Consider the following 72,089-nt stretch of genomic DNA (forward strand, 5'->3'; position numbering starts at 1 on the left):
TGCGTTAACTTCAGATAGAAACTTAGATATGGAGATCTTAGCGAACCCGAAGTTGAAGCTACAGAGGAAGATGATGTACAGGTTACTCCTGAGATGAGGTTCTTTTAGTCAGTGTTGAGATCCACAGCTAGGCCAAAGACCGAGGTACCGGTATACCAAGGAGGACTGAATCCAGAGGAATTGATAGACTGGATTAATGGCATGGAGAAATTCTTCGATTATGAAGAAACAGAAGATGAGAAGAAAGTGAAGTTTGTTGTCACCAAGTTAAAAGGCCATGCAGCACTTTGGTGGGATGGTGTGCAGGAAGAAAGGAAGAGACTTGGTAAGCAACCAATCAAGAATTGGAGTAGGGTGGTAACAAAGTTAAGAGGTAAATTTTTGCCAAGTAATTATCAGCAAACATTGTTTAGACAAATGCAAAATCTCAGACAAAGGTCTTTGACAGTAAAATAATACACAAAAGAGTTCTGTAAGGTGAGCATAAGAGTTGTAGAAGCCCAAGATACAAATGAGAAGGTGGCTAGATATATGAATGGCCTTAGGATGGACATTCAAGATGAAATAAGTCTACTGTCTCCAAAAACAGTAGAGGAAGCTTATTAGATAGCACTGGAAGCTGAAGAAAAACTCATGAGGAGGTAGTCTGCCAGAGGGAGAGGGACTTTCAGAGGAAAGGGAAGTCAAGGTGGTAGAGGAAGATCTACAACACCTAAAGATGGAGCTAGTAGTAGCTCAACCCAGCATGCACCCACAGGAGGTGATGAAAGAGGCAAAGGGAGTTTGTCTAGAGGAAGAGGAGGCATAGGAAGAGGCAGAGAAATAAGATGTTATAGATGTAACAAGCTAGGACACAGAGCTTTTGAGTGCCCAGAGAATGTAGAAACAAAGCAGGGGAATGCAATTGTTGCTCCAATTGAGGGAGAAGCACCAATGGCAGCAGTAGAAGAAGAAGAAAATACACCAGAAAGAGGAGAATCTCTGGTAATTAATAAAGTCCTACTTAAGCCATCAAAGGAGATGGCTGAACTGCCACAAAGGAAGACTTTATTCAGGACAGTGTGTAAAGTTCAAGGGAAATGCTGCCAGATGATCATTGATAGTGGCAGCACTGATAATTTGGTCTCTAGAGAGGTAGTGGAGAAATTGAAGCTGAAGACAATGAAGCATCCAACACCTTATAAAGTGTCATGGTTGCAAAAGGGACATCAACTGTTAGTAAGTGAACAATGTGAAGTGGAATTTAAAGTGGGCAAGTATAAAGATAAAATTGTTTGTGATGTGATGACCATGGATGTGTGTCACATATTGCTTGGAAGACCTTCGCAATATGACAGAGGAGCCATACATGATGGGAAAAGAAACACCTATAAGTTTGGAAAGGATAGTGTCAATCATACGTTGCTCCCTCTGCAAGAAGAAGATGTACCGGGATAGAAGACTGATCCAAAAACTTTGTTACTTGGAGGAAAGGAATACCTGAAGTAGATTGAAGAAAATGAGGTAAATTTTGCTGTAATTTGCAAGCCCAAGGTAATAATGAGCTCTACTAAAGTTTCTGATTTACCCATTGAAATTCAAGAAATGCTGGAGAAATATTGTGATATTATTGTTGATGATTTGCCTAATCAATTACCACCCATTCGAAGAATCAGTCATCATATAGATTTGATTCCTGGAGCAAGCCTACCTAACAAGACAGCATATAGAATGACTCCTGCAGAAAATGAAGAAGTTAAAAAACAGGTACAAGAATTTCTTGACAAGGGGTTGATCAGAGAAAGCTTGAGTCCTTGCGCAGTGCCAACCGTACTGAGCCCAAAGAAAGATGGAGGCTGGAGAATGTGTAGAAGAGCCACAGATAGGCTGACGCTGGGGTAGCGCAGCAACCTCCAAAGGTGATGCAGGGGCATGTGACTCAGAGGGAAAAAGTCTTCCAACTTATTCCAAAAATCCAAAAAAATCTACAGGCAAGGGAGTGGGGTCCTTTAGCCTGCAATTTCCATGATTTTTTTAGTTCAAGATAGGATAAAATCAATAATAAAACATGCTAATTATGTTACAGATGGATAAGCAATGATAAAGCTTTACGCTTTAAATCATTCAATGTAAAGCATGCTTTTGTAACGGATAAGGTATGAGAAGACCTATCCATTATTATAAATAAAGAGGCAGTGAGACTATGATCAGAGAAGAGAGGAGCGGGTGTCGGAAGCATTATTACTTAAGAAACTTTTCTCTCTGTGTGTCTAATTTAATAGCTTTCTCTTAATTGAGGCCTTATATGCATGTATCAAATAACTTGTTTTACTGTGCGTTGAAGGTTGATGCATTCGTTTTTAATTTCCCGCATGATGCTTGATTGAGGCTTTCATGGTCATTTCCTTTCGTTGCAGCATACGCAGTCATCCGAAGTGATTTTACAAAACCCGTGGTTATTTCTGTTTACAAAGAGAATACATGCCCTTTTCCATAAGTAGAACAATGTTTCAGACATGAAATATTAATAATATTGGCTCATACCCTATCGGGTCCGAACCCAATATCGCATCGGAGAAGGCCTTTAAAATTGTGGAGTGTGTGAGCTCCGATATCCTGGAGCCGAAGTATTATAAATCGCATTATAAAAGGGCGTCAGGTCCGAGAGGGGCCTTTAGCATTGAGAGCTCCGACTTTTGGAGCCGAAACATTATAAAGCAGAATATAAGGGGCGTCGGGTCCGCATACCCATTATATTACAGCCCGCCGATAACGAACTGTCGATATATATCGAATCCGAAATCTATATAGAAGGGGAGCATAAAGTGCATCGGGTCTGCGGGGTATTTGTACCGCATATTGGAGGCATTGATCATAGAGCCCGCCGATAGCAATTGTCGATATCACATCAGGGAAAAGGGGAAGAGGAAACGTAAAGCGCCAATAGTGTTCCAAAGTAATTCTTTAGAATTACTGCCCGATAACTAAAGCCACCGATAGTGTATTACATAGACTCCTCTATAAAGCCGCTGATGGTAGTTTTGGGTGTATAATCCCTCCATAAAGCCTCCGATAATATTTTGGAGTAATTCTTTTAGAATTACCGCCCGATAGGAATAAAGACACTGTTTTTCAATTAGCAAGGCTTATGGAGTTCAGAGGAAAATCCATGAAGCTATCAGTTTAATGACTGATACGCATAGAGAAGGAGAAAAAGAAGTTGAGGCTGATATAGAAGAAATTGTTGCCAGATTCGGAAGGTTATCCCTAACACCTGCACCCACGCCATCACTAATAAAGATACTGACCATGAAACCACTAATCATGCACTTCAGTGGATACATTATAAGCCACTATCACATCTAGACCATTGATATTGTTCTTTTATCCATTCACAACAATCAATTTATTGGGGGGATCTGGTAAGGTTCAAGTAGAGTATATGTATTATGAGGAATTAAACCACAAAATCAATCGATGTAATTTAGGAGAGCTCAATTCTATTGATGCTATTGTATGCAGTGTATTCTTTAGCACGACACTCTGAATTTACTCATCTAAGATCATGCAATTTGCTTATGATAATCGCAGGTTATGCCAACTGTAATGTTGATTAAGATTCTGGGGGAGAACAACGACGAAGTTAGTGAAACTTGGGAGATGAAGCTTTTTGTAGATAATGGTGGAGTGTTTACCCCGCAAATGACTGCTACTCATCTTAATAAGATCATAATATTAGCCAGAACCAACTTCAGTGCCCATCTTCCTATCGTTGGAGACCCGTGACAAATCGCAAGATTAAGCTATCACGCAGGATTGTTGGGCTAATTTCATTGAATACAACTTGGCCACCAATATGAGGAGACATCTCATAGATATTTGGTGTTAATCTAGTGTCTTCGCGCGAATGGGACGTTCATTCACATGGGAGGTGGGAGGTTAGAGGGATGGGACAGGTAATCTGCTACTTTTTCCCCTACTCAAATGGCGACTGGAATGAATCATTGGCCCTTAATATTAGAGATAATTTATGGTATTCCTCAAACTAGATCTTCCTAGAATATAGCATCGTGGTCATGGGGTACTAGCGATTTCACATATGAATTCATTCTCAAAACGTTAGGAAGGGACCACCAACCCATCTTTCCTGTGTCAAACATGGCTAGCGCGCAGGTGGAGAACAATATATACCCATACCTGTACCTATGCTTGAACCAAAGCTTATTCATCTTTTCCAATAGAGACATAATTCTTCTGGACTACAAGAACAACATGGCAATGAAGATGTATCCAAGGATGCCAACGGAGCTCCCCGAGAACTAACCCTCCACAAGGTCTTCAATCATGCTTCATGTCCCTGACTGGTGGATTTCAAAAGGCCAAAGCCCTCATCTAAAAATGGTGATGACAAACACGAACCCTTTCTAGAGCATGGAGGACATTCCAGGATCCATCGCTATGGGCCACATGCGCGCTCCTCCTTTGCGATGTAGAAGCGCTCTCATAACTGGAGCCAAGAGAGGCACGGCTGGGTGGGATATGGTCACAACTACAATATTCTCTACATTCCTTCACAGACTCAGCACCCCTCTTGGAGCTCGTTACTTCGTGCTCGAAAACACCAACAATTGCTGAAAGTCCCATTCTTTTCGTCCTTGATTGGGAGGTAAGGGCTATCTTTTAAAAGAAAAAATAAAATACTCTACCAGAAAACTAGCCTCCAAGGTATTCAGGGAGCACAGTGCGCGGGTATTCAAAATTTAAATGGGAGGGACTATGTATTTGAAAGGAGTAGTCTTAATGGACAAGAGCTAATCCAGGGGGAAAATGAAAAAAAAATCCATTGCATCCCTATTCAAAAACTTGTTGCAGAAACTCTGTGCACAAATTTGAAATTTGAAATTTTAGGCACCATGGTGCGAAGGTAGCACTCACTCCATTTCAATGCACGTCAAATCCACCACGATGTATGTATGCTTCTAAATGTATGGGCATTTATATTAAATGGCGAACCATGTTTACGAGACGGTCAGCATGTCACATCAACGGATGTCACATAGCATGCATATGTATGGTAACTGGTTGCTATCTGGTGCATTAAAGGCCCAATAGCAGGCTGGTTAGCTCTTTCCGTACTCTTTGAGGTCCGTGAGATAAAATCGAGGGTCATTTGCCCATACGATCTGCCACCCTTTCGGGAGCAAATAAATTATGTGGATTATGATTTGATGGTTGGTTGTACTAAAGCAAGATTATATTGTCCGGTTCGCCATGAAACAAATAGTTTCACCTTGAATTTTTGGATTATGATTTGATGGTCGGTTGTACTAAAGAAAGATTATATTGTCTCTGTTGTCCATGAAAAAGAACGTTTGACCTTGAATTATTGGTGGGTAGATTAAAAATTACAATGCATTTTATAAAATTTACGTTATCAAAAAATTATTTATTTTTTTAGATTAATTTTAATTTTTTTTATTTTATTAGTTGAAATCATTGAAGCCTTATTTTTTAATCATGATATTCAAATATGCCTATAAGTATAGGAATAGTCTAACAAGGTGGAGGAATTGTTTGGTTTCCATCACCGCCTGGAAAAATGTGTGGCTCCGGCCACCAGCAATTCCCCCCTCAACCACCTTTCGCAAACTTCGCCACCCTCTTCCACCGTTCACAGAATTCTAAGCGCGAGTATGGAAATTCTGAGCGCGCGTATTTCAATTTGAATTTTCCCCAAACCAATTCCCATTTCGCTCATTCCAATTCGAATTTTCCCCGCGGGCTCTGCAGCACCCCTAACCAATTCGACTCACCAGCACACCAGCTCACTCCGAGGGAAAACTCTACCCCGAGCTCTGTAGCTCACCACCCAGGCGACAGACAAGTAGCAAACTAAGGCGGGCATCACCAGGCGACATATAGGCAGGTTCATTTCTCCACTCTTATCACCTTCCCACTGCTCAAACTAGATTTTGTTCGTTCCTGGTGAAACTGTCCTTTCTCAATCACAACATGCTCCAACTTCAACCCGTCAAATGTTACTTTGAGCATCCGAAATTATTTTTACAAGTAGCAGTGATTAGGAGATTTTTATGACATTAATCAAATGCCCTTTGATTTCTTGTATGAAAATTTCAAAAGTAGATAAAGTAGACTGAGATACCTTACCTCAGCTGAGTGAGTTCTGCAAAGCCTATAGACATGCACACGTTTGGTTTGCCCAATCCTATGGCATCGATCCATAGCTTGCAAATCCATTTACGGATTCTGTAAACATGCCAACAACTAATATATCAAACATTTGCAAAAGCATGGAGGCTTTACAATGGGACTGCCAAATTAAAAAACATGGCTCATAAAAAATAGGTTCCATGTTATGCACAAAATTAATGCTCATGCAAACCAAATAATGTCCAAGTATACAAAAGTTTTTAAACAAAGTATTTGTTTATGCAATGGCATAAAAATAATTTTCTTACCCACTCACTATCATAAATGATGCAAGTATCTGCAGCAATAAGATTAATCCCAAGACTACCAACACATGTGCTTAGCAAAAGGACATGAAGTTTATTGTTTGGATCATTAAAAACTTTGATCTAAATCAAGTGCCATGCAGAATGTGTAAATCAGCCAACACATAAATTAATTAAAAAGTAAAACTAGGCAGGTAAAAATAAATTATTAAATCTCTCTACTCTCTTAGGAATTAAGCCTAGTTCTGCCAACAACCAGAAGTCTAGTTCCAGAAACTACTTCTTTGGGTAATTTTGTTATTTGACACAATTTTAATTGACCAAGACAAAATCAAACTCATTTGAGTTTATGAAATCAAAATCAAACAAATGATTGTGCAACAAAGAATAGAGAAGGCTTGGGAGCAGCCTTTCTTTGCCTATCAACCAGTTTAACAAACCCATCAATGCAGCACATATTGTGTTGACTCTCACTCAAACAGTATTCTAGTAGGTCCAACACTCTTGTCCATTGCGAAAATATCAAAACCTATAATCATCCTCCAATCTTGCAAATCAGGATTGCATGTAGTTAAGGTTTCAGAATGAATACCAAAGCAAACAGAACCCAATCATATCAAGTATTGTGCTTGCTCATATCTGCTGAGATCCTTGGCTCAAACCTTATGATTTCGAGCTCTTAAATGTTTTAGAAGCCTATCCAGAAGCTGAAATTTACCACATTGTTCCATCAATTTCTCTATTGGAGGATAGAGATTTGAAATAAATATAAATTCCAATCAGATGATATAAACCACAAGTCTTTTTATGTTGCACAATGAATGTAATCAATCAACTAAGAAATGACAGGAAATGCCCTCAAAACAAAGTAGACATGATAGAGGAATACAAGATATCTCAAATTGTGAGTCCTGCAAAACATTTGCAATATTTACCTCAATGCATGTCCCACAAATAGAAAGGATTTAAATACTCTTGTTATGGAGAAGTTTCGTAAGTGTATATGGGGAAAAGAGTTGGGTAGAAAGAAGAAGTACTATGCTCAATAATTCAACCCCACTTGTGATCTCCAACAAAAAGAGTACATTGGAGCTAGCATTCAATGGAGAGTAAAGATTCTTATTACTCAATTAAAAACTAACTCGCATCAACTACGGTGTGAAACAGTTTGGTGGAAAAGACCTAATGAAGCTTGGGAAGAGCAGGGGTGTACTTTTTGCACTTCTGGGGCAGTGGAATCGGAAAAACATTTCATTTTGGAATGTGATACTTTTAGAGACATTAGAGACAATTACAGCAGCATGTTAACATAAGTTCCTTGGCATTGTCTTTTCAGTGAGAGGACTCTTAGAAGGTTGGGTCAGCTAATCATTAATTTGAATAATAAGAGGATTGAAGCGCAAAAGGCAAAAAGCATGCAAGCTAGTGGTCCCATCGACTATATCTAGTCTCTTGGACATTAAAATTTCATTTCATTTCTAACAAGCTCTATCACACCGTAACGAAAGGACATAATGGCAAAACATGCAATGGGATTGAGAAGCCATATGTTGCAACACATGTGCAAATGTAAAAAAAATTATTAATCATGTATTTTCATTAGTGCCAATTGTTTATACAATGAGGAATTGAACTAAAAATCAATTTCAGATTAACATTACATGGAACTTGAATTTTCATTAGATCTAGCTTTGATTATTGGGTGACTTAATTAACCATTATAGATTTATCTTAAGTACGAATTGAGAAGCCATATGTTGCAACATGTGTGCAGATGTAAAAAAAGATATTAATCATGTCTTTTCATTAGTGCCAATTGTTTATACGATGAGGAATTGAACTAAAATTCAGTTTCAGATTAAAATTACATGGAACTTGGATTTTCATTAGATTTAGCTTTGATTATTGGGTAACTTAATTAATCATTGTAGATTTATCTTAAGTATGGATCTAAAATGAGTTGAGAGGGATCAAATTGATTCACGTGCAAACATTTTTAGAGTGCAAAATACAATGTGTTATTTTTCATTGTTGAAATTGTATTTTTGAATGCTAAATAGAGTATATATAAGACCAAATAAAAAATTTAACCATAAAAACTTAATTTTTTTCTATATATAGATATATATGAAGTTGATATTGACATAAATTAGTTAACATAGATCTTCAAATAGTTTATTTGAATCTCTAGCTAAAATATTTTTGAAAAGTATAAGATGTAAACATTTGATTCACACATTTGTTTACTTCTAATTACTTTACAACATATTCATTTTTTTTAATTATAGATATATATGAAGTTGATATGGACATAAATTAGTTAACATAGATCTTCAAATAGTTTATTTGAATCTCTAGCTAAAATATTTTCTGAAAAGTATAAGATTTAAACATTTGATTCACACATTTGTTTACTTCTAATTACTTTACAACATATTCATTTTTTTAAATTATACTCGATATTATTTTTATATTTAGAACATAATAATTAATGGTAGAAATGTGACTTTTTTTAATAATTTATATTTAAATACAACTAAAATTAGTTATATCTTATACATCACCAATTAGAAAATAGAAATTTAGATTTTAAAAAATTAAAAATTAATTTACTTTTCAAAATATTCAATTTTTATAAAAAAAAATTAATAAAGTTAATACATTATTTTGAAAAAATTGCAAATTACTTGAAGTGAAATAAGTGAAATAAGTTTGAGTAGCAATTAATTGTAATATAACCTACTTTTGGCAGGTATATTGATAAGTAGGAAGACAATGCTACTAACATTAAAACAAAAGAAGGCCGCAATTTCATGAGGGATTTTTATAATAATAAGTAGGGAGAAAACAAGGAAGGCAATGCTACTAACTCTAAAACAAAAGAAGGCCGCAATTTCACTAGGAAAACAATGGAAATTCTAGTAAGATTTTGAAAATATCAGATATTTTTTTTGGAAATTCAGAATACATATCAAACTTGATTTTGAGTGCCCCCAAAATATAGTATTGAATCCATTTCTACCATAAAAAGCTATTCAAACATTACCATCAAAATTTTCACCAAATTCTAATAAGAATTTTACCATCCAATTGAAATTATGACTCTGTTAAACACTACCCATAAAATTATTTAGTAAATAAAAAATCTATGGTGAACTCCCATAGGTTAAAGTTAATCAACCCAAATACAAATAGTTACAATAAAAGGGTGGAGTTTGGATAGGTTTCTTAGAAGGGCGGGAGTTACAAATACAATATAACCGTTATTACTGGTAATAAATCGGTCAACATCTTCTCTTTTATATATATATATAATTATTATTTTTGTAAAAGATGATTTTGTCCTTATGTTTTAAAGGATATTTTAAATGATAAGGTATTATTGTTTTTATTATTATTAGATCAGTGTTCACCTATTTTAATCCATTCAAATAACATAGTGTTTAACACATACAACCCAATAATTTTAATATTATTAATGTTAGTGTCTGGAATGTGACAACATTCCCGTACAAGCAACCAACGGATATTATTAAGCCTTTCCAAATCCATATATCAACTCCATATTAAATACTAAAAAAATTATAGATCTCCCTTATTGTAAACTATAAAAAATACATTTCACATGATAAACTTATTATATTTATAATTTTTATATAATTATATATATATATATATATATATATATATATATATAATTCTGTAACAGTCATAAAACTAAAACCTAAGAAATAAATATAATATAAAAAAAAATGTTTTTACATGGAACCATATTCAACCTTGGATACTGATCCTGGTAATAATATGTGGAAATCATTAATATTTATTAATTACCGTCGTAGCATCGGACAACACTTATGCAAATTTCGTGTGTGATTTCAAATTACACAATCCACAGGGTTTATACTGTGGTCAGTGTTTATTGCTCACATGGCCTTCAGTGGGTTAGTCATTACTGCCCAAACTCTGGTTAGCTAGTCCTCGTACACTAGGACACGTGGCATGATGAAGACCAAGGATGCTACATGAATTTTCAAAACTTGTTCTAATCTCCTACGACATCTATCATGCTTTGTCTCTGTTTATTTCTACCTGGCGATCCGACGGTGGTGAGGGTTTAGGGTTTAACCCTTTAACCACTTTATCACACCTGACACTTAGTTGATTCATTGTTTTCCTTGACCTGAGGTTTCTTGTTGTTCTGCAATGACCTAGTTTGGTGAAGATCTCAGGCTGACAACTAATCCTTTTATGGCTTGCCTTGGTTATGATATTCAATGCGGTGAAGGCAGGTAACTATCGCAACGTGGCTTCATGCAGTTTCGTTAGTTTGCATTTTCTAAGTTTGATGGGAAATCCATCTGGTGTCGAGACTAAAAGGTTGCCACCTCTATCCAAGGTATTTTGATGGTCTACCAAGCTACGGAAGAGGCTCTGTTCCGACAATCATTTCTGGTAGGTAAGTTCATAAACCACCAGATTTTTCTCCTGAGTATTTATAGTTTTTCAAGCTTGAATCCGTTAACTAATGAGGTGTGATGTATTTACAGGTGGTTGCTCGAAGTAGAAACCCTCCAGTTTCAGGTATGAATTATTCCTCTCTCCGGCATTATGCATTCTATAAATTTTGCTATTGGTTAACCTCATACTAACTTCCTGCTTGTTTGTGGTTGTTTGTAGGTACCTTCCCCTATCTTCTCAGTTCACGAAAGCTAGGAGAATACTCCTTAGAAGTTTAGGGCTTGCGGTTTCAATGTTCATTTCCAGGTGGGCACAACTTATCTCTGGTGCATAACTATTTAGCTACGAAAATATTATCCAGTCAATAACATAGGACCTATGCGTCAAGCCAAGATCTTCGCTCAGAATTACTTAGATTTTTGGCTCTTAATTAATTAACTATTTAATAGAACAATCAAACTCTGTGCACGGCACGAGCAATTTGGAGAGTTATCAATTTTGGATTGATCATGAGTTTTTATGGATATTTCTCTATTGTGCCTTATTTTTGTGTTAAGTTAACTGCTTAAATGGACTTTGAGGGTTTTGGTCATATAGACCCATTCGAGGCATTTTGGAATTGTAAGCTATTTCTATAATAAAATGTGTTTCAATATTTAAATGATATTCTTGTTGTATCGTTTCTAATTTAATGATGGGTCGAAATTTCCTTTGTTCTCTTACTCAGAGTATTGAAAAATTTAGCGAATTTGTTTAGTATGCTCAACCCTTCCAAAATAATTTGTTTAGAGTTGGTTTATACCAGGAGTCACCTGGCACTACTACACCAAGGGCACTTTTGAGACATTTTTTGAGACAAAACAAATCTTTTGTCTCAAAAAAAGTCTTTTGTCTCAAAAACTCATTTTTTATTTTACATTAAAAATTAATATCAATTGATTTGTCTCAAATATAAGGTTTAAGACAAAAATAGGTTGAGACAAAAATGTTTTAAGACAAAACATTATGTTTAAGACAAAAATAGTTTAAGACAAAAATATTTTAAGACAAAAGTAGTTTGAGACAAAAATATTTTAAGACAAAAATAATTTAAGAGGAAAATATTTTGAGAAAAAACTTTATATTTAAGACAAAAGTAGTTTGAGACAAAAATTTAAAGACAAAAATAGTTTAAGACAAAAGCAATTTCAGACAAAATTATTTTAAGACAAAAACAATTTAAGACAAAATTAGTTTAAGACAAAACTTTATATTTAAGACAAAAGCATTTTGAGACAAAAATATTTTAAGGCAAAACTTTATATTTAATACAATGACCACTTTAGATCAAACCTGTGTTTATGCTTTTATCTTTACATAGAATGTGTCATCTTTGGGCATGGGGGTAATCGCTTGTCATGCAAAGTGAGGTTTGTTTTGCTTCAAGGGGAAATATTTATGAGAATAATACATGTTTAACACTCATTTCACACACTCTTACACAAGTGTCACCTTTATCCTCCTGAAGTCTATTATTGAAGCCACAATTGCCGTAAGCTGCCAAAAAGGTTGTTGCATTAAGTGAAGTATGTGTTATATGTTCTAGATGGTCTATGTTGTTGATGCAGGAGCATGTGACTCAGAGGGAAAAAGTCTTCCAACTTATTCTAAAAATCGAAAAAAATCTTTAGGCAAGGGAGTGGGGTCCTTTAGCTTGCAATTTCCATGTTTTTTTAGTTAAAGATAGAATAAATTATAGAAATAAAACATGCTAATATTATCACAGATGGATAAGTTGTAGTAAAGCTTTCACGCTTTAAATCATTCTAGTAAAGCATGCTTTTGTAACGGATAAGGACCGAGAAGGCCTATCCTTTAATTATAAATAAAGAGGCAAGCGAGACTCTCATCAAATAAGAGAGGGGCGAGTGCCAAAGCATTATTATTCAAACTTTTCTCTCAGTCTATCTGATTTAATAAGCCTTCTGTTAATTGAATGGTGGATGCATCTGTTTACTGTGTATCGGAGTTAGTGGTTCTGTTAAATATGCGTGCATATATTAGATAGTTTAATTCATTGTGTAATAAAAATGTTGAGTTTCCTTATTGTTCCCCGCATGATGCTTGATTGAGGACTTTATGGCCGATTCTTTTTTATTTCAGCATACGCAGACCTCATAAGCTATCTTATAAATATCGTGCCTACTCTTTTTACACAGAGGATCCACGACTTTTTCTTTAAGCGGGCCTTTATAGCGGATGTGAAATATTATCAAGACTGTTTCTTACCCTTATCGGGTCCGAACCCAATATCGCGTCGGAGAGGGCCTTTTAAACTCTTAATTGCGCACTCTGAAATCCTGGAGCCGAAGTATTATAAAGTGCAGCGGATAAGGATTTCGGGTCTGAAAGGAACCTTTGATACGGCTACATGGGAGAGCTCCGATATCCCGGAGCCGAAATACTATAATGGGTATCGGGTCCGCAAAGGCATAGACTGTACGCTCTGATAATCGGAGCCAAAATATTATAAAACAGAGCCTAAAGGAGCGTCGGGTCCGCAAACCCATTACATTTCAAATCTGTCGATAGGGAACCGCTGATAGGCGGACCCGAAATCCATATAGAAGGGAGCCTAAAATATCGTCGGGTCTACAGGGTGTATTGGAAGCAGTGGTGCTTTGGAAATCTGCTGATAGCGATTGCGATATCGAATTGGGGAAAAGGGGGATATAAAGCGCCGATTATATTATAAAGCAATTCTTTTACAATTACTGCCCTGACAGTGTATTGGGTGTATAAGCCTCCATATTTCCGCGATAGTGTTGTGGGTATATTAGTCCCTATAAAAGCCTCCGATAGTGTTTTAAAGTAATTCTTTTAGAATTACTGCTCTGATAGGAGTAAAGCCACTGTTTTTGCCAAATTGCAAGGTTTAAAGGGTTCAGAGGAAATAATGAAGCTATCAGTTTAATGACTGATACGCCACAACAAGCAAAAAAGGAAGTTGAAGCTGATATAGAAGATCTTGCTGTCACATTGGGAAGAATATCCCTAACACCTGCACCCACGGCATCAATAGTGGTATCAGAGCCATCAACTAACATTGAATTGAATCTCAGGAGCAAGAGAAGGATGGCTTTCAGATTTGGAAGAGGACGAGGACGTGGTGGAAGAGGACGACCTGTTGCAAATGTTGAATTAATGAAAACAGTAGAAGAGCTGCGAACTAGATTGGATGCGTTAACTTCAGGTAGAAACATAGATGATGGAGATGTTAGTGAACCCGAGGTTGAAGCTACAGAAGAGGAGGAAGTTGTACAGGTTACTACTGAGATGAGGTTCTTTCAGTTGTATTGAAATACATAGCCAAGCCAAAGACCGAGGTACCAGTATACCTAGGAGGACTGAATCCAGAAGAGTTGATAGACAGGATTAATTGCATGGAGAAATTATTCGATTATGAAGAAACAGAAGATGAGAAGAAACTGAAGTTTGTTGTCACCAAGCTAAAAGGCCATGCAATGCTTTGGTGGGATGGTGTGCAGGCGGAAAGGAAGAGACTTGGCAAGCAGCCAATCAAGAATTGGAGCAGAATGGTAACAAAGTTAAGAGGTACGTTTTTTCCAAGTAATTATCAGCAAACATTGTTCAGAAAAATGCAAAATCTTAGACAGAGAGCTTAAGAGTTCTATAAGCTGAACATAAGAGCTGGAGAAGCCCAAGATACAGATGAGAAGGTGGCTAGATATATGAATGGCCTTAGGATGGACATTCAGGATGAGATAAGTTTGCTGTCTCCTAAAACAGTAGAGGAAGCTTATCAGATAGCATTGAAAGCTGAAGAAAAACTCATGAGGAAGCAGTCTACCAGAGGGAGAGGGACTTTCAGAGGAAAAATAAGTCAAGGTGGTAGAGGAAGGTCTACATCACCTAAAGATGGAGCTAGCAGTAGCTCAACCCAGCATGCACCCACAGGAGGTGATGCAAGAGGCAGAGGGAGTTTTTCTAGAGGAAGAGGAGGCAGAGGAAGAGGCAGAGAAGTAAGATGTTATAGATGTAACAAGCTGGGACACAGAGCTTTTGAGTGCCCAGAGAATGCAGAAACAAAGCAGAGGAATGTAATTGTTGCTCCAGCTGAGGGAGAAGTACCAGTGGCAGCAGTAGCAGAAGAAGAAAATACACCAGAAAGAGGAGAATCTCTGGTAGTTAACAAAGTTCTACTTAAGCCAGCAAAGGAGGTGGCTGAACTGCCACAAAGGAAGACTTTATTCAGGACAGTGTGTAAAGTCCAAGGGAAATTCTGCTAGTTGATCATTGATAGTGGCAGCACTAATAATTTGGTCTCTACAGAAGTAGTGGAGAAATTGAAGCTGAAGACAATGAAGCATCCAACACCTTATAAAGTGTCATGGTTGCAAAAGGGATATCAATTGTTGGTAAGTGAATAGTGTGAAGTGGAATTTCAAGTGGGCAAGTATAAAGATAAAATTGTTTGTGATGTGATGCCAATGGACATGTGTCACATATTGCTTGAAAGACCTTGGCAATATGAAAGAGGAGACATACATGATGGGAAAAGAAAAACCTACAAGTTTGGAAAGGATGGTGTCAATCATACGTTGTTGCCTCTGTAAGAAGAAGATGTGCTGGGATAGAAGACTGATCCAAAAACTCTGTTACTTGGACGAAAGGAATACCTGAAGCAGATTGAAGAAAATGAGGTAAATTTTGTTGTAATTTGTAAGCCCAAGGTAATAATGACTTCCACTAAAGTTTCTGATTTACCCATTGAAATTCAAGAAATGTTGGAGAAATATTGTGATATTATTGTTGATGATTTGCCTAATCAATTACCACCCATTCGAAGAATTAGTCATCATATATATTTGATTCCTGGAGCAAGCCTACCTAACAAAGCAGCATATAGAGTGACTCCTGCAGAAAATGAAGAAATTAAGAAACGGGTGCAAGAATTTCTTGACAAGGGACTAATCAGAGAGAGCTTGAGTCCTTGTGCAGTGCCAACAGTACTGAGCCGAAAGAAAGACAGAGGCTGGAGAATGTGTACATATTGGGGAGCTATTAATAAAATCACAATCAGGTACAGATTTCTGTTACCTAGAATTGAAGATTTAATGGATTGCTTGTCTGGAGCAAAATATTTTTCAAAACTAGATCTTAAAAGTGGGTATCATCAGATAAGGATAAGAGAGGGGGATGAGTGGAAAACTGCTTTTAAGACCAATGAAGGACTATATGAATGGAGAGTGATGCCTTTTGGGTTGTCAAATGCACCAAGTACATTCATGAGACTTATGAATGAAGTTCTTAAAGAATTCATTGGTAAATTTGTAATAGTATATCTAGACGATATATTAGTCTATAGCAGGTCCAAGGAGGAGCACTTGAGGCATTTAAATTATTTCTTACAGAAGCTACAACAAGAAAAACTATTGCTGAATTTGAAGAAGTGTTTATTCATGAAAGAGGAGCTGGTGTACTTGGGATTTCTTATTTCTACTGAAGGGTTGAAGATGGATCCAGAAAAGATCAAGGCAATTATGGAGTGACCTCCACCCAAAAGTATTTTTGAGGTAAGGAGTTTCCATGGTCTTGCTAGTTTTTACAGAAAATTCATTAAGAATTTTAGTAAGATTAATGCACCCATTATGTAGACCATAAAGAAGGATAAGCAGCCATTTAAATGGACTGCTGAAGAAGAGAGAAATTTTCAGCTGTTAAAGAAGAAAATAACTGAAAAGCCTGTTTTGGTTCTTCCTGATTTTAACAAAACTTTTCAAGTTAAGTGTGATGCCAGCGTAGAAGAAATTGGACGAGTTTTAAGCCAAGAAGATAGACGGATAGCTTATCTTAGTGAAAAGCTAAATGATGCAAAAAATAAGTATTCTTCTTATGATAAGGAGTTTTACACAGTTGTGCAAGCATTAAAGAAATGGAGGCATTATTTAATGTCAAAAGAATTCATTCTTTATACAGATAACCATGCATTGCAGTTTATAATGCAGCAGCCAAAACTCAGCCAGAGACATGCTAAATGGGTAGAATATCTTCAAGGTTTCCATTTGTGTTGAAGCATATAACGGGGTAGTCAAACAAAGTTGCAGATGCCTTAAGTAGAAGAAATGTATTGCTTCAAGAAAGTCAAATCCAAGTGTTGGGTTTTGATTTTCTTAAGGAATTATATGAGACCGATTCATATTTTAAGGAGGAATTTGAGGCTTGTAAAAATCCTGTTTTGGCGGATAGGAGCAAGTGGTTGGATTATTTCCTACAAGATGGACTATTATTTAAGAAAAATCAGTTGTGCATACCAAACTGTTCAATGAGAGAAAATTTAATCAAAGAGAAACATAGTGGAGGACTTGCAGGACATTTTGGTACAGAGAAGACTTTTGAGCAACTCAACAGATTTTATTTCTAGCCAAAAATGAAAGCTGAAGTAGAGAAGTATGTAAGAAATTGTAAAGTCTGCTAATATGCAAAAGTAAGGAGTCATAACACAGGGTTGTATATTCCATTGGCAATTCCAGATAGGCCTTGGGATATGGTAAGTATGGATTTTGTGTTGGGATTACCAAAGACTCAAAGAGGTTATGATTCAAACTTTTTTGTAGTGGATAGATTTTCAAAAATGGCACACTTTATTCCATGTTATAAAACTAGTGATGCTTCCCACATTGCTAACTTGTTTTTTAAAGAAATTGTAAGATTGCATGGGTTGCCCAAAAGCATTGTTTCAGACAGGGATTCAAAGTTTGTTGGACATTTCTGGAGAACACTATGGAAGAAGCTGGGAACTAAATTAAATTTCTGTTCTGCCTATCATCCACAAACTGATGGACATACTGAAGTTGTGAACAGAAGTTTAGGCAATCTTCTGAGGAGCCTTACTGCAGAACATCCAAAGCAATGGGATCAAGTGTTACCACAATTTGAGTGTGCATATAATGACTCACCGAATAGGAGCACAGGACAGAGCCCATTCCATATTGTTTATGGAATGAATCCAAGGGGAATATCTGAATTAAGGAATTTGGGAAATGAAGAAATGGGAAGTGCAGAAGGTGAAAACCTTGCTTCAAGAATGCAGGCGATACATGAACAAGTGAAACAACAGCTGCAGGATAGCAACATCAAGTACACAACCATAGTAGACATGGAGAGAAGAGAGGTAAACTTTGAAGTTGGGGATTTGGTTTTAGCACATCTCAGAAAGGAGAGATTTCCAAAGGGGGAGTATAATAAATTAAAATCCAAGAAAATTGGACCGTGCAGAATACTGAGGAAATTCTCTACAAATGCTTATGAGATTGAATTACCACCTGATGTGGGAATATTACCAATTTTTAATGTTGCAGAATTATATAAGTATGAGAATGAAACTGCAGATGATACAGCACAGGATCAAGAGACTCTAGAGATTAACTGGGTAAAACAGTTACCCACAACAAAGAATTTACAGCCAGAAAGAATTCTAGACAAGAAAGTGCATAAGAAGACAAGGGGACGAGAGTAATTCTAGTATTTGGTAAAATGGAAAGGACAGCCAATCGCTAAAGCTACTTGGGTTACAGAAGACGTTCTACAAAAACTGGGCAAATCTGTAGACGAGCTCATGGACAAGAGCCCATGAAGAATTTTGTCCTCAGGAGTCTTATGCAGGAGCATGTGACTCAGAGGGAAAAAGTCTTCCAACTTATTCCAAAAATCCAAAAAAATCTACAGGCAAGATAGTGGGGTCCTTTAGCTTGCAATTTCCATGTTTTTTAGTTAAAGACAAAATAAATTCTAGAAATAAAACATGCTAATATTATCATAGATGGATAAGTTGTAGTAAAGCTTTCACGCTTTAAATCATTCCTGTAAAGCATGCTTTTGTAACGGATAAGGACCGAGAAGGCCTATCCTTTAATTATAAATAAAGAGCCAAGTGAGACTCTCATTAGAGAAGAGAGGGGCGAGTGCCAAAGCATTATTATTGAAACTTTTCTCTCGGTCTATCTGATTTAATAAGCCTTTTGTTAATTGAATGGTGTATGCATCTGTTTACTGTGTATCGGAATTAGTGGTTCTTTTAAATATGCGTGCATATATCAGATAGCTTAATTCACTGTGTAATAAAAGTGTTGAGTTTCCTTATTGTTCCCCACATGATGCTTGATTGAGGTCTTTATGGCCGATTCTTTTTTATTTCAACGTATGCAGGCCTCATAAGCTATCTTATAAATTATCGTGCCTACTCTGTTTACACAGAGGATCCACGACTTTTTCTTTAAGCGGGCCTTTATAGTGGATGTGAAATATTATCAAGACTGGTTCTTACCCTTATTGGGTCCGAACCCAATATCGCGTCGGAGAGGGCCTTTTAAACTCTTAACTGTACACTCCGAAATCCCGGAGCCAAAGTATTATAAAGTGCAGCGGATAAGGATTTCAGGTCCGAAAGGAACCTTTGATACGGCTACATGGGAGAGCTCCAACATCCCGGAGCCAAAATACTATAGAGTTGGGTTTAATGGGTATCAGGTACGCAAAGGCTTAGACTGTACGCTCCAATAATCGGAGCCGAATATTATAAAACAGAGCCTAAAGGAGCGTCGGGTCGGCAAACCCATTACATTGCAAATCTGCTGATAGGGAACCACCGATAGGTGGACCGAAATCCATAGAGAAGGGAGCCTAAAATATCGTCGGGTCTACGGGGTGTATTGGAAGCAGTGGTGCTTTGGAAATCCGCTGATAGGGATTGCGATATCGCATTGGGGAAAATGGGGATATAAAGCGCCGATTATATTATAAAGCAATTCTTTTAGAATTACTGCCCCGACAGTGTATTGGGTGTATAAGCCTCCATATTGCTGCGATAGTGTTGTGGGTATATTAGTCCCTATAAAAGCCTCCGATAGTGTTTTAAAGTAATTCCTTTAGAATTACTGCTCCGATAGGAGTAAAGCCACTGTTTTTGCCAAATTGTAAGGTTTAAAGGGTTTGGAGGAAATAATGAAGCTATCAGTTTAATGACTGATACACCACAAGAAGCAGAAAAGGAAGTTAAAGCTGATATAGAAGATCTTGTTGTCAGATTGGGAAGATTATCCCTAACACCTGCACCCATGCCATCAGTTGTATCGATAAGTTTTCAAGTGTGTGATCATAGTCCCACACTTAGCTAAATTTCGGAGTTTCCTTAGCAACCTAGCCTCATCCAACTTTCCTGAACTACATACTTCACATATGTAACCCTCAAGCTTTTCCGTTGCTTGTTCAAACCGTGCAATGCACAGAAATCCCAACCTCCCTTACCATTCAAAAATGCGTGGTGGTTTCCTCCAGTTTCCTTCCCTCAGCCGAAACCCACTGTCTCCAAAAACTGTGCAGTTTTGTCCCTTGACTACCGATTCTGCCTTGCATCCTCAAATTGCATAGATGTGTCCTCCCATGGGCCATGTACCAAGTAGTGCCTTACATCCTAAAAATGTGTAAATGTGTCCTCCCAAGGCCTCATCCCGAAATAGTCACTGCCCATTGAAACTACACAATTATGTCTCTCACGACCCACGAAGAAAGATGACATGATAGGTGACTCTCAAGGAGCTGAGGAGAAAAATAAGCAGACCAAGAAACCCAAGGTATGATATAATATTAGGACCGCATGAAGACTCCATCTGATGCATAACCCTTTGGAGGCTAGGTATGGAAAACAAAGCACATATTTTGAAATACACCTCTTAATGTAGCTTAAAAGTTTTCTTATCATTGTCGTATCATTCCGTATTCAATGACATTCATGGTTGCAAGAACTGAAAGTCATTCCATGTGTTTGATCTACGTGTCTTTCTCCCTTTCACTTGATTATTACATAGCTTAGAAGATGAAGAGTATTACCACTTGTTTATTTAAGCTAGTGAGGTTGTGACCAACAGGATCTTATGGCTGACCAGGCACGATGCAAGGCATCCTAAGTGGGATGAAAGATGTTTGATGATATGTATGTAGTCAGTACACTCCTCTGCATTACTCCTTTGCATTAATCCTTGATTTTTATCTTGCATGTACCCTCACCGCTTGTCAGATTTGGCTACCTGCTGCCAATAGTCTCTTAGCTTTTTCCTGGCAAAGCAGGTGAAGGAATTTCCTTCAACCTGGTTTCTTTGAGGCTCTTCATAGAAATTATAGAGCTAAGATAAGGAGATGTGGAATCTCACTATCAAACTCTTGAAAATACTTTGCATGTTTGAATATATCTAAACAATTAAGCTACCACTCAACAACATTATCAATCTTGGAAGACTCAAGAAAGATCACATCTCTAGATATTATAAACTTCTTATTCACTTCATCATAGAGATGGTATGCTTTGGAGGTATAAGTACCCTAAGAAGTTACATTTGTGACTCCTTGCACTGAGTTTTTTTATCTATTCCTTAGGTATGAAGGCATAATATGAGGAACCAAAAACCCTGAGATACCTCACCGAAGGAATGTGGCCATACCACATTTCATAGGGAGTCTTGTTTCTAATAGCAAGAATTGGACACCTATTATTGATATACACAACACATAGAACCACATCAACCCAAAACCTTATGAACTTAACATGTGAAATATGCCAAGTTCATAGTGAAAGTAATACATTCCAATGAACTATGCTTTGAAAAATGCACAAGAAATTCTCAATTTGATTTTTCCTTGATTAAATTGAAAAAATTAAAATTTCCATATCAAGAGACAACTTGGATGATGTTAACTTGTGTGACATGGCTTGTGTCACCTAGTTTACTCAATAAATTCGAGTTGGAGGAGTTAGAGTTCAGTTCTGCATAATCGATTGCTAACTTGTGGCAATAAAGGTCAATTATCTCAGGTTGTTGTCAGTTAAACTAGTTCTAACTTTTGGAGGAACTAGTGGAGGGTCATTTAAGTAGTGGGACTTCAGTCAAACTCGGTGATCATCTAGTTAACTGATCAATCAACCCAAAATAGTTGGGGCATGAAGAGAAGTCAAGTCCCCTAAAATTGGTGGAGATTCAAAGGTAGTTTTAATTTCTCGTAGCTCACACAATTGCAAGAACTTGCTATAACCATAGTGGAGGAGGTAGCTTGATTAGGAGATTCTTGTGAAATTAGAGAGCGAATGATTTTTGGTAGCATTAATAGCCTACCAACAATTTGTTTTGCACCACGCTTCAATGTTTTGGGCATGGTTTTTGAGGGTTGATATTTTTTTTATTATGCTTTTTGGTCATGCACGTCCTCACTAAGTATCTTGGGAGCTCTGTAATAGCTCCTTGCAAGCACATCCTAACTAAATATATTTTGGGATGTCTGTACTAGGTCCTTGTAAATTTCTGTTTGGCAAGGCTTAACTACTTATGATCGTAGGTGCTCACAACAATTCGACAGTTTATGGCACTTTCCAAATCACCATTCCTGAAAGGATCCAACAAAACGACTTCAGAGGAAGATGAGAAGGGAAAACTCTTATTGGAACTAGCCTAGAACTAGTGGAATTGGTTGGTCCCAATGGTTTTAGAGTTGTACTAGTCTAGTTTGGCGGTTCAGATTGGCTAAGGTTGGTCTTGTATTGAACTGACCTTAAAACACCAAATTCACTAGTTCCCTAATAAACTGACCAATTCTAAAGAATGTAGTGCAACATAGCTAATGACCAGCAAATAATAATTTTTTAATAAAAAATACTGAAAAGGAAAAAAAATTATTAACTCGAGGGCCCTACAAAACCTAACCCTAGTAATTAATGGTAATATTTAATTTTTGAAGTTAAAGTAAAAGTTGACATTCTCCTTATCTTTCCATTTTGAAAAGGAAAGATAAGGATAATTTCAACTTTTACTTAAATTTTTAATATTAACATTAATTGTTTCGAGTTGTTTCAGAGTGGTTCCAACTTCATTCAATTTTGAGAAAGTCAAATTTTAGATCCCATTCAAAACATAGTGGTTATTGATTGAACCACTTCTTTATAATGAGTCCTAGACTTTGACTTCCAATTTTTAGGTGTAGTTATTGCATAATCATATTCCTCATGAGACTTTGCATCAGAAGTTGATCTTTAATCCATTGCAAGCACTTGACCTAGCTTAGGGAACCATCAGCTACCCCTCCCAAGTTGCACCTCAACATTGAAATTTTATTTTTCAGTAGACATTCATTTTATCCATTAGATCATTTCTTCCACTATGACAGTCCAACAACAGCCCTGCCAGCATATGCTTGACAATCCATCTCATCTTTATTGCTATCTTATAAACACTCTTAAATCTTGTGTCTCCAATATAATAGAGGAAGAACTAGAAAGGGCCTTCTTGGCCCTCTTCACAACCCACAATATGTTTAGCTTATCTCTTGTGCTTACACTCTAGTCTTCTTGCAACTTCGGAATGGTTAATCTTAAACATAGTCTCATGATGTCCATTCAAGGAAGCATAATTCACCCTTTGTTTGAATCAAATTACCCCCATAGCATTCCCTTTACCTTTACATGCAGGCATATATTTTCCTTCTGGATCACTGTTAAGCTTCCCATCTCAATTTCACCTCCCTCTCCTACCCTCATGAACCCGATAAGTTGAATTTAACCAATCTCAATGTATTTGAGATAAACAATCCATCCAACTTAGGAAAGGGCCTTCCGGAAGCAATCAAGATCAAAGTGGACCAATGGACCCATATTCAACAGCTGGACTACGAACAAATCCCATTCAAATGTAAGGTATGCCATGAATATGGTCATCTTGCTAATAGGTGTAATAAACTAAAAGAAAATGAAATGAATGAAAATGTTGAAGCCAGTGAAGACACATGGGAACAAGTCAAAACAAATAAAGCAAACCCCAAACAGTCTGGACCAAAACCAAAGCCTCCCCCAGAAATCCAAGCTGCATCCTTCTCCTCCCCTCCAATCTTGACTCAGCCATTACCCTCTACATCAAACCCCTTCAAATATTTGGAGGAAGAAGACCCCTCATCCCCCCACTCTCCTCCTGATCCCCAGGATCCCCCTCTCCCTGAAAGCCAACGCCAAGACACTATTGAATCCTCATTGCCTTTTACTATTTCCTCACAGCCTCTTCTTGATCCTCCCCTCCACATAATCACCAGAAGCTCATCTAAAGATCATAGGGGTTCTAGTGAACCCTCCACGAAACCTGGCCCAGGCAAGAAATCTGCTAAGCAGCATAGGGATGAGAACGCATAAAAGGACATAGCAATGGGAACGCAGACACCCATAGAAACTTATATCCTGGGGCAGCATCACAAGAAAGCAATAAGCAAGGACCAAGGGGGGCAAGCACCTCCCCGCATACCGCATATCCAATGATGAAAATATTATCTTGGAACATCAGGGGACTTGGGCACCCCTCTAAGGTAGCAACCCTAAGGGATCTTATCATTTTTGAGACGCCAGGAATTATTATGTTACAAGAAGCAAAACAAAACCACAAGGAAATGAATAAAGTCATTGAGCAAAAGAGACAGTATAGAGGAAGCATTAGTGAGGCAAGAGGAGCCTCAGGAGGTGACTTTAATTTAATCCTCCACGCCAATGAGAAAAGGGGAGGCAGTTTTATGCCTGATCCATATAGAATACAGTTGGAAAATATCATGCAGGAGCATGATCTTATGGATGTCTCTCCAAAAAACCATAGATACACCTGGAACAACCACAGGATGGGTGCTGGTAACATCATGGAGCGGTTGGACAGAATTCTCATCAATATTACACTTCTCTCTGCTTTCTCCATTAGATATGCTAACATTCTAACGTGCTCTGCCTCCGACCACTTCCCAATAAATCTAATGCTGGAAAATCATAGACCACTTGGGCCCATTCCATTTGGATACAGTTCTCTCTAGAATGATATACCAGCAGTTGCAGGAATTGTTTACAGCTCTTAGATCCAACACGTGGAAGGCTCTCCCAGTTTCATTTGGGAAACAAAAATACAGAAAAAAAAACAAGCCATCAAAGAATGGGCTAAAACAAAGTATCAACAACCAGAGAAGGTAAAAAAAGAAATTAAGAATAATCTGGAGAGTATCCAAAGACCAATAGAGGATAATGGCCTTTACCAAGAGAACAAACAACAGGAAAATGAACTCTACTTACAGCTATACCGAGTTAATAGAGAAGAGGAAACAAAATGGAGGCTCAAGTCGAGACAGTTATGGTTACAAGGGGGTGACAAGAACTCAGTTTTTTTCACAAGCAAACAACAGCCATAAAGATAAGGAATAATGTTAGCTCCATCCTACATTCAGAAGGTGATAGACAAAGGAATCAAGAAGCCATTCGAAGAGCTGTTACAGATCACTATCGGGACTTGCTATAGATAGGCTTAGGATTTCTTTCATTTTTCTTGCATTTAGATTTAATTCTACATTCCTAGAAGTCCTCTTATCAAAGGGTAAAAATTTAGTTGTGGCTTGGCTGAGCCCCAAATCAGCTTAAGGATCACTTTCTTGTGTGATCAGTAAGAGCGTTGATCTGACGTCTCTTCTCTATTGGTAAGTAAAAGGCATAGTTTAAGCCATTAGCGATAGAAAGAATGCAACTAGACCTAGTTTAACCAGTTAGAACCACCATTTCAATAGAAAATGAGTTGCTTTAAGTTCCCGGATAGGTGGTCTCCCTTATAATGTTGAGGCAGAGAATTTCGAGCCTTCAACAAGTACACAGACACAACTCACAATTATCGTGTGTACTCTCCTTGGGTTGGAAGTATGGAAAGGAGATGGGGAACTGTTTGTCTCTCAAGGCAAGTTGCTTTTCCTTAGAAAATTTCATGAGCAGTTAGAATTTGCACATTAATTTCTACAATCCCCACTTTTAAAAATAGGTATAATAAAGCTTTGAGTCCAGGGTTTAGGGAAGTCTTGCTTGATTGTTAAATAAAAAAGGACATGCTAAGCAATTTTTAAGATTTTTTTTTAGTAGATTTTGATGTTCTTAAATTTTCCCTTTACAAGTTTTTTAACCTCAAATTGTATGTTTTCTAAAGAAAAAAAACTTATTTCTTTATAGAAAAGGTTTGAATATTCCTCAGATTAAGGGAAGTGAGAATTGACTTCTTTAGCAATGGGGGCCAAAAGAGATTTAAGGTACCAATCCATATAGACACAGTCTTAGAATTCAAGAACTTTACATATGCTCCTCCTTCTATATCATTCTTGAACATGATCAGGTAGGCCAATGGAAAAATTTTGACGAAAAGAAGTGAAAATTTTGTTACTAGTGTCATAACAAAAAGTTAACTTGAAATAGGCTATAAAATCTTTGGCAAGAGTCACAAAAGTGGAATGAGTTGATCTGGTTTGATCAACATACCACTTAGCAGTAGCTCTATTAAGATTGTAGTAGAAAAGTCGAAGACAAATGGAGTCTTATATGATAGAATTGGATGAACACCATATATGAAATGAGTGAACATGATTTGTGGGATCTTCTCTAGGATCACCTTCAAAATTGGGGTCGGAAGGAATCTTGGTAAACATAACTGGCCAATTTGGGTCATGAAGAAGGGAGTCGTTGATGAGTTGGCTGAATTAGGGAGACTCAAACTAGCCATAAAAGGAGGCAATGGAGTAGGAGTGCCCATATTAGTGACGGTTACACTCATGGGGTTACCCTAGTTAGTACTTGGGTTACCACCTTGGTTTCCCACACCCGCATTGGTGCTTGACATGGTGGTGGTATAACATTGAAAAGATGCGGAATGAAAGGAAGAATTGGAAGAATCAGTAGAACTAGAGTAAAAATTAGGACTCAATGGAGGACTCAAAAGATGTACTTTAACTTGACGAGGATGAGTAATATGTCCTAATAGAAACTGAGGGTGAAGGCCTCAAATTCTCTGTGACAAATGCCTAGGGGGCACAATGATGTCAAGACAATGATGACCTTAAGGACCAAACAATGATGATAGGAGAAAAGGAGCAAAAAATAGCAAGCAAACACCTAGTGGAGTGGTGCCAAGTGTAAACCAACTATATTAATGATGCTACTCCCGCAACAGTCATTGCCCGCTGAAACTACACAGTTATGTCTCTCAGGGGCCATGAAGAATTATGACATGATAGATGATTCTCAAGGAGCTAAGGAGAAAAATAAGAAGACCGAGAAACCGAAGGTATGAGAATATCAGTACTGCATGAAGAATCCATCTGATGCATAACCCTTTGGAGGCTAGGTATGGAAAACAAAGCACATCTTTTGAAATCCACCTCTTAGTGCAGCTTAAAATGTTTCTTATCATTGTTGAATCAATCTGTCTTCAATGACATGCATGGTTGAAAGAATTGAAATTCATTCCATGTGTTTCCTCTTAATGTCTTGCTCCCTTTCAATTGTTTATTACATAACTTAGAAGATCAAGAGTATTACCATTTGTTTATTTAAGCTACGGAGGTTGTGACCAACATGATCTTATGACTAACCAGGCATGATGCAAGGAATCCTAAGTGGGATGAAATATGTTTGATGATATGTATAAAGTCAATACACTCCTTTGCATTAATCCTTTCATTGTATCTTACATGTACCCTCACTACTTGTCAGATTTGGCTACCTGCTGCCAGCAGTCTCTTAGCTCTTTCCTGACAAAGCAGGGGAAGGAATTTCCTTCAACCTGATTTATTCAAGGCTCTTCATAGAAAGTATAGAGCTAAGAGAAGGAGATGTAGAATCTCACTATAAAACTCTTGAAAATACTTTGCATGTTCAAATCTATCCAAACGATTACGCCGCCACTCAACAACATTGTCAATCTTGGAAGACTCAAGAAGGATCACATCTCTAGATATTATAAACTTCTTATTCACTTTATCATAAAGATGGTATTCTTTGGAGGTATGAGTATCCAAAGAAGATACATTTGTGACTCCTTTCACTAAGTATTTTTATCTGTTCCTTAGGTATCAAGGCAAAACAGGAGGAACCAAAAACCCTGAGATGCTTCACTAAAGGAATGTGGCCATACCACATTTCATAGGGAGCCTTGTTTCTAATAGCATGAGATGGACACCTATTCTTGGAGCTCAGCCCTTGAATCAGATGGCAGAACTGGAAAATATCATATCTTGGCTTCAGGCCAGCAATCTGGAAACCCTTTGGGACATCTCCAATTGGACAAATGATGCAGAAAGTCTATGGGATGGTTTGAATTTGGGGGAGGTCCCTCATTGGTTGGATGGTGAAGCCAATTTATTGTTGGATTTTCTCTAAGGAAAATCTCCCTTAAAGGCCTCTTCTAAGGACAAAAGAGGGTGCGGTTCTATTTCAGGCTCTTACTCAGCAGCAAAAGGTTACAAAAGTATGATGGTTGTCCCTAGCGTCCCCCCAGAGCCAACTCAATGGAAATTTATTTGGTCTTTTCCTGCTCTCCCCAAAATTGACTTCTTTTGCTGGACTCTAGCGCATAAAAGGATCCTCACTAGAGATAACCTGAGGAAGCGTGGAATGGAAAGTCCCTCCAGGTGCCCTCTTTATGCATTGGATGAAGAAATGGATAACCACCTGTTCTTATTGTGCCCCTTTTCTCAAGAAGTTTGGAAGGGTGTCCTAATGTTAGGACCTGACAAAATAGAGCTTCCAGGAAATATTCAGGACCTGCTAAGAAACTGGGCCAAGTTATCCCCATTCTGTCTCTCCAAAAAAATATCCCTTCTCAAGTTTAGTTAGCCCCCATCCTCAAAAAAATAAGACTACTATTGCCCAAGTTCCACAAAATCTCCTTCTATCATGTTTTGAGGAAGTTAAACTCACAGGCGGACTTGGTAGCCAACCTAGGCTCTCTCAGGAGCAGGAGATCTCTATTAGTAAATGATGTTGAATCGGACTACAACATTCCTTAATTTTGGAGTTGTTTCAGCCTCTACTCCTTTGAGCGTTTCGTTGATTCAGATTCTACGGACATCAGGACCATACCATTTTGAGCTGGCTGCTGTTAGGAAACGTAGACTCATCCACAAGGGAAAATTCAGAATGCAACCGTGGCATTTTCGATCTCTATTCGTTGTTGGAACTCACTGCTGCGTCTAGGTAGGTGCTGGGGAATTCACGAGGGCCTCTTCAAGGCCAATTTACCGCTCTCGGCATTCTTGAACACTATATAACACTCTGACAGACATTTCAAAAAGAAAACACAGTGATTCTTGGGATGATCCAGCACTCCGGCGCATTGGATCTTCTCTCTGCAAGCTAGGAAGTAGAGCTACATCACGGAAAGCAAAAGTAATAGAATTTCAAGGCACCATTCTAAAACCAATTCAAGTTCTTTTTCAAGTCTCTATCTACATTCACAGTGTAAATCATTCAGTGGACTATTCAAAAGCAAAATCTTCTTTCCCCGTCGACTGTAACAAGGAAATACAAGGTTTTAGTGTTAAAGTCCTCAGTAGCTGATTTGCCGAATTTTAAATAAAAGCTAACTGTTTATGTCAAAACAAAAATGGAGAGCGGATCGTTTAGCGTTTGATGTTGCTCTGGAACTAGCAGACCTTCAGAGACTGCGTTGTTCTTCCATTAACCTTCAGCCATAAGGCAACTACAACACAATAAGGAACAGCTATTGCGAAATGGAACCCCCTCAAGGGGAGGACATGATGCCTCCCCCCACTGATACGGAAAATGGCCTACGAAAGACTGAAAATGTCAGGATGGACCATCCAGAACATACAACAACATAGAATGAAAATACGCCAACGAATAACAACACAAATGAAGAACCATGAGTGATGTCAAACACCTGCAAGCCAGTAGTAGTTGACAGACCCAAAATCGAGCTCCCAAGTCAGCGCATCAACACTCAGATCCAGTTTATGAGGGATCATGCTTTGATAGGAAAGTTCATAGGCCTTTGGCCAACGGAGAAAGCTTTGCACGGCTGGATCATAGCCAAATGGAAGCCAAAAGGGCACATAACACTGCAGTTAGGGCCTAAGGGCTTCTTTACTACCATTTTCAATTGTTTGGAGGACCGAAACAAGGTATTGGATGGAGGACCATATTTCTTCAACGCAACAGGCCTATACCTAAGAGGATGGATCGAGCACTTTAACCCGGACATATCCTAAACTCATGTCTGTTAGTAACCCGACTTTGGGAGAAGGTTAGCTTTAGATGTCAAAGAGATGGATGAAATAAGGAGAGTTCAGCCAGCACTATTCATTCTTGGGCACCTCACACTTATAAAAGCAAAATCTTAAACGCCTTATGGAAGCTAATACTAGGTTTCCTCATGTGGAAAATCTGGAAAGAGAGAAATAGCCGCATCATCAAAGACCATTCCTCTCCCATAGAAGTTCTATGGATCAATATATGTCAAAACATACAAGAAACCTTGATGCTCCAAACGTGGCTTGATGATGAGTTCCCATCCACACCATAGGAACAAAATATATGGTTGAACTGGAACCTTTAGTGGAACCATGAGCAGGTACACCTAAGGAAAATCCCTACCTCTAGAGGTACACCTGACAAATGGACTCCACCCCCACCACACATGGTACTGCTCAACTTTGATGGAGCGTCAAAGAGAAATCTAGGTAAAGCAGGATTTGGGGGAATATTTAGAAATCACAAGGGCAATGTTCTCCAAACATTCATGGGGTCAATAGGTTGGGATACAAACAACTCAGGCGAATTAGAAGGAATTTGGCAAGGACTTCTCCTGGCTCAGAACAATAGATTCTTCCCATTCATAATTGAAGGGGACTCTTAAATCTTAATTAACATGATCAACCAGATCTTACAGGGAACTCCAGCACATAAAGTGGGTAGCAGCACTTAAGCAATAGGATGTATGTAAAGGAGCACTTAAGCAATAGGATATATGCAAAGGATGTACATTACAAAAGTAAATAAAGTCCACATTCCATGATGAGGACAACAAAGCACATGCAGTCCTAGAAAGGATCCACTATGATGTTTATGGACCTTTCTCGACCATCTACACTGTTAGACACAAATATTTTGTCATTTTTATTGATGACTTCTCACGTAAGTGTTGGATATTTTTCATGTGGAAGAAAGATGAGACAGTCTCCAAGTTCATTGAACTCAAGGCACTGGTTGAAAAAGAAGCTACCAAGAAGGTGAAGTCTCAATTGTAGCGGCCGCAACACCCTCGAAAATTTTGGCCTGCACTTAAATTTTGGAGCCTAATATGGATATTGTGATCAATTGTTCCATAGTCACTTATTTGTAAGTTGATCATGATCTCAATCTCCCCTTTTCAATCTTAAGAGTCATTCACGCTTTTATTTTTACATAGAATCTGGCATCTTTGGGCATGTGGGTTATCGCTTGTCATGCAAAGGGAGGTTTGTTTTGATTCAAGTGGAAATATTTATGAGAATGGGTTGTCCTCACCACATAGATATGTTTCAAACTCATTTCTCACAATCTATCATCATCCCAAAGTCTATCATCGGAGCCACACTTGTTGTAAGATGCCACAAACGTTGTTCATTAAGCGAAGTATGTGTTATATGTTCAAGATGGTTTATGTTGTATCGCTAAGTTTTCAAGTGTGTGATTGTAGCCAAGTTTTATCATTGTTCACATTAGTTCCACTGCTCCCACACTTAGCCAAATTTCGGAGTATCCTTATCAACCTAGCCTCAACCAACTTTCCTGAACTACGCACTTCACATACGTAACCCTCAAGATTTTCCCTTGCCTATTGGAATTGTGCAACGCATAAAAATCCCAACCTCCCTTAGCGTTCAAAATTGTGGAGTGGTTTCCTCCAATGTCCTTCCCTCAACTCGAACCCAATGTCTCCAGAAATAGTGCAGTTTTTTCCCTTGACTACCCAATCTGCCTTGCATCCTAAAATTGCATAGATGTGTCCTCCCACGACCTCATCCAATAGTAGTGCCTTTCATCCAGCTAAAAATTTGTAAATGTTTCCTCCTAGGGCCTCATTCCGCAACGGTCACTTCTCGCTGAAAATACACAATTATGTCTCTCAGGGGCCACGAAGAAAGATGACATGATAGATGACTCTCAAGGAGCTGAGGATAAAAATAAGTAGACCAAGGAACCCAAGGTATGATAGAATATCGGGACCACATGAAGACTCCATCTGATGCATAACCCTTTGGAGGCTAGGTGTGGAAAACAAAGCACATATTTTGAAATACACCTCTTATTGTAGCTTAAAAGTTTGCTTATCGTTGTTGTATCATTCTGTCTTCAATGAAATGCATGGTTGCAAGAACTGAAAGTCACTCCATTGTTTCATGTACGTGTCTTTCTCCCTTTCACTTGTTTATTACATAGCTTAGAAGATGAAGAGAAATACAACTTGTTTATTTAAGCTACAGAGGTTGTGACCAACATGATCTTACGACTAACCAAGCACGATGCAAGGAATCTTATGTGGGATGAAATATGTTTAATGATATGTATATAGTTAGTACACTCCTTTTCATTAATCCTTGCTTTGTATCTGGCATGTACCCTCACTACTTATCAAATTTGGCTACCTGCTGCTAGTAGTCTCTTAGCTCTTTCCTGACAAAGCAAGGGTAGGAATTTCCTTCAACCTAATTTCTTTAGGGCTCTTCATAGAAAGTATAGAGCTAAGAGAAGGAGATGTGGAATATCACTATCAAACTCTTGAAAATACTTTTCATGTTTGAACCTATTCAAACAATTAAGTTGCCACTCAACAACATTGTCAATATTGGAAGACTCAAGAAAGATCACATCTCTAGATATTATAAACTTCTTTTACTTCATCAAAAATATACATATAGTAAAGGACAACAAAAGTTTTTTATATATATATATAGATATGTATATATAGTAAAGGACAACAAAAGTCATCTATATATATATATATATATATATATATATATATTGTATATATGTATATATATGTATATATTGTTATATATGTATATATATGTATATATATATATATACATATATACATACTTATATACATACATATATATATATATATATATATATACATACATATATACATACATATATATACAAATACATATATATACATATATATATACATAATATATATATATATATACATACATATATATATACATACATATATATATTATATATTATATATATATATATATATATATATTTATATATATATATATATATATATATATATATATACATAAACTTTGTGCAAAGTAAAAAAACATATAACTTAATAATCCTCACATGTCAAAAAGCCTTCTTTCCTTTGCAACTTGCCAAATGTCATAAACTTGTTCCCATTTCACCTATGTCGTGTTAGGACCTATTAATGATATATGTATCAATGCATCAAGTGTGTTAATTGATAGTCTTATTATCCTTATATCTTTGGTCATATTTTTCTTAGAGAACCCTCATTCACATGCGACGGTGCTCATTGGTATGGCAAGCATTGCTTGCCATAATTTTAGCATATTTGGATACCTAAAGTGCCAATATTTGTCTAAGAAAATACTTTCCATGCATCTTCCATTAAGAATCCTTCTCTATTCAAATAAAGCACATCAATAAATTTATATAATTCTCTTTTACAAGTTGTAATATCAAACATTAGTTCATTTTCACCTTCATTACATGTTTTATGTTGCAAATGTGAAAAAAGTATTTCAAGCCAATGCTTTACACTATTTTCTCTGACATAAATATCTTATGGGTAATGACAAGGACTAAACAATCTTGTTGGATTAAAAAGATGAAGATCTCGAAATCTTGAATCGAAACTCTCAATCAATGCTTGGACATAATTTCTTGTAAGTTGTATGCAACTCTGAAGGGAGCCCTCAGTGCAAGCTGCCATTGGTTGTGACAATTGTTCATCATGGATTGAAATTTACAAAAAATCATGTCTATGGGTATTCCCCTCTTTGTCAACATTTTCAAGGAAAGCATCTTTGGAGTCTTTCAAAAATTTAGTAAGATGTAAAACACCTTCTACAAAAGAATTTAGTATACAAAAATATCTTTTAAGAGTATTTAGTGCATGGTTAATAGGTATTCCAAGAAATGTGACATCCACATTATCCTCTTGAAGTTTTTCATTTAGATTATTCAACTCCTTCAAAACAGCAGCAAACATTTTTAAACAAAATTGAATTAAAAAAATCCTTGCCTTATGATACAATGAATTCTTTCTTTCTCTCTTCTACACGCTCAAAATAGAGAGCAATAGAATCCCATGGATTTGAAGAACCTACAAGGATTCTAATTCCATTATCTCTAATAATGAAATGAGCTTATTATTTCTTTTTGCTAAATTTCCAACCCATGAGTATACCTTGTTTGTTATTGTCTCAACATACAAATACTCAGGTATCTTTTTCAAAGCATATGATGCTACAAGTGCTTCAATATGTGAAATGCAATGATTGTCAATCAAATTCGCTAAATCATTCTTTAGCAGTGTGACAAATCCATTTTCACATCCAACCATAGATGAAGCACCATCAGTCGAAATCGCTATTAGTTTCTCATTTTCCAACTACCTTGTTTCCTTTAAATTAACGATGGTATCATATATAGTCTTTCCTTTCCCACTAGGAACAATAATCATTTTCATAAATTGTGTGACTAGAGGGCCCAAACCTTTTAAATCTAGATATGTAGAATAAACAACAAGGTGTTGTTTGAAACCATTGTCTATACTTTCATCTAACATTATAGAGAAAAAGGGATTTTCTAACACTTTTCTAGTTTGCACCTCTTCAAGATAATTTGATATAGAGTGAATGAATTTAGTAGCTTCTTTTCTATTTATGTGGGAAGAATACTCCACTCAAGAAGGCATATTAGGCGTCTGTAGATGCATTTGAATATAACAAAGATCTTCATAAGTAAAAATTGAAATATCTTTTTTTGCAATAAAATATGCTAACTAAATGGTAGTTCTGACCATTTCCTTATTAGATTCACTTATATCCACTAGGTGTTCTTTAATGGGATTTTCAAACCTTTCAGTGTCTTACAAATTTCTCTGAGTTGATGTTTGATGAATAATGGATTTTGCATGAGTTCTCACAACATCATATTGAATCGTATTAAATCCATCTCCAATACCCCATGGACCTTGAGCCTTGTATTTCCCACAAATTTTACACTTCATACGAGTCTTGTGATATTCAACATTGATACTATACACCCAAGGATGTTTTATCATCCACTCTTCTCGGAATTCACGTTTTGAGAAGGCCTTCCTCCTCGAGCTACTAGATCCACCATTGCGTCCTTCCTTTTTATTGCCAAGAATTTCTATATCAACAAAATACTCTTCATTCATATCTTCATTAGCATCATCATTCAAATGAGGTATATATGGAATATATTTAACATTATAAGTCTTTGATGTTTTAAAATATACATAAAAAAAAATTAGTTGATTGACCCTTCCTTTTTGGAGGCATTTCTATTTAAATAATTTACCTACATGCAAAACAATTACAATAAATCACAATAATCAAATAAAGAGTGAAGGATTGATAGTCATTACATAAGCAAAGATTTCAAGATAATAAGGTGTAATTACTAAAGAATAGCACATTCCACCTTGAAGTGTATATGAATGTGGAATGAATTTTTTTATCTATTTGTAATAGTAGAATTTTATTAGTCACTCAAATTACATTTTGGTAATTTATGATGATAAAATCCCTTCAATAAATATGATATTTATTATGGTTCATTAGATTTCTTTGTTTTGATGAATGCTCCTTAAAAAATTACTAGACACTACCTATAGTTGTCACATACCCCGGGATGAATTTTTGTTTTATATTTATATCGCTATAAAGCGGGCTTTAATTTACTGTAAAAAGAATGGTTTAGATTTAATTTTTCCGAACTTATGGTCCAACGGGAAAAAGTTTTGGTTAACATCCTTTCGATGCCGGAATCAATTTTCTACCGTATGCACTGTACAGGGGGTTCACTACTGGCAGTGCCAACACTTAACACCTGGGTATGGCATTTAATTTTGCTGGCTCAACCACATGAAGGGATGAGGTTCGGAGTTTTCTGGAGTTTGCGCCTTCGTTTACCACTGCCTTGCTCAATGGTTGAGATGGATTGATTGTCATCCAAGGGTTGTGCTGCCCCAGATGTTCCACCACAGGTTTATCCGATGACACAAGGCTCAGACCGGCTTCCTAAGGTTTCTGCAGAGGCTCTGGTGAGCCAACTCCAACTCGTTCCGACTCTATACTGCCGCAGGATCGTCCTGGGTTTTTCAGTTCGTTGAGCAACCATTCGGAGGCATCACATACACAGTCTAGATGTTTTTTTTTCCTGGTAACTTTACATTATGTGGTCTTACTGTGTTTGAATTCATCACTCTCGGCTCCTGTAATTTTTTTTAATGAGTTTTGGGTTTTTGACTAATGTATGCTATGTTTGTTTCAATTTCATGGCAAGGTGTTGTCCAGCCTTCCGAGCCTGCTCCTGGAAAAAGGACATCTCCTTCCAGCGTTTTGACTCTACCAACTTCCCTATAGGTATGCTCTTTCCAATCACTCCATGAACAGTTGCTGGTGTTGATGGTTTCATGTAATGTCTGGTAACAGAGGGGGTTTCTCTCCCTCGTACCTCTTGACACAGCCCACGGCCCACAGTCTTACCTCTTTTCCACTGCTGGTCGTAGATAGCAGCAAGATGTCACACCAGACTTGTTCTGCGCCTCTCTGGTTACTAGGATTTTGGTTCCAGGTGGAGCCAAACTAACCCAGGATTCAGGGTTTAGCAGTGTTAACCTGTGTGGACATGCTCTCGTCTTTTCAGAATTTTTTGTAATTTCACTGTATTATTCCAGAATATGAATGGATAAAGCTTTGGTGTATATCACTCATCGAATTGTAATGTTTAAACACCATCTTATACTTACTCCTTTTATTAATCACGATATTCGTAGCCCTCAGGGCTTTGCTAAGTATTATATCAGAGTATTGTTTCTATTCCTTTACATGGGATGCTAAAAGTGATGGTTGTGTTTACTGGTAATTATAGCCCCAAGCTACAGGGATTGTTTACAGCTTTCTACAGATTTCATGCAGTTTATGGTCATTCTTTAATTTAGTTTTTTTTTGCATGGTCTCTTCTATTGACCTATGGCTGTGGATAATCGATTGACAACCCTCCTTACTGTTTTGGTAAAGAAAATTGCGTGGAGAACTTGCTTGACTCTGTTGTCGGCATTTCCAGACTTGTATATGAATATACATGTATTTGCGGCTTTTAGTCCCGCTCAAAACTGGCTATCAGTAATTGGTTTTACATTCGAATTAACTCTCTTTCAAATCTAATACCTCTTCCAGGAGTATCTGAGTTACTGCTCTGTCACAGTTATGTAAATAATTTCGTTCCAAGGTTTGCGGGTTGGATGGAAGATATTAATTCATTTATGTCATTCGTTTATAGGCTTAATTATCTGCTTCCGTCATTCATTTATATGCTTACTGTCTGTTGCTATTATAGTTTCATTAAAAGTTAGTTTTTGAACAATGGGGAGTTATCAGGGATCAATGTGTTTACTTTCGTTTAAATACAGTTCCAATTTATCTACCCTTTGATATTTTTCTATAGCCATCCGGTTTCTTATCTCACCTTAATCATAACCCACGCTTAACAACATCCCCGAGATTAAATATTGATTCTGCATACTATGTTTTAATCCAGTTATTATTACCTCCCGCTGCATGATAAATTCTTCTTTTCTTTTAGTTCCGGCAAGGGTTTCTCCTAGGGGTAAAATACCCATTGTGCAGGTCTATACATAACCCTTAATAATTTCCAGTTTCATAGTTTTCTCTTGTCCAGTTATAGTGAGCGTGTAACTTTTACAGCTCCGAGCTACTTACTATTCAGAAAAATCTCTATGATTAGTCCTCAAACCCTAATCTCAGTTTCTAAATTTCCTCGCTCAAGGTATTTCTGCCACCGCACAGGATTTTCTAATTTTTGTTTTGCAATTGACTGAGGGGTAAAAGAACACTATTTATATACAGCTATCTGCTAATAACTCAAATAAACCAGACTCCTCACCCAATTCCTATGTAGAAATATATAAAATATTGAACATATTTCCTACCAAGAAACTTAGCAGATAATGTAATAGATGTCCAAGGGATTTTTTCCTACTTACCTGGTCATTGCCTGGCGGATAAAATTCCTCAGTGGTTCACCTGAAATTCCTGCTGCTTCTTTGTTTGACCACCCAACCATGAGACTCGTCCTTTAAGACCAGAGTATCCATGTCCACTCCAAATTAATAGCAAGTTTTATAACCTTAAGATAGCTTTGTCTTTAGTCATGTTGTAAGTTGGATGAAAATGATTAGTTATCTTGATAGGCTCAAGTTAGTGTTGTGTTTATTTATGATGTAAGTCAGCTGAAAATGATTAATAATCTTGATGAATGTATTTTAGGATGCATTCAGGGATTCCCATCAGGTGCTTCCTAGCATTGATGATGGAAGCATTGAAAACCAATTGGCAGTTGTGGAATACGTTGAAGATATATACAAATTCTACAGGACAATTGAGGTATGTTTCTCGGTCAATGATTGTAGTTTCTTGTTAGGGTGAAGGTAAAGTTTTATTTTCCTTAACTAAAATTTGGCATTCATGTATGCCCAGGACGTGAGTTGCGTACCTACAAATTATATGAGAAACCAGGTTAAAATCAACTCAAAGATGAGAGCAGTCGTGATTGATTGGTTGGTGGAGGTACAACTTTGTTCCTATGCTAGTTCCAACTTCCATTTGTTGTCAAGCTTAGATCTAAAAGAGATTTATATGGTCTATCTCTTAGGACTGACATCAAAATCTTAAAATTTTCAGGTGCATCTGGAATTGGAATTAATGCCAGAGACATTGTATCTCACTGTGAACATCATTGATAGATACCTTTCTATTCAGAGTATTGCAACGAAGAATTTGCCATTACTTGCTATCACTGCAATGTTTATAGCTAGCAAATATGAAGAAGTCTGTCCTCCACATGTAGGATGACTTGCTGACATCTGTAAGAAAGTATGTGTATATATCTAATTAAAAGAACACTTTGTTGGCTGTATAAAAGTACATACACCAGCAATATCTACTCCTACTAAAGATTACGCTTTATGCTGGAATCAGCACAAAAATTATATTATAATAGGTAAAACAATATTGATAAGAGATGGTTTATACTTGGCTACAGGTCAATGACTTCATCTGCATTTTCCAAAATGAATGGATGTCAAAGCAGATAGTGGCCATGGTAATTAGCTCTAACTGATAATTCTTTGTCATTGATTGCAACATAGTCTCCAAACATTCAGATTGACTGATCAATTGATAATAACTCTTCGCAGGAGTCTACGATATTAAAGCAACTAAACTTCAAGCTTACAGTTCCCACTCGGCCATATGTATTCCTCCTTAGGTTTCTAAAGGCAGGGGATTCCAACAAAGTGGTAAATTTTTTAATGACACCACTTTTTATATTGTTGAAAGCAGCCTGTGTGGCATTGATCAAATCTACTTTCGAAAATGCCTCATAAAATATAGCATTCATGTTTTAAATTACTTTTCTTTATTGTATTCCTAATAATACCCTATTGTACTGAATAGTCGTACTATCTATTATTCAGATGGAAAATCTAGCATTCTTCTTGGTTGAACTGTGTTTGCTTCAGTACATAATGAGCAAGTACAATCCATAAAATTTGTGTTAAGGGCTTTGAACACTTATCCGCTATGGAAGGCTTGTTTGTTGATGTGGTTTTTGAAATATTCAATGTATTTTTTAAGTTGTTTGTGCAAGCATTTTCCATAACACTAGTGAAGGCTTATCTGGATCTCAAAATATGTTGCATAGGTGATGCTTTTCCCTCCTCTAGTTAGTTCATTCTTATTTATTGTGTGTTTTTACAAAAGTTTTGCAGTATGGTCCACTTTTTATCATTTTTGATAATATATCTCATGTATTTGATACTTGTAGGCCTTTAATCCGTAAAAAAACAACCCAAAAATCTCAGAAATAGACACCTATAAATATAAACTAGTCATCAAATTTCAAGGAATATATTTTCATGGGGCTGAAATCCTATTAAAATTTGGAACTAAATGCATATTTTCATATTTATGAGATGTATACTTTGTTTACTAAACTAGATTTGTATGTGTTCATATTGAAATCTTGTTACTATGTTTTAAATTGCGAGAAGATTGATGGCTAAATGTTGTTTGCTTTATGATCCTTAGTTACTATTTGTGAAATGTTTTAAGTAACTGGTTACGGCTGATCTTATGTTGGATCCTTTATCGAAGGTTCTTAATGTAGGTTCTGATTATAGCCGGTGTGATAACTTGCCAGGTACCAAAGGGACTGTCACATGCTTTGCATCATACTTGGTGTGCACCTCAATTTTCAATTCCATTATGGCATTAGCTGGGAATATCAATGTAAGACTTAAATCCTAAATACTGGGCAACTAGACATTATGTTTATTTTATTAGCATTTTGTATCTTAAAATGTAGTTTGTCATTTTTGTTTTATATATATCTTATGATATTAGTTTTCATTATTTTGTTTTATATTTTGCAGTACTATGATGTTCGGAAGGAGTGCAATGGTGGCCTGTGCTATGATTTTTCAAATATGGAGAATTACTTAAACCAGGGTTACGTTAGGGATGCCCTGGGGGTTGGCAGCCGAAAATTTGTCTCCTGTAGCCCCTTGGTTTATGAAGCTATGCTTACTGACTGGATGCGGAATATGGAAGTTGGCATTCCAACACTCTTGGAGGATGGTGTTAAGTTACCAGTTTATGCAGGAGAATATGATCTCATTTGCAATTGGTTAGGTAATGATGTTGTATACATATAACATATTGTTTTTGTTTTGGACAATGACTTTATGATTTAGGTGTTAAGTCTGTTATTAACTTATTTGCAGTTGTGTTTTTCAGGCTTGTCAGTCTAATCTTCAAAATTGAAAAGTTAATTGTTCAAATTATGTGTCTTTTAGGCAATTCAAGATGGGTGAATTCCATGGATTGGTCTGGAAGTGAGAATTTCAAAAAGGCAGCTACAAAATCCTTCCTTGTAGATGATAAGGAAGCAGGTTTAATAACCAGTTATGGACCACTCAGTTTTCTCAAGGTAAAAGGCACTCGATGATCATCTTTGATTTCGTTGTACAAGTAGATAATTTCTTCCTTACGGAATCTTCTATTTTGCTGCACCAGGTTCATGATGCAGGTCATATGGTCCCAATGGATCAGCCAAAAGCAGCCTTGAAGATGTTAAAACGCTGGACATAAGGAAGTATTACTGACGACAATTCTCAAATTTTAAAGACAGTGACGGAGATGCCATAAAAGAATTTCGAGAGTTAGTTATCTGCTTAACTAGGAGAATTTCTCTCTTCACCTAGATTAATGTAAATATTTCTAGATTTGTAGTAGTGTGCATCCCCAAAGATGTGTATCTTCTGATTTGGCAAAATAATTGTGCATTGGGACCATCAGTCTTGCTAACTTGTGTCAAATCTTTTTATGGCCACTTTTTAACTGTATAGAAATAATGCTTCTTATTGCTTACCAAGCCTTGTGGAATTATGATTATACATGGTGTTAAAGTTATGTTATGGAACATGAATAGTATGTCCTGTGTTCTTATTCCAACATGTTCTGATGTCCTAATGGATGAACGAAATTGTAAATTGGATGAAAGAAATTGTAAATTCAACAAAAATATTTGGTTGAGAGAGTCTCAGGGAATTCAAAGCATGATGGTCTTAGCCTACATTCAATTTTATTGACAATGACATGAAAACATTAATGTTGTTTGCAATCATACAACAGATGCCAGTATTGTCTACTTATATTTGAATTGGAGGCTATGTGGTTTGGCTATGTTTCACTTCTCGTTCGTTCTATTATTTTATTGTTGAATATGCCTATTTCCTCTTTTTTCCTCTTATCCCTTTATAAGCCTCTTGGACATTAAGTGCTTGGCATGGCAAGATATGTCCATAAAGCGCATGGACTATCTATGGTCCATCATGCTTGCTGCTGCTGCTGTCTACACTACTTGATGCACTTTGAGGAAGGATCCATGTTGGAACAAAACACTTACCCTTCATACAGGCTACTCTGAAGCAGACCTGAAGTAAGCCTTAAAATTTTTAAAGCATCACGCTTTTAGTGATTTTACCCTTCTAAAGAAATCCTATTCCTGGACATTTTAGATTTCTTCATCAATTACAGGCAGGCCTTGTTGATCAGCTACGGCCAGAACATTGTGTCTTGATCAACTATATGTTGGAACTCAGCTACTAACACCCTGTCTGAATTGAATATTTATCTAATACTAACGCGCATACTAAGCGTCTAGAGGCGTACGCACATTTTGTTAACTCTGTATTGTGTGGAAGATTCATGTTTATTATCTTACGAATCTGTTCCAGGTGAGAACGATACGGGCCAACAGACATTCAAAATGATTTTATTTATTTTTTTTAAATAATTTTTTATATTGTCTCTAGAGAGACAATAGTTTGAATTATGGACATTTATTTTTTTTTAAATAACTTTATATATTGTCTCTAGAGAGACAATAGTTTGAATTATGGACATTTATTTTTTTTTAAATAATTTTTTATATTCTCTCTAGAGAGACAATAGTTTGAATTATGGACATTTATTTTTTTTAAATAATTTTTTATATTCTCTCTAGAGAGACAATAGTTTGAATTATGGACATTTATTTTTTTAAATAATTTTTTATATTGTCTCTAGAGAGACAATAGTTTGAATTATGGAAATGTCTCTAAAAAGACAAAAATGTAATTGTCTCTAAAGAGACACAAATTAAATTGTCTCTAGAGAGACAAATCAAATTGTCTTTATAGAGACAATAATAATATGTGTTCTATATTGTCTTTATAGAGACAAATTTTTGAGACATTATATTTTGAGACACCTGCTTAGAGACAATATTTATGACAATATTTGAGTTTCTTTTTGTCTTAAGTTAAGACAATTGACTCAAATATTGTCTTAAAACCCCCCTACATGTAGTAGTGTGGGTTACTTCTGAAATGACTTGCAGTCTTTTACGCTTTCCATCTATGTCATAAGCCTGTATCTTTTTGCACTGTTTATTGCTATTGAAACACATATACCCATTTGGCATCTCGTGAACGTTTCCTTTTTAATATTAATTTTACAATGAGTAACCATGAGTTATTCCTTAATGGTTTATGGTGTATTATCCAATATATGTTTGTCTTCTATAACATAATACACAAATGAATTTGACATTAATCCTATATGGTTTCACACAGATTGCCTCACTCTCTATTAAACGAGAAATAAATTTAACACTTTAATAGTGTATGTTTGTTTAATTACTGTATAAGGTTATTCTCCATATTGTACTATAATTACTTGCTATATCTTTCACGCATTAACATCATATATTGTCTATTGTTTTGTCTAAGTAATTGGTAATTTCTATTCTCTTTCTTAATTCACTTTCAAAGAATTTCTTCATTTAGTCATTCTGTACATAGGTAATTCTTCTAGCATCATTTCGTAATGAGAATTCCTATTTTGTCATTTAAGTCAATGGAACTTTCTATGATACTTATCTATTCAAAAATAGCAACCTGTAATATCCAATCCTTTCTGGAAAGTCTCTCCTCATAGCCATGAGTTATGTCCAGAACCTCCCCCGAGCACTTTCAATGGTTCATAGTTAAATACTTCCAGTTATAGTCAAGTACCTCGGGCCTTTGACTCTTGCCCCGCCTCAATTCCTGTACTTTTTTTTTACTGTTCTTGAGAATTCTCCCACTGGTTTATTTCACCCAGCTCTAGGATATCTCCTGGATCCTTTTCCCCCCATCTAAATATCCCTTCGGGGCAGATGGTAATTGTTTTATGTAACCGTTTCTTTTAATTAATGTAAATAATTTCTATTTTTGTTAAAGTATCTGGACTCTTAATTAAAAATAATTTAGGTGACCAAATATATGTTTCTTCGGCTTCCAGCCTAAGTCACTTATTATTTAACATCATAATGTAATAAGACTAAAGTAATAAATAGTAAAGATCAACTTAGTAACCATATTGATTTTTATGCATTTTGGGGTGTTACAAATTCATTAATATTTCTATTTATTTTATTATAAAATATTTAAAAATTAAAAATTAATATAAAATGTCAAAAAAAAAATAGCAACCTCTTTCCAAAATTTTCCTATTCTCATTTTATATTTTGGGTGGAAATTGGATTTTTATTTTCTTAAAACTCACCATACTCTTTCACGTTTTCGCACATACTTATGGAGGGAATTCCTCATTAAAAAATCTAGTTGTTACTTTAGGTTAAGAAAAAATAACTCTATTAGAGGTATAGGAAAACAAGAATACTAAGATTATTCCTTTTCGGTGGTAGATTAAGTTCAAGCTCTTACTCAAAAAGAAGGCTTCACCAGTTTGAACACACCAATTCCAAGCATAGTAATTTTAACAAGGCCGCATAGCTAGCGTTTCGTGTGGCTTAGTTTAAATAAAATATTTTGATATTATGATGTGTTGTAGGAAATTCTCCCAATAATAATGAAATTGTAAAATAAGTTATATGAATATTTGTTTAACTTTTTTTTTCTTTATTGATTTTTTTAATGTAATTAAACATTTTATGATAGGTAAGGGTTAATATATATCATTGAATGAAGGTAATTTTTTTATATAATGTCAAAGTTATTGTCATTGAATTTATGTTGAGCACCATACTTATGAGATATTAACCTAGTAGGCATCTCCATTAACTATGGTTAAGATGCAAAGATTTTGTTTTTATTTGTAAGTTATACCAGCCAATGGTTGCAATGTACTCAATTTTGTCAAGCAATTTATTGATAGTCGTTGATCCCACCTAATAAAATCTAATGAAATACACATATGTTCAGAACCTTTGATACGATTTGATTTACCATTTATTATGTTGTTTTGAATAAACAAATGGTATGCTTTAATCTAAATTTGATTTGATTGGATGGTACACTGCAATACTCACTTGAAAGCATTGCAAAATAAGACTTAAACCAATGAAGTTTAAGATAAATAAATAAGTTTTTATTAAAAAGTAATAAATTTTGTTTTAAGAAGTAATAAATTTTTATTTACAATTTTTATTTTTTTTGTCAAACCCAAATTAATATGGGTTTGACTAAAATATCCAATGCTTTATCTACGTGCTTAGGGCAGGGAAAATAATAGGAAAAATTGAACTTTCCACATGATTGCTTTAACATATTATATTGTGTTCTCATGAAACAAAATCAAACTTATCATATTATGTTTCAATCATGCAAAAAATTTTGTTTACTATCTTGTACATGTGATAGATTTATCATGGTACCCTTGAGTTGTAGACCAATTGATATGTGTGTTCCCATCAAGTCATAGGTTCAAATATCATGGGGAGTTGAAGGGGTGGAAGCCACGCTTAGGGGCATTTAGGCTTCCCACCATAGCCTAAGGCTAGCCTAGTAAAAAAAAAAACCTTTATCATGGTAAAATTGTTAAAAATGTGTATATGGTTCATTTATTTTATAAAAATAAAAAATCTAAAGATTGGAAAATGAATATGTAATATTTTTTTCTTGTATGAAATCTAATTTTGCAATTTTTTATTTGTTATATCTACTTACAATTTTAATATATATAATTCTATAGGTGAATTAGGGATAGATTTATATTTTTATATCTGCTTATAGTTTATTTTAGTTAGGCAAAGTAGGCCCAATATATTTTTTTTTAAATATTTATTATTTTAACATAATTTTTATATAAAAGTTTATTATAGTTATAAATCAATAATTTTGAATTAAATAGGTATACCAGTATTTTCCAATTTATAAACTTCAAAACTTTGGTAATAAAAATGACATCGTTTACTAAAGGTATGGAGGTATGAGTTATTATCTATGCCACGACAGTGGATATACGCATTGAGAAATGCGTTGACATCCAATTAGTTCTAGCACTGACCATAAATTAAACCCATGTTATAATGTTAACATTATAGAAAAAAATTAAATTATTTTTTTTATTATTTTTGTTTTTTTAATTTTTTATTGGTTAATTGGGTCAAAGCCTTATTATGTAATCATAGTACAGCCAGAGATTGGAGTTGACAGACCTACAATTCAATGTGATTTGTCATATCTCCTCACCCTTGCAGATTGGGGTTGAGAGACCTACAATTCAATGCGATTTGTCACATCTCCTCGCCCTTGCTGATTGTGCACACAAACCGCAAATCCTTGTTGATTGCAGATTGTGCAAAAAAAATAGAAAATCAAAATGTTTTTAAAATATGCACATAATTTCTCCTACATATGATGAATTTAGCAGCTGGACGTTGTCGATTGTTTGCGTGTCTCCATTGGTCTCTTCCCTTCTACACATTCAGAATCATCAACATGTTGACATTTGAAATTTCTACTTTGAACTAAACGGGGGTTGTATATTATTATACTCCCTTTGTACCCTCTCCGAAACAATGAAATATGTAGTGTATGTATCTTCCAAAGTGACGTATGAATTGAGGGGAATATCAGAGGAAAATTACTCAACCGTGTTTAGTTGATCATCATTTTATATTTAATAAGTTAAAAAAAATAATGATTTGATTATTCTTTTCATTTCTTAACTATGCATTAAATTTATAAAATTCTAAAATTTTAACATTTATTATAAGCTTTTAAATTTTAATACATTTAAATCAACCATTTTGAGTAAATCATGAAATTACGAGAAAGCAAATTTCCACTAAGATTTGTGAAGCTCCAAAGGTATTCTAAATATATTGTGCAAAATATTTGCCATAGGGAAAATGGGTATTTTAAATATTATGTGCAAAGACATACTTAACAAAAATGTCAACAAAATTAAACCCCGATGTTATAATGTATAAGGTCGACTTTGTTCCTCCATTCATATATGTTGTGGACTTTGTTCCTCCATTCATATATGTCTTCATTGTATTTTTACTCTAACTAAATTATAATTAAACCAAGCAAGGGTATCTAGAATGCAATCTTTGCTTAAATGCGGCAATTAGTTCATACTTTTCAAAATGTAATAATTAAACTAAGTGGCAGAGATAATAATAAATAACTTAATATGTAACATAAACATTATACTTGGATTTGGAAAGAATGATGGTGAGTGTTAGGGTTTCCTCCCGCAGAGTTTTGTTTGTCGCCGCAGCCGTTCCTAAGCCTGCTACAGGGGTCGATGGCGATCCATGGCTTGGGGTTACGGTGACTGTTTCTCTTTACGATGCTGAAAGGGCTTTCTTAGTGCAAGCGCCTACAGAGAAATGGCTCCTCTCTTGCAGTCAAACGCTTCAAACCCACCTAGGTCAGCGCGGGTATGTATCTGTGGGGTTTTCTGCCACAAGAAATCATGTGAATCTGGACTGGGAACGACCTGCAAGTATGAGCACTCTCATCCACAATGCCATGATAGTGACCATGGATTCCGAGTTCAGGACATTCACAAACGGGGCTCTGTTCATAAAATCCGATCAGATCCACGCAATTGGTTCTTCTTCCTATATTCTGAACCAATTTTCAGCTGAAGCCGCCGAGGTTATTGACCTGTGTGACCGCTTTTTACTGCCAGGATTCCAACTGGATCACGCGGCGAGGTCATCAACGGAAGACCACCGCCTTGCGTGGTTATACGAGGAGGTTTTCGGGTTGCAGAGAATCGAGGTGCCCAACTGCGACTTTGAACCATGCAACCATCATGCCACAACGCGTTTAGAGGCCAGGTCGATCCAGAAGCCAAGAAAGTAAACAGTAAAAAGAAGCAGAAAGGGAAGCAGAGGAAAGGATGGCAATTCCCCCCCCCAGAATCAGAGGAAGAAGAATCATAAGCAAAGGAGGAAGAGACCCCCGCAGAGAATGTCGAGGTTTCTCAAGAAATGGAGACTCAGAAGGGAACCACATCAGACAACAAGGCTTCACAGTTTCACTCAAATCAGGCAGAGAAGGCAAGCGAGGATTTGAATATGGGAGGGATCAAAAGGCATCACCACTCAGACACTTCAGATTCAGACAAGGAAACAGCCTCACAGAAAGCAGAAACACAGTTAGTCATAGCTTCGATCGAGCCCACTCAAGGAGAGTGGCGCAAGGTCGAAAAGAAAAAGGGGAGAAAAACTTGAAGGGTGAGTCCTTTACTCACTACCGGATTCCAGTTTTTCTGCCTATTTCTCCCTTCTTCTCTCTTTCTCTTTTTCTTCTTCTAATGAAAGTCAGTTCTGTAACGTTACATGGGGTGCGAAAGAACTTGAGCCCAATGGGCATCTTACGGAAATGCTTCAATGCATCTGCTAGTATAACTTTTCATTTTTTAATAAAAAGTTACCGATTTTTTCCTTGGAAAAAAAAAAAACATAAACATTATAATTAAAACAATATAATATTCCCCGGATGCGGGTGACACCATGGTTGAAGGCGAGGAGCCACATGGAAGCCATGTGTGGCCTCATGCCTGAGACAAGCATTCAATGCGATCCGCCGCCGAAGATTATAAGCGTGGGTTCAGGTGCGATCAGGGACGGCAATTCAATGCATTGTCCGGGGTTCAGGTGCGATTACAGAGCGCAGTTATGGCATGTAGAGTTCGAGGAAATGCTGAGGAGGTTAAAAATGGTGAGGGGGTGGATCGCATTGTGTTGGTTCGCGCTCAGAAACTGGAGACTGGTTTATGGTTTAGGGAGTGTGCATCTGTTGTGTCCATGGTTCGCGGAGCTACTGCTCACGCCATTCCTATGTCAATTGACTACGGCTTCCAGGCCGAAAGAGCGGGTGGAGGGCACTTCAATCTTCCCAATTCCTCCTATTCTGCTCTGTTCTTCCCCCCAGTTATCTGTGGGAAAATGGTGAGGCCTCGACAGCGCCTTCTCAGTCGTCGAGGCACTAGCCGAGGCGGGTCTTCACGCCCATTTGATGCATCTCCCCAATCCCGCTGCTGTCGATGTCTCTGCCATCGAGTTGCAGAAGCCCATCCCATCCAAGCGAGCCAATTCTTGGACTCTAGTAGCCCATAATCGGACTCGGCACCTCTACCTACGTTTGGCACGGCCGTTTTCTCTTTCAGTAGCTCCCAGGAGAATTCCCGCATCAACGCCCATGTCTTGGTCCTTTTCCTTGAAGAACCGAAGGATGAGGACGAGGATCACCCCAGCAAGAAGATGCACCAGGTAGGAAGCTCAAGGGATGTCGAGGGATCACCAGAGGATGCTCCAGAGCGTGCTGTTAATCCACCTCCGTCTCAGGCAGCGCCTTCTCCAACGGGGGACAAGAAAGAACCGGACCCTCTCCCTGAAGACTATGGCTGGTACCCAATTATCGAGGAGGAGCCAGACGATTAGCCGTCCTCTTGCTCAGCATCACTCTCTCAGACGCTGCTCAGGTTCACCCATGTTTTGCTATGTCTGCTTAGGCCTACTGTATGTTTTTGTTGTTTATGTATGGTTCAAAAGAAATCTTGTTGAATGGTTTTTGAAGCCCCTGCGCGGGTTCCTAATGAAGGTCTCCTTTTTCCTTTTTGAGCCCCTGCGCGGGTTGTCAATTTTTGCTCTGATAACACTTCTGTGGTTTAAAGCCCCTGCGCGGGCGGTTTGTCTCAGTTGCGGTGCCCCTGCGTGGGCTGCTCTTTCTGATAACTTCCAGTCCAAAGTGCCATCCATGGCCTTGGGCAGTATGACTCAATGACTGTAATTGTTTTCTTGTTCATGTATATAATAGAATAGCATAGTATTAACGAGAAAAAAAAACAATATAATATTAAATATAATCAAAATATTAAAAAATAATTTTATATATATCACATAAACATTTTACATCAAACAATATAAAATAAAAAACAAAATATATTATAATATATATTTTGAAATTTGAAATCATGTTTCATATTTACATTCATCATATTTTATATTGAGTGTCTCATTATCCGGTGTGTATTTATTACAATGCTATCTCTTCATAGTTTTGAGTTAATAGATTTCACACAAAAACATTTTATATATTTTCACATGTTTTCCATATCACATCAAAATGAGAAAAACTCCACTATGTTTAAACCATTTTAATATTTACATTATTTAATATTCAACAATAATATTTAATTTTTTATTATTTAATAATTAAATTACATATTATTTAATAATTATACTACCAATATATATTGATTTCTTATATATATATAATATTAGGATTTGATATTTAACAGTATTTTATATTTAATAATATTTTTATATGAAATTCATTCTTATATGTATATTAAATATAATTTTATTTACACAATATTTTATATAAAATAATATAAAATTTATTAAGATAATTATTTCAAACATAAATAATACATTTTATACATTAAAAAATATATATATTCTATACATAAAAATTATGTATATGTCTTATATAATAATGTATTTTAATATATATATTCCATACATAAAAACTATATATATATATATATAATAATCTAATAATAATATTAATATGACAAATTCTTAACTCCCCACTTTAGATATATAAATAATTTTGCATATCTCCTTGTCCCATCAAAATTTCAGACATCAACTCCGCTTGATACATATAGCATGCCATTCCCCTTCTCACGAACCCTTTGAAATGGGTGTTGGTGTTACCTACACTTATATTCACTCTAATTTGAGAGTATTCACGTTTGAGAACTGGGGGCCTCAGCTTAGTTTACTGTGTTCACTTTAATTTGAAACTATGGAATTCTGGTGTACTGTGGTGCGGTTTGTTGTTGAGTGCATATATAGTGTTCAACTGAAAGCCACGTTTGTCATTGTGTCACAACGATTTCTTTGAAAACATTAATAATTTTAGAGTGAGGTTAATTTAAGTTCTCGGTACTATTTTTCATTGATACGTAAATCAATGCGACTCGGTAAATTCTTTTAGTTCACAGTGACAATTTTGAAAAGCGTCAAATGTTGAGGTGCAGGTCGGACACTGTTTTACAGGTATTGTACACTTTTGGGTAAGGTTTTCTCAAATTTGATTCGTTGGAGGGAGGAACTCCGGACTCACTTTAGCAGTGAGTGAGGGACAGCGAAGACATGCACTGCGTCAGTACTTGGTACAAATTTATCTACGATTCCAAATGAATATGGACATGGGAAATCTTGCATTACATTACATTCATATGCAGTACTCCTTGAGGTCCGTGAGATAAAGTCGAGGGTCACCGCACACTAACTCATATGTGGCCTTTTCCATTTGCATCGGTACATGTGTTGTTTTGTTCTCAGCCGGTTGTTCTCGAAATGTTCCATCCCTGCGCTTCAGAAAGAAAGAAGTCTGAAAACATATCTGAATGAACCATAGAGATGGCTGCCTTTCAATTATGATGTCTATATGGGTTCACAAATCGTAACACCAGTATTGTCATACCAGTACAATACCAGTAGAAAAAAATTAATTTATTTTTTTATTATTTTTGTTTTTTTTATTTTTTATTGGTTAATTGGGTCAAAGTCTTATTTTGTAATCATAGTACTGCCGCAGATTGGAGTTGTCAGACCTACAATTCAATGTAATTTGTCACATCTTTTCGCCCTTGCAGATTAGGGTTGACAGACCTACAATTCAATGTGATTTGTCACATCTCCTTACTCTACAATTCAATGTAATTTGTCACATCTCCTCGCCCTTGCAGATTGGGGTTGACAGACTTGCAATTCAATGTGATTTGTCACATCTCCTCACCCTTCCTGATTGTGCACACAAACAACAAATCCTTGTTGATCGCAGATTGTGCAAAAAAACAGAAAAGCAAAACGTTTTTAAAATATGCTTCAATATAATTTCTCCTGCATATGATGACTTTAGTGGATGACTTTAGTGGTTGGACGCTGCCGATTGTTTGAGTTTCTCCATTGGTCTCTTCCCTTTTACATATTTTGAAATTTCTACTTTGAAATAAACTGGGTTGTATATTATTATACTCCCTTTGTACCCTCTTCAAAACAATGAAATACGTAGTGTATGTATCTTCCAAAGTAACGTATGAATTGAGGGGAATATCAAAGGAAAATTCCTCAACGTGTTTAGTTGATCATTATTTTATATTAATAAGTTAAAAAAAATAATGATTTGATTATTCTTTTCATTTCTTAATTATGCATTAAATTTATAAAATTCTAAAATTTTAACATTTACTATAAGTTTTTAAATTTTAATACATTTACCTCAACCATTTTAAATAAATCATGAAATTAGGAGAAAGCAAATTTCCACTAAGACTTGTGAAGCTCCAAAGGTATTCTAAATATATTGTGCAAAATATTTGCCACAAGGAAAAGGGGTATTTTAAATATTATGTGCAAAGACATACTTAATAAAAATGTCAATAAAATTAAACCCTCATGTTATAATGTATAAGGTTGACTTTGTTCCTCCATTCATATATGTTGTCGACTTTGTTCCTCCAGTCATATATGTCTTCATTGTATTTTTACTCTAACTAAATTATAATTAAACCAAGCAAGGGTATCTAGAACACAACCTTTGCTTAAATGTGGCAATTAGTTCATACTTTTCAAAATACAATAATTAAAGTAAGTGGCAGAGATAATAATAAATAACTTAATATATCATATAAACATTATACTTAAAACAATATAATATTAAATATAATCAAAATATTAAAAAATAATTTTAAATATATGATATAAACATTTTACATCAAACAATATAAAATAAAAAACAAAATATATTATAATATATATTTTGAAATTTGAAATCATGTTTCATATTTACATTCATCATATTTTATATTGAGTGTTTTATTATCCCGTGTGTATTGATTACAATGCTATCTCTTCATAGTTTTGATTTGATAGATTTTACACAAAAACATTTTATATATTTTCACATGTTTTCCATTAAACCATTTGAATATTTACATTATTTAATATTCAATAATAATATTGACTTTTTTATTATTTAATAATTAAATTACATATTATTTAATAATTATACTACCAATATATATTGATTTGGTATATATATAATTTGATATTTAACAATATTTTATATAAAATCAATATATATATGATTTGATATTTAACAATATTTTATATTTAATAATATTTTTATATGATATATATATATAATTTTATTTACACAATATTTTATATAAAATAATATAAAATTTATTAAAATAATTATTTTAAATTTATACATTAAAAAATATATATATTTTATACATAAAAATTATGTATATGTCTTATGTAATAATGTATTTTAATGTATATATTCCATACATAAAAATGCCGTAGTCTTTAACGCGACTTTTTGAAACCCTTTCCGGCGATTTTTTCCGGTGAAAATCCGGCAGTAATTTATTGAAATCCAAGTTTGATAACTAGTTTCTGCACAATGAAAGCGTCCCAGGGGTTTTTCAGGGTGCTGAATCCGAATATGCAGTTAAAAAACCATTTTAACTGCAACAAATCATGATTTCATCTCAATTTCTTCCGCCGGATTCCGTCACCGGAATCTCAAAAAGTCGCATTATAAACAACTCCCATAAAAATTATATATGTATTCTATATAATAATCTAATAATAATATTAATATGACAAATTCTTAACTCCCAACTTTAGATATATAAATAATTTTGCATATCTCCTTGTCCCATCAAAATTTCAGACATAAACTCCGCTTGATACATATAGCGTGTCATTCACCTTCTCACGAACCCTTTGAAATGGGTCTCGGTGTTACCCACATTTATATTCACTCTAATTTGAGAGTATTCACTTTTGAGAAGGGCCTCGGCTTAGTTTACTGTGTTCACTTTAATTTGAAACTATGGAATTCTGGTGTAGTGTGGTGCGGTTTGTTGTTGAGTGAATATATAGTGTTCAACTGAAAGCCACGTTTGTCATTTATGTGACTTGAATGTGAATATGCTATCATATTAATGGAGTGTTTAATGGAGTGAAAACATTACTAATTTTAGAGTGAGGTTTACATGATGAATTTAAGTTCTTGGTACTATTTTTCATTGATACGTAAATCAATGCGACTCGGTAAATTCTTTTAGTTCACTGTGACATTTTTGAAAAGCGTCAAATGTTGAGGCGGAGGTCCGACACTGTTTTGTAGGTATTGTACACTTTTGGATAGGGTTTTCTCAAATTTGGTTCGTTGGAGGGAGGAACTCCGGGGAAAGTGCTAGTTTTGGGTCGTATGGTGGGTCCCGCACCGGCTGTCGGAAAGTGGTCGCCGATCGGAGTTATGTATGCCATCCCACTGACGTACACCACATACATAGATGGCAAGGATATTTATGACTCAATATATGGTTGCTTAGCCCTTGCCGAAACTCGAGACACTCTAGAAGTGAGTGAGGGACACCGAAGACATGCACTGCGTCAGTGCTTGGTACAAATTTATCTAGGATTCCAAATGAATATGGACATGGGAAATCTCGCATTGCATTACATTCATATGCAGTACTCCTTGAGGTCCGTGAGATAAAGTCGAGCGTCACCGTACACTATCTCTTTTCCATTTGCATCCATGCATGTGTTGTTTTGTTCTCAGCCAGTTTTTCTCGAAATGTTCCCTCCCTGCCAGGGGTTAAATTTGACGCCTGTTTACCCGTATTTAACCTTTTTACCCGTAAATTACGTTTTAATTTCAAATTTCCACGTCATGTGCAACGTGCCATTAATTTTTAAAAACGTCAATTTGACGGGCAGGTTTAAAAATTAAAAGTTTTAAATTTTTTTTTTATAAATTTATATATATATATATATTTAACCAATCCACCTGGCACGCGTAAGTTAAAACTTAAAGGGATTGAAATGGACCGGTTCGAGCCTCAACGACGACATTTATCGCTCCCGTAGTCCTGGTCATCCGTGCTATTAATGATGTAGCTGTTGCACCTGGCCGAGGTATAACTCGCTGGGTTGTATGATACATACAAGTTTACAACCCAGGCCATTATCATAAAACCCAGCAACCCCTCCATAAATCTGGAACCCATCCATAAATCTGGAAGGAGGGTATGTATAACTTTCTACTCTCCAACGTATTGTTAAGGTTCATAATCATAAAACTCAGCAATCCCTCCATAAATCTGGGCCCATAATCATACGACCCAGCGATCCCTCCATAAATCTGGAAAACCCAGCAACCCCTCCATAAATCTGGAGGGAGGGTATGTAAAACTTTCTCATCTCCAACGTATTGTTAACGGCCTGCCTGAAAGCATCTTTGCTCATAGTAACCCCGCTATCGTCGGAGATCCTGAACTGATGCTCTTTAGAAGCAAAATACAGTGCCAACTTCAATTCCTCTCAATGGCCGCCTATGAAGGTTTGGAAGCCTTGAAGACCCGAACTTTGTCGCCTTGTTTTTCCTCTAGCTCTGTTTTTCAATGACAGATGTTCTCAGGGATTCAACTTCGGTATACAGCGTCCTACTTTTGCTGCTGTAGTACTGTAAATCCTACCAAATCCAGAAATTGGATTTCTGATATGGTGATTTAAGATCTGAAAACGCCTATGAAATGGGTTTGGGATGTCGAATTTTGGCGATTCTAAAGGAGGATACATGGATTAGATGCACATAATACAGGCTTTGGCTTCATCAGTGTGTACGAAACTGAGCTAGGGTTTCCTGGGTTGAAGAATTTGGGTTTTCTGATTTGTCTGTGAATCCGATACTAATGTGTTAGGGCTCAGTAAGGGATGAGCAGGTTATAATGCCCATAAAGTCTGGTCGTCCAGTGGTCCACATGGATCGAGAAGTGGAATTAGTCAATGTCAAAATGTGATAAAATGCAATTTTTTATTACGCCGAAGGCGTTTCCACATGGCCGGCGTAGCCTTCGGGATTTTCCTCACCAAACCCTGTATACAGCCGGAATTGTTACATAGTTGTTTTCCAACCTACTCCATCGCCCTTATCTCCATCAAACACCAACCGGCAGAGGGTTCAGTACAAGCCTTTGCGGACAATGTACGGGTGATCCATCGATTAAATTTAACCCCTGATCGCAGTGACAACGTTTGAGCGAAGCGAGGATGCTGTAACAGCTCTTACAAACCCTGATAGTTCGTTCCATGTAGCTTTAATAGAGGTAAATTTCAGCTTCAATTTCTCTTTATGGAAATTGAACAAAAGCCAAGGTTTTCTTTTGTCAAAATTTGCATGTATTTCAGCATAAATCTACAAGCACTGAGAATATTTAAATTTAGTCTTGCAGCAGGCGGCCTTCGGCGAAAGATTGGATGAATTCGACATTCTTGGTGCTGAGATTCGCAAGAATATCCCTACAATAAGTGAGTCTTCAAAGCTTATTTTTGCCTTCTCTGCCATTCTTTTCTCTTCAATTCTCTATACAGAAAATAATAGAGGGTCTGGTTCTTATATTTTAGGTAAATTTGACGCCAGTATACCCGTATACGCACATGTTATTTATCTAAATTTATAGATGCCTCTAAATTTGGTTTTTTTAAAATTTGTGATAAGGAAGGGCTTGTTCACAAGCATGAATTAAGATTTGTAGCAATTCCATATGCATATGTTGATTGTGTTGATATACAAAAACAATTATGGAAACTTGTACAAATAAATTTTAAAAGTCATATGATGGGCAGTTTAAAAATAAAAACGTCATAAAAAAATTCCTTGACGGGTAGGGTCACCCGTCAAATTTAACCCCTGCTCCCTGCGCTTCAGAAAGAAAGAAGTCTGAAAACATATCTGAATGAACCACAGTGATGGCTGCCTTTCAATTATGATGTCTATATGGGGTCACAAATGGTAACAATAGTATTGTCATACAGGTGCTGTGAAATTATTGCAAAATAAGAGTCTAATTAATAAATAACTCAAAAAACTCAAAAAAATATTTCAAAAAATAAAAAAATTATTTATATAAAATTAACTTTTAAACAAAAATTTGTAATTTTTGCTCAAATAATTATAAATAATTAAATACTCAAATCAAAGCCTAGTTAACTTTGTTTATATCTTTCCTCAGGCCTGGAATTTCAAATTTTTTTTGCCTGTCAAATTAAAATTTGACGACGTTTTTGTATTTTTTTTACCTTTCATTTTACGTTTTAACTAAATATGTGAGTGTCACGGAAAATGCTATTTTAACAATTTTTGTAAATTGATTCCACAAAAAATAAGTCAAGAAATGGAGGCTGATAATGACTGTTATTTATAATGATTCTTGTTAGATTGAAATTGCAGATTTGTACTCTATCAGATTATAACTCAGATTTATAAAAATTTTGCATGATTTATGCGTAGATTACTTGAAATGAAGATAAAATGTGATGTGATTGATTTTTTTGGTAATGTAGCAGGTTTTGTCGAAGTAATTGTTAAAATTTGCGATGTGAAGGAAATTTGTAAATTTTAGTAAGATTTAGCTCAAATATTTGCTAAAGAGACGAAAATTTCTGCAAATGAAGGCAATTCACAGTAGCTATTACGAGATTTTTTCCAAAGAAAAAAATGGTAACTTTTTATTAAAAAAATGAAAGGTTACACTAGCAGATGCATTGAAGCATTTCCATAAGCTGCCCATATGGGCTCGAGTGCTTTCGCACCCCACGCACCGTTAGAGGCTAACGTGCAAAGAAAGAATGAGAATAGAGAAGAGAGGGGAGAGAAAAGAAAGAATTCCGGCAGTGAGTCGAACTCACACTTCAAGTTTTTCTCCCCTTTTTCTTTTCGACCTTGCGCCATTCTCCTTGAGTGGGCTCGATCGAAGCGATGACTAACTGTGTTTCTGCTATTTGTGTGGCTGTGTCCTTGTCAGAATCTGAAGTATCTGAGTGGTGATGCCGTTTGAGCCCTCCCATGCTTTGATCCGCGCTTGGCTTCTCTGCCTGATTTTGGTGGAACTTTGTGATCTTGTTTTCTGACTTTGTTTCCTGCTGTGTCTCCCTTTCTTGGGGTACCTCTGCATTCTCTGCGGGAGTGACATCCTCTTCTGCTTCTGATTCTTCATCATCTGAGTCAGGGGGAGGAAATTGCCATCCTTTCCTCTGCTTCCCTTTCTGCTTCTTTCTGCTGTTTGCTTTTTTTGCTTCTGGGCATGTGCTTTGCAGGTGTCCTGTCTGCCTGCATACCCTACATCTGAAAGCAGTATTTTCATAATCTAGTGCTTGCAACCAGTTTTGTTGTTTGTAGATCAGCCTTATGCTATCTGGCAGCCCTTTGCTTAGATCGACTTCTACACATATGCGTGCAAAAGTGAAAACCCTTTCGTCAATCCTCTCCAGATCTGTTTTGATATATTTCCCTATGCTGTTCCCAATTCCTTCCAAGACTCGTTCACTCCAGAAGTGAAGGGGAAGGTTGTATAGGCGGATCCAAACCGGCACTTTGGATACAGTCATGTTGTTTGGATCAAAATCTGGGAACCATGGAGTCATGAACAGCCCGGATGTTCCCCAGAACCAAGGCCCATCTCTGATGATTGTTTCTCTGACTTCCGGGGATGCGAATCTAACTATAAAAAAACCCTTGGAGCATAAGTGTATATCACATTCCATGGTCCAAGTTTTGAAAATCCAATGGAATAGATCCACTGGTTTTGGCCAGAAACTGTTAAAACGGCAGATTAGGGCCTGCGTTTCATAGGACTTAACGAAGTCATCAAGCCCTGTAGAGTCAAAGTTTAGGGCTGGGGTTTGCCCTAACTGATCTACTATGTATGGCCTAGGAATATACCTGCCTGGATCTGGAGAGGACCCTGGATCTTTGTTACCCTGAAGGATGTTTTTGTAGGAGGAACCACCATGGGGTGCTGCTGTCTTTTTCCCCTTGTCCCCTCCTGCGGGGTTTTTGGTTTCCCCTGTGTTGCTTGTCTGACCCTGGGGAGGGGCGCCTCCTCTCAGTCTGAGATTCAAAAAGATGGTTTCTCCTGCACTAATCCCATAGCTTCCCATGGTTCTGTTGTCTTGGAGAGACCATCTGCCATTGACTAAGTGCTGGATCTTACTAGGGTATCCAGTCAATGCACAGATTTGCTGCTTCAGCTGCGGCACAGTGCTTTCTGCATGTACCCATATTAAAAAAGATTGCATCTCTGGGGTTTTAATGAATATCTGGAAACGGGTTTTTGTTACCTGATGTTTGCAGTTTTGCTGCGATCCTGCTCTGTCTGGGTCGATGACGGTGCTGGTTTCCTTGTGATCTGGTTGTCGGCGTTCTTCCAGATCTGAGAATACATTAAGATCTGGCCTCCTTTTAGTTCGATCCTCCATTTGCGTGACAGGATCTACATTCCCTCTGCTTAAACTATGCATTTCCCCATCGATCCGCTGCCTATGTTCTGGGTAAGCCTGATACTTGCTCAGATCGGACAGTTCCAAACTGAGACTGCAAAGGTTGGGCCATGCAGATGTGTGTTTGAGCAGATCCGCTACATGCAGGTTCAAATCTTTGCATGCAAGGGACGACAACAGGGAGAAAGACCAGGTGGAACGCAGGCTATCGGATCCTGCAAAAATCAAGTCATAACCTAGAGATTTTCCGCCCCTGAGATGGGATCTGATCCCAAAAACGCAGAGTGTCCGCAGTTCTCTGATCTCATGAATCTTCTCGAACTTCAACTTCAGACCATCCTTTGATTTGTATAGCCCTTCGAGCCGGACTGCTACGCCGAGGCCGTTGCGCATTTTCCTAACGTTTGGCCATAAGATCAATACCTTCGAATGGTCCAGCTTTGTGTTCTTGCGGCTGCTCCTGTAGAGCGCTAAGGCTGTGGCCAGCCCTGCCTCGCCGCCTTCAACTAACGGATTGACGTTGAGTCGATTCCCATGGCTGGAGAAAAACGCTGCGATGGCCATCTACGAAACCCTGAAATCGATCTCGGCTCCACTTCCCAGTTCTTAGTCGCTTTGATTCTTTTCAGTAGCTATTACGAGATACGGTGGCAAGATAGCTACATAAAATTAAAACTTGGTCATTTTCTTCGATTTGAGGCCATTGTTGTCCCTAGGGCTTAAAATTGACTATTGACCATGTTGTAATGTAGTCGAAAATTTGTGAGCTTCTGCTATAATTGTTATTGTTGGGAACATATTTTCGTGGATCTAAGTACCATATCTTCTCTTTCGAAATAAAACAGAACACGATGATAAATGTTCTCGTGGAGGAAAAATATTTTATTTACTGTGCCTATCTTCAAGTTTTGAAAGTTGAGAACATAGATTTACCTAAGTTCAATTTTGGTCATTTTCTTTCTGGGATCTTGGTCTTGTATGGCGTGTATATTCCTAAAAATAGTGTCGTAAAACCTGCAAATCACCTTCCAATTGCCTCTCATAGGGCTTTTCAACTGTGAATACTAGACCTTTTAAAAGCCTAACCCTTTCTCTGAGAATGGAACTTCGTTGAACCAGAGCTTTCAAGGGGAACCACTGGTAGAAGAAGAGCATTTATTATTATATAGAAAAGTTAGTTTAAATTTGGAGATGGATTTCCTTCCTGTTGTTTCACCTTGTATTTTTAGGAGTCGCCACTATAATTTCAATGAAAAAATACAACCAATATGTCACTAACAACCTAAAATGTGCAGACCATGAACATTAGACCTGTATAATTCAACGTCAATCACAAGTAGACTTGTATTTCAACGCCTACCACAATTACAGAAGAAAAGCTCTGGCCAAGGCATGTCTCACTACTCGCTGGGGTTGTTGTCTATTGATTAGACAGCGTTTCAACTCATTATTTGGTAAATGTCAAACTTACAGAACATTCTAAAAGATTTCTCTTTAAGTAACGATAAAAAAATATTTAATATGTCAAAGGAACTAATTATTTGGTAAAAGCCAAACTTACAGAACATTTTAAAAGAATTCTCAAGTAAAAACGCCTTCAAGAAAAGACCACGAGTCATGATAAAAAAATCTTTAATATGACAAAGGCTATCTGGTCAACTTACAGAAATTGGATTTTCATTGCCATCATACACAAAGAACTACGATTAATACACAACTATTTCATATCTATATATATATATATATATATATATATAACATTTAGCAATTTTTTCAACATATTTATTACAAAGACAATGGGTTGGCCATTCAGTGATTTGTTCACAATTCATATTGCGAAAAGACAGACAAAACAGCACGTGCACGTATTCAATCCAACCATTGCTCTGGTAAGAAATCGACTCAGGCTAAAAATGGAGCAAGAAAATAGATAAGGATTAATGCAATCTATTCATTGCATTAATTGAGTGCAAACAACACACCTTTATCCCAAAATTTGACAGGAAAATAAATATCTACCCCAAAATTAAACCCGGATTTAAACTCTAGAAACAAAACAAATGAGTTCAATGTTAACCGCCAAAGCGGTAGAGGGTTTTGCAGCCTGCCCAAGCTGCCCTACCTCTTGAGGGCATAGACAACATCCATGGCGCCGCTGTGACATTCGAACATACCACTTGGCACTACCGATAAAAAAAACCAGTGAGTGATTGACATACCTGCAGATAGTGACCGGTAGCAGATTCTGGGTCGTGTCCAAACAGTAACTATATCGAAACAGCTCATCTGAAATAGTAACAACCCAGTAAGGACTCAGGACTCCAGGAGCATTACTGTATAGTGTGGGCAAGTTCAAAAACAAACATAAAAATACCATCTATGGGAAGAGATATACTGGCATCATGTATGGCCGCGGCCCGCAAGTTGCAACCCAAACACAAACCTTTAACCAAGCGATGAAATTAATGAAAATTCATAGCGTTTTCGAATTTGAGAACACTCCAGAATCCTGATAAGATTAACTCGTACGCTTGACTTGACAAGAACTGCAGAATTTTATGTTAATGAAACCTAAAGCACTTAATTTCAGTAACCGTGGTCGAATGAGGATAAAGGCTGAACCGCGAAAAGAAAAACAATTAATTTGGAGAACGCATCGTATACTCCAGGCTGGTATGCACACAAGGGATTAATTAAGCCATAGCCCGTATGACTCAACCTAGTACAATAGTCACAGACTTCAAGAGATAGGTATTACAGGTATTATAAATTTTTACGTTTTTTTAATGAAGTTAAACGTCAAAACGACGGGTTGGGAAGGTATACCACGCGTCTAACTTGACGTGGAAATTTTTCTCCGTGCCGTCAAATACGTTCTAAAATGGAAAATACGTCCTGTGGGACGTCAAATTCCAGGCCTGTCTTTCCTATTAGTAAAACATTTTTAAATCTATAATCGCAAATAAATTTTATCATTACGATAATGATTTCTTCAAGACACATGAGTTCGTGTCACAATCCATACCATATTTTAAATGCAATTAAAATTTAGAGCATGGATTGTGGACTAAAAAAAAGTTGTCTATATGGTCGTTTGCCCATACGATCTGCCACCCTTTCAAGAGTAAATAAATTATGTGGATTATGATTTGATGGTTGGTTGTACTAAAGTAAGATTATATTTTCTGGTTCGCCATGAAACAAATAGTTTCACCTTGAATTATTGGATTATGATTTGATGGTTGGTTGTACTAAAGCAAGATTATATTGTCTCTGTTGTCCACAAAAAAAACATTTTGACCTTGAATTATTGGTGGGTAGACTAAAAATTAAAATGCATTTTATAAAATTTACATTATAAAAAAATATTTATTATTATTATTATTATTATTTGGTTGAAATCGTTGAAGTCTTATTTTGTAATCATGATATTCAAGTACGCTTAAAAGTATAGGAGTAGTTTAACAAGGTGAATGAATTGCCCGATTTCCGTCACTGCCCAGAAAAATGTCCGGCTCCGACCACCAGCAATTCCGCCCTCAACCACCTTTCGCGAACTCCACCGCCCTCCGCCACCGTTCCAACCAGCACCGTAGAACATTAAATCGTTGACAAAATTCTGAGCTCGGGTATGGCAATTATGAGCGCCGACATTTCAATTCGAATTTGCCCCAAACCAATTCCCATTTCGCTCATTCCAATTCGAATTTTCCCCGTGGGCTCTGCAACTCCCCTAACCAATTTGACTCACCAGCGCACCAACTCACTCTGAGGGAAAACTCTAGCCCGACCTCTGCAGCTCACCACCCAGGCGATAGACAAGCAGCAAACCAAGGCGGACATCACTAGGCGACAGACAGACAAGTTCATTTCTCCACTCTTCTCACCTTCCCACCACTCAAACTAGATTTTGTTCGTCCCTGGTGAAACTGTCCTTTATCAATCACAACACGCTCCAACTTCAACCTATCAAATGCTACTTTGAGCATCTGACAATATTTTTACAAATAGCAGCAATTAGGAGATGTTTATGACATTAATCAAATGCCCTTTAATTTCTTGTATGAGAGTTTCAAAAATAGACAAAGCAGACTAAGATACCTTACCTCAGCTGAGTGAGCTGTGCAAAGCCTATAGACATGCACAGGCTTGGTTTCCCCAATCCTATGGCATTGATCCATAGCTTGCAAATCCATTTGTGGATTCTGTAAATATGCAAAAAACCAATATATCAAACATTTGCACAAGCATGAAGGCTTTACAATGGGGCTGCAAAATTACAAAGCATGGCTCATAAAAAATAGGTTCCATGTTAAGCACACAATTAACACTCATGCAAACCAAATCATGTCCAAGTATACAAATTTTTTTAAACAAAATCTATGTTGATGCAATGGCATAAGTCACTGTCATAAATGATGCAAGTATCTGCAGCAATAAGATTAATCCCAAGTCCACCAACACGTGTGCTTAGCAAAAGGACATGAAGTTTATTGTTTGGATCATTAAAATCTTTGATCTGAATCAAGTGCCATGCAGAATGGGTAAATCAACCAACACATAGATTCATTGAAAAGTAAAACTAGGCAAGTAAAAGAAAAGTATTAAAGCTCTCTACTCTCTTAGGAATTAAGCCTAGTTCTGCCAACAACCAGAAGTCTAGTTCTAGAAACTACTTCTTTGGGTAATTTTGTTATTTGACACAATTTTAATTGACCAAGACAAAATCAAACTCATTTGAGTTTATGACATCAAAATCAAACAAATGATCATGCAACAAAGAACAGAGAAGGCTTGAGAGCAGCCTGTCTTTGCCTATCATCCAATTTAACAGACCCATCAATGTGGCATATATTGTGTTCGCTCTCACTCAAGCATTCGTCTAGTAGGTCCAACACTCTTGTCCATTGCAAAAATATCAAAACCTATCATCATCCTCCAATCTTACAAATCGGGATTGCATGCGGTTATAGTTTCAGAATGAATACCAAAGCAAACATAACCCAATCATATCAAGTATTGTGCTTGCTCATATCTGCTGAGATCTTTGGCTAAAACCTTATGATTTCGAGCTCTTAAATGCTTTAGAAGCCTGTCCAGAAGCTGAAATTTACCACATTGTTCCATCAAGTTCTCTACTGGAGGATAGAGATTTGAAACAAATATAAATTCCAATCATATGATATAAACCAGAAGTCTTTTCATGTTGCATAATGAATGTAATAAATCAACTCAGAAAGCGACAGGAAATGCCCTCAAAACCAAGGAGACATGACAGAGGTATACAGGATATCTCAAACTGTGACTGCAAACGAGCTGGATGGTTGAAATTATTACACAATTGAATCATCATATTGTCCAGACTCGTTTTCACTGCTCTACCTGTAGTCAAGAAAATCCACCTAGTTGACTTTTGTACTTGCTAAAATAGTAGTTAATTGAAAAGGGAGACTAGTCATGCATATTTTTTATAAGCTTGACAAAAATAGATATAGAAGGACATGTTATCAATAAATATATCAAAAAAAATTCACAAAAATATCCAACTCTTTGTTGCAAGCAATTCCAAGAAAGTGGTGATTGCTAGATGTGTTTTTTATAGAATAGTTGCCAATATTGAAAGTGTTGCAGTGTAAGTAAACACAAATATGCACCAATTTATATCCATTGAGGCCACTATACTTTCAGTTCTTGTATTCCTCTGACTAAAATGTATCTCTAGAAAGACAGAAAAATGATATTAGTTCAATAGTTTACAATCTCACATTATAAAACCACGTTGTGGATACCCGTAGAAGTTATAATCATTCAGGTGATCACTTGCTCATCAAAGTAAAAGACCTGATATTATAGGCTTAAAAGGATAGTACCATAGAGTAAATGAAAAGGAGATTATTCATGTAATATTTTTGTTAGGAGTAATCTAACAAGGCAAAGGAATTGCCCGGTTTCCATCGCCACATATGATAAAAAGTGGGTTAGAGCCAAATGTATTTGTAGAAAACAATCGCATCAACATGTATGATAAATGTGGAAGTGTCAATGATGTGCGTCAAGTGTTTGAAAAAATGTATGAGCAAAATGCTATTTCATGGAATACCATGATTACAGGATATGTTAAATAGAGTGCAATTGAGTTTTCTTGCCAAATGTTTGACGAAATGCCTGAGCAAGACTTGCTTTCTTGGAATTCAATCATTGCAGGATATGCAAACACTGGGGACAGGGAGAAGGCACTTGGTTATTTTTTCTGAATGTTGAGGGCAGGGATGAGGCCGGATCGAATCACTTTCACTAGTGTGCTTGGTGTTTGTGTTGGTATTGAAGATTTCATTGCCTTTTCTTTGTTCTAGCACATCTATTTTGCCACAGGTAGTGGAATGTGAGCATAATGATTTCCTGCTATAAATTTCAAATATATTATGGCAGCACCAAGAATCTTTGAGGAAAGACTACTAGTAGAGTTGTGATGTAAACATACATTGTAGAAAGCCCTTTCATTCAAGTCTAGTCCTGCTTAGCAAATGGTCATCCTCAAAAAACATGGCCAACATTAATTGGATTACATCTGTTCATGTTGTCAAAGGAATCTTTCCTTTTAGGAACACCATGTTCAAAGTGAATGAGACAAGAAGAAGCATCTTAAAGGAAAGGCTTGCATCCCAATTTTTTTGCATCCTTTTGTGCCATTTATTTTGGTCATTATTGAGTGATTGACATTAGCATAAAAGAGGTTTTATATTTATATATATGTTGGATAGCATTCTAAGATTGAAAGTTCAGTTCTGATGTCCTTGCATATTGTTTGACTAGATCAGTTCAAAATGGGAAAGCAAAGCAAATGGCAATATATCATGGATCTCGAGGTGCAAGACCTCAAAGGAAAAATGATGTTCTCTACTAAAGACTTGGTTTGGATGAAAATAAATAGAAAAAACAATAGTATTGATCGAGTTGTCGTAATCCCATTACGACGAGTTTCTGACTTTATTAAAAGAGAGGAAGAAAATCCTATTGCTCCATGTAAATTCATACGAAAAACAAAAAAAAGAACCAAAAGAAAGAGCTACCGCTGCATTGTAATATGAGATGTGAGTATTTAAAATATGTATTGTTTAGATCTTTTGAAACCATGGTTATCTTTCTTTGTATGTAATAACAATTTAAATTTTTTGTGTAGTTATCATTGTTCATTTGGCCAAGAGGACAAAAGAGGAAATCTTCCAGCTAAACGAAGGACCTCATTTGTGCAGCAGAGGGTTTGCCAATGCCACTTTATTCTGAAAGTTATGCATAAAATTCTTGATAGAGAAATATTAACTTTCAATATGTATGAACATGAAGATAGGGAAGGTTGGGTTTGTCATGGTCAATGTGACACTTCAAGTGAGACCAGGACCTTGCATAGGCCAATGCTTTCAAGGGACGTTGTTGCATATGTAGAGAGTTGCTTCATTTTGGGAGTGTTTGTTGATGGAGTGTATAGAACCCACATTAAGAGACATGTTGACATCGATGTGGCAGCTCGAGATAGAGATTTCTTCTTATGTAGGAAAAATATTGTAAACATCTATAATAGGTTGGAAAAGGAAAATTATCAACTTCACAAGAAGGATGAAATGAGCGTAAACCTTTGGTATCAAAAGCATTGAGAAGATTTTTCTTTTACCAAAAGCCCAATGGTTGGGAGGTCCCTTTTATAATAGGATTCAAACAAAGTGGATGTTGGAGACAATAGTCAAGTTATTGCACAATAGCTTAATAGCCGTGGATTCAACATTTACCACAAATAAATACGGGGTAAGTCAGATGCCAATGATTGATTGAATATATTTATTTAAGTTGTATACATTCAGAATTATTAATAACTTGTATTTGACTTTATGTAATATTGAAAATGATAGTCTCAGTTGTATACACTCATGGCATTTGATGAACAACAAAGCAGGGTCCCTGTTGCATGGGTTGTGGCATCACAAAACACATTAGATGATATTACAATATGGCTGGAGCAACTCATGTGCAAGTGTTTCCAAGTCTGTCCTAATTGGAAAGACAATGCTTTCATGGTTGATGATGCACTGGCTGAAATCAGTGCCTTGAGGTAACTTTAACATTGTCATGATATAACCAAATTTTCATTCTTTCTAAAAATACCACACTAAAATGCATTGGATATGGTAGGAGGATCACAGGTTTTGATATGATCCTGTGCGTTTGGCATGTACAAAGCGCTTGGTTGAAAAATGTTAATCAGTTGGCCACTAGTTCCATAAAAGCCATTGAGATGTTCAGTGAGTTAGGTTTCATCATGAAATATACTCTCAATTATGAAGTGGAAGATGCAATCAATCAAATTTTTATCAAATTTGTAGAGGAAGAGAAGTTCTTAGACTATTTCAACAAGAATTGGGTCACTAGAGATAAGATTCGTAAGTAAACATTTTTTTTCATATTATATGCATGTTTTTCTTCTATAAAGGTGATATAGTGAGACTAACATCATTCTATTTGCACTTAGGTATGTGGGTGGCGGGAGTTTCCTCATGCAAATTAGGAGACCAATAATGTTGTTGAGTCATACTATTGTTACCTAAAAAAAACATTTTTATCTAATAGAAGGAAAAAATGTTCCCGGAGAATGGATTGGTTATTGCATATGCTACTAACAATAGTTGAACCTTGTTATTGGTTCAAGGAAATCTTAAAAGAAGAAGGATTTCTAAAAAACTACAGGAGAGAAAAGCAGATAGAATCATGAGTGGAATGAGCAGGAAAATTTATGGATACTGATTGGTGTCCTCATGAAAACATAACTTGTGCTTATTGGGTGAGAAGCCAGACAGATCGAGGTAAAAAATACCCTATCACCTGGTATCGTACGAATTTTATAACGTGTGAATGTCCATGGTCTATCCATGGAAACATTTGCAAGCATGCCATAAAGGTAATTGGTTGTATTTCCACCCAGATAATTCAAATCCATTACTTCATCAACATGCAGAGGATAACACATACAATGACCCACCTGAGATCAATTTAGATCCTCAAAACCATGATGTAGATGTCGATTCTACTCTTATGGCCACAAATATTGTTGGTGCAGATGCCGATGCACTTCATTTGGCAAGGGAGGAGTTGTTTAGCTATACACATCTCATTTTAAATAACCCTCCTACTACTTTGATGAAGACAATCCAGTTGACTGGTATGCTTAAAAAAATGTTGGATGAAGTCAATAATTTGCACGTTAGGAGGAATTGTTTGGTTTCCATCACCGCCTGGAAAAATGTGTGGCTCCGGCCACCAGCAATTCCGCCCTCAACCACCTTTCGCAAACTTCGCCACCCTCTGCCACCGTTCACATAATTCTGAGCGCGAGTATGGAAATTCTGAGCGCGCGTATTTCAATTTGAATTTGCCCCAAACCAATTCCCATTTCGCTCATTCCAATTCGAATTTTCCCCACGGGCTCTTCAGCTCCCCTAACCAATTCGACTCACCAGCACACCAGCTCACTCCGAGGGAAAACTCTACCCCGAGCTCTGGAACTCACCACCCAGGCGACAGACAAGTAGCAAACCAAGGCGGGCATCACCAGGCGACAGATAGGCAGGTTCATTTCTCCACTCTTATCACCTTCCCACCACTCAAACTAGATTTTGTTCATTCTTGGTGAAACTGTCCTTTCTCAATCACAACATGCTCCAACTTCAACCCGTCAAATGTTACTTTGAGCATCCAAAATTATTTTTACAAATCGCAGTGATTAGGAGATGTTTATGACATTAATCAAATGCCCTTTAATTTCTTGTATGAAAGTTTCAAAAGTAGATAAAGTAGACTGAGATACCTTACCTCAGCTGAGTGAGTTCTGCAAAGCCTATAGACATGCACACGTTTAGTTTGCCCAATCCTATGGCATCGATCCATAGCTTGCAAATCCATTTATGGATTCTGTAAATATGCCAACAACCAATATATCAAACATTTGCAAAAGCATGAAGGCTTTACAATGGGACTGCCAAATTACAAAACATGGCTCATAAAAAATAGGTTCCATGTTATGCACAAAATTAACGCTCATGCAAACCAAATAATGTCCAAGTATACAAAATTTTTTAAACAAAGTCTGTGTTGATGCAATGGCATAAAAATAATTTTCTTACCCACTCACTATCATAAATGATGCAAGTATCTGCAGCAGTAAGATTAATCCCAAGACCACCAGCACGTGTGCTTAGCAAAAGGACATGAAGTTTATTGTTTGGATCATAAAAAACTTTGATCTGAATCAAGTGCCATGCAGAATGTGTAAATCAACCAACACATAAATTAATTAAAAAGTAAAACTAGGCAGGTAAAAATAAAGTATTAAAGCTCTCTCCTCTCTTAGGAATTAAGCCTAGTTCTGCCAACAACCAGAAGTCTAGTTCCAGAAAATACTTCTTTGGGTAATTTTGTTATTTGACACAATTTTAATTGACCAAGACAAAATCAAACTCAAACAAATGATTGTGCAACAAATAACAGAGAAGGCTTGAGAGCAGCCTTTCTTTGCCTATCAACCAGTTTAACAGACCCATCAATGCAGCACATATTGTGTTGACTCTCACTCAAACAGTAGTCTAGTAGGTCAACACTCTTGCCCATTGCGAAAATATCAAAACCTATAATCATCCTCCAATCTTGCAAATCAGGATTGCATGTAGTTAAGGTTTCAGAATGAATACCAAAGCAAACAGAACCCAATCATATCAAGTATCGTGCTTGCTCATATCTGCTGAGATCCTTGGCTCAAACCTTATGATTTCGAGCTCTTAAATGTTTTAGAAGCCTGTCCAGAAGCTGAAATTTACCACATTGTTCCATCAATTTCTCTATTGGAGGATAGAGATCTAAAATAAATATAAATTCCAATCAGATGATATAAACCACAAGTCTTTTCATGTTGCATAATGAATGTAATCAATCAACTAAGAAACAACAGGAAATGCCCTCAAAACCAAGTAGACATGATAGAGGAATACAAGATATCTCAAATTGTGACTGCAAAACATTTGTAATATTTACCTCAATGCATGTCCCACAAATAGAAAGGATTTAAATACTCTTGTTATGGAGAAGTTTCGTAAGTGTATATGGGGAAAAGAGTTGGGTAGAAAGAAGAAGTACTATGTTCAATAATTCAACCCCACTTGTGATCTCCAACAAAAAGAGTACATTGGAGCTAGCATTCAATGGAGAGTAAAGATTCTTATTGCTCAATTAAAAAGTAACTCGCATCAACTACGGTGTGAAACAGGTCGGTGGAAAAGACCTAATGAAGCTTGGGAAGAACAGGGGTGTACTTTTTGCACTTCTGGGGCAGTGGAATCGGAAAAACATTTCATTTTGGAATGTGATACTTTTAGAGACATCAGAGGCAGTTACAGCAGTATGTTAACATAAGTTCCTTGGCATTGTCTTTTCAGTAAGAGGACTCTTAGAAGGTTGGGTCAGCTCATCATTAATTTGAATAATAAGAGGATTGAAGCGCAAAAGGAAAAAAGCATGCAAGCTAGTGGTCCCATAGACTATATCTAGTCTCTTGGACATGAAAATTTCATTTCATTTCTAACAAGCTCTATCACACCGCAACGAAAGGACATAATGGCAAAACATGCAATGGTATTGAGAAGCCATATGTTGCAACACGTGTGCAAATGTAAAAAAAATTATTAATCATGTATTTCCATTAGTGCCAATTGTTTATACAATGAGGAATTGAACTAAACATCAGTTTCAGATTAACATTACATGGAACTTGAATTTTCATTAGATCTAGCTTTCATTATTGGGTGACTTAATTAACCATTATAGATTTATCTTAAGTACGAATTGAGAAGCCATATGTTGCAACATGTGTGCAGATGTAAAAAAATTTATTAATCATGTCTTTTCATTAGTGCCAATTGTTTATACGATGAGGAATTGAACTAAAATTCAGTTTCGAATTAAAATTACATGGAACTTGAATTTTCATTAGATTTAGCTTTGATTATTGGGTAACTTAATTAACCATTGTAGATTTATCTTAAGTATGGATCTAAAATGAGTTGAGAGGGATCAAATTGTTTCACATGCAAACATTTTTAGAGTGCAAAATACAATGTGTTATTTTTCATTGTTGAAACTGTATTTTTGAAAGCTAAATAGAGTATATATAAGACCAAATAAAAATTTTAACCATAAAAACTTATTTTTTTTCTATATATAGATATATATGAAGTTGATATTGACATAAATTAGTTAACATAGATCTTCAAATAGTTTATTTGAATCTCTAGCTAAAACATTTTTGAAAAGTATAGATGTAAACATTTGATTCACACATTTGTTTACTTCTAATTACTTTACAACATATTCATTTTTTTTTAATTATAGATATATATGAAGTTGATATGGACATAAATTAGTTAACATAGATCTTCAAATAGTTTATTTGAATCTCTAGCTAAAATATTTTTGAAAAGTATAAGATTTAAACATTTGATTCACACATTTGTTTACTTCTAATTACTTTACAACATATTCATTTTTTTAAATTATACTCGATATTATTTTTCTATTTAGAACATAATAATTAATGGTAGAAATGTGACTTTTTTTAATAATTTATATTTAAATACAAATAAAATTAGTTATATCTTATACATCACCAATTAGAAAATAGAAATTTAGATTTTAAAAAACTAAAAATTAATTTACTTTTCAAA

General features: G+C 36.2%; 3 protein-coding genes across 3 annotated transcripts; 2 read left to right on the forward strand and 1 right to left on the reverse strand.

Moving 5' to 3' along the window:
• Positions 1-36,073: 36,073 nt before the first annotated feature.
• On the forward strand, positions 36,074-39,458 carry LOC149243781 (cyclin-B1-1-like). The gene is made up of 7 exons (XM_089371308.1): positions 36,074-36,181; positions 38,370-38,486; positions 38,580-38,669; positions 38,784-38,930; positions 39,145-39,204; positions 39,299-39,355; positions 39,444-39,458. Exons 1-7 carry the CDS (start codon positions 36,074-36,076, stop codon positions 39,456-39,458), a joined length of 594 nt encoding a protein of 197 aa, XP_089227434.1.
• Positions 39,459-40,262: 804 nt separating this feature from the next.
• Positions 40,263-41,323, forward strand: LOC149243782 (serine carboxypeptidase-like). The gene is made up of 4 exons (XM_089367858.1): positions 40,263-40,391; positions 40,535-40,793; positions 40,958-41,091; positions 41,178-41,323. Exons 1-4 carry the CDS (start codon positions 40,368-40,370, stop codon positions 41,250-41,252), a joined length of 492 nt encoding a protein of 163 aa, XP_089223984.1. The 5' UTR covers positions 40,263-40,367; the 3' UTR covers positions 41,253-41,323.
• Positions 41,324-61,369: 20,046 nt separating this feature from the next.
• On the reverse strand, positions 61,370-68,317 carry LOC149243783 (chromatin remodeling protein DDM1-like). Its single transcript, XM_089371309.1, has 9 exons — positions 68,203-68,317; positions 64,618-64,713; positions 64,390-64,484; positions 64,137-64,256; positions 63,707-63,850; positions 63,438-63,536; positions 63,219-63,326; positions 62,814-62,950; positions 61,370-61,664 (listed from the first exon to the last, which is right to left on the reverse strand). Exons 1-9 carry the CDS (start codon positions 68,315-68,317, stop codon positions 61,370-61,372), a joined length of 1,209 nt encoding a protein of 402 aa, XP_089227435.1.
• Between the last annotated feature and the right edge of the window lie 3,772 nt (positions 68,318-72,089).

The sequence above is a fragment of the Pinus tabuliformis genome, chromosome 8 (assembly GCF_031772625.1).
Source record: "Pinus tabuliformis cultivar Carrire ecotype Pingquan chromosome 8, CPIR1, whole genome shotgun sequence".
Taxonomy (NCBI): Eukaryota; Viridiplantae; Streptophyta; class Pinopsida; order Pinales; family Pinaceae; genus Pinus; species Pinus tabuliformis.

Coding starts and splice junctions, on each gene's coding strand:
- LOC149243781 (XM_089371308.1), top strand. CDS start 36,074: ATGACACAAGGCTCAGACCGGCTTCCTAAGGTTTCTGCAGAGGCTCTG. Junction 36,182..38,369: donor GGATCGTCCTGGGTTTTTCA/GTTCGTTGAGCA, acceptor AATGTATTTTAG/GATGCATTCAGGGATTCCCA. Junction 39,205..39,298: donor CAAAGCAGATAGTGGCCATG/GTAATTAGCTCT, acceptor AACTCTTCGCAG/GAGTCTACGATATTAAAGCA.
- LOC149243782 (XM_089367858.1), top strand. CDS start 40,368: ATGGCATTAGCTGGGAATATCAAT. Junction 40,392..40,534: donor CATTAGCTGGGAATATCAAT/GTAAGACTTAAA, acceptor TATATTTTGCAG/TACTATGATGTTCGGAAGGA. Junction 41,092..41,177: donor GACCACTCAGTTTTCTCAAG/GTAAAAGGCACT, acceptor TTGCTGCACCAG/GTTCATGATGCAGGTCATAT.
- LOC149243783 (XM_089371309.1), bottom strand. CDS start 68,317: ATGGATTTGAATTATCTGGGTGGAAATACAACCAATTACCTTTATGGC. Junction 63,327..63,437: donor GCACAGCTCACTCAGCTGAG/GTAAGGTATCTT, acceptor TTGTAAAAATAT/TGTCAGATGCTCAAAGTAGC. Junction 61,665..62,813: donor TGGGCAGTGACGGAAATCGG/GCAATTCATTCA, acceptor CACACTATACAG/TAATGCTCCTGGAGTCCTGA.